General features: G+C 46.5%; 1 protein-coding gene across 2 annotated transcripts; it reads left to right on the plus strand.

Annotated features, from left to right (window-relative positions):
- Positions 1-3,391: 3,391 nt before the first annotated feature.
- Vstm2b (V-set and transmembrane domain containing 2B) lies at positions 3,392-35,047 on the plus strand. 2 transcript variants are annotated; one of them, XM_050127312.1, is made up of 6 exons: positions 3,392-3,531; positions 4,074-4,258; positions 5,264-5,293; positions 6,444-6,921; positions 29,556-29,649; positions 34,421-35,047. In XM_050127312.1, exons 1-6 carry the CDS (start codon positions 3,450-3,452, stop codon positions 34,479-34,481), a joined length of 930 nt encoding a protein of 309 aa, XP_049983269.1. In that variant the 5' UTR covers positions 3,392-3,449; the 3' UTR covers positions 34,482-35,047. The 2 variants fall into 2 exon arrangements, with proteins under 2 accessions (XP_049983269.1, XP_049983270.1); XM_050127313.1 differs by lacking the exon at positions 29,556-29,649.
- Positions 35,048-71,943: the final 36,896 nt, after the last annotated feature.

The raw sequence follows: 71,943 nt of genomic DNA on the forward strand, positions 1-71,943 counted from the left end.
GGTTGTTTAAATAAAGAACCTAAAGTAAGACCGACCTGTGCTAAAGCCTCACTTGGCCACCTTCTAGCTGTGTGACCTTAGGGAAGTTCTACAAGTTCTCTGAGCCTCAACCACCTCGTCTACAACACGGACTGAAACCACGTTGTCTAAATCAGACTGTGCTAGACCCCTGTGCTAAAAGCCAGAGATGCCCCAGTGACCAAAGCAGGCAAAGGCTTTACAGACTTTAAGCTGGAAAGACAATAAGTAAAGACATTGAATCCTATGGCGAAAAGTGGTTTTTTAAAAGAAAACAATGAAAGGACAAAGGAGTGCTGGGGGAGGCAGCCCCGGACTGCCGAGGCAAACATGAGTTAGAGGTGGATGAGCCTAGCAAGAAAGTGACTTCTGGACAAAAACCAGAGCATGAGTATTTGGGAGAGGCTGGAGAGATGGCTCAGCGGTTAAGTGCACTGCCTGCTCTTCCAGAGGTCCTGCACTCAAATTCCCAGCAGTCACATGGTGGCTCACAACCACCTGTAATGAGATCTGGTGCCCTCTTGAGGAAGAGACCTGGTCAGTCGTTCTTATCAATTTAGAACATGAAACCCAGGATGGACAAGTTCATCAGAACCGCCATATATGGGCTGCCCACGCATGCTTCAGCATTGCCAGGGCATAAATTTCATTTTCATTCCCTTCGCATCCCAGCTGGACCTGGGACAGTTGATGCAAAGGCCGTGGGGGTGGGCCGAGTATGTTGCATTGCAGGAGAAAGGACCTTGTCCAGGGAAGAGTGAGCCAGGGGAAGGACAGAAAGGAGGAGAAGGCAGAGGGAGGGGAAGGTAAAGGTTGAGAAGGCAATTGTTTAATCTTGGGAGGCCATTGGTATTTGTGCTGGGTGGAGTGGGAGCCACTGCAGACTTCTGAGGAGGCGAAGAATGATGTGATTTATGTTTGAGAAGGACCTCTCAGCTGTCATCCTGAGACCTGATGCGTAGAAAATGCAGCCCGTGTCTGTTGTGCAACAAAAGCACGGAATGGCAAGTAGCTATTACTATTATTCTACTATTATAGTAACACCAATTTATGTCATAGGCCAAAAAAAAAAAATTCCACCAGGGGAATAGGTAAAAAAAAATCCACAAAACTTCAGAATGACCAAGGTCACTCCTCGCTACAGGAATTCCCTCCAGGAAGCCTGGTAACAGGTCCCAATCCTGGACTGGCCCTGGTACTAGGAAAGAAGCTTACTACCTCACCAAACAAGCCAACGCATAGAGAGCTAGCTCATGCCATCAGATCCCTGCTTGGAATAAATTCCCCAACTGCCCCTGTAGAACTCTGCTATGGTCCTGCATCTGTGTAGCATGATACAAGTCTGCCCCCTCCCTTCAAAAGCTGAGGACAGCAAGGGGCGGGCCTGCAAGGTCTTGCATTCACAGACCTATCCTGGTTTCTGAGGACTGGAGGAATGAAGGGGGAAGGAGTTAGGCGGGGAGGCCGGCCGATGCTGTAGAGGGAGTAGGCAATGGGGACCGTGGAGGAAAGGTCTAGATGCTCTTCTGTTTGCAAGATTATCAGTCAGTTACCAGAGGGTGGGAATGACTCTTTGGTCATACGAGGAAGAGGAGGGGCAGAGGGATGCAGTAGCCATGGTCTTCATTAGTGAGGACAAACTTTAGAAAGGGCTAGCAACCTCTTCTCCGGGTTCCTGACCATCTTGTCTTAGACGAAGATGGCCATTGAGAAATTATTTCCCTTCTGGGTTCATCACGGGCAGAGACAGGAGGAGACTTACGGCAGCCTGCAGGGGAAGTTCACTGGGACGTGCTAGCATAACTTCAGGTAAAGCTAAGGAGACCAGACCAGACCATTGGCTGGGGAATCCCAAATTCTGAGGAAAAGAAAGAGAAGAGGCCCAAGGAGAGCTCCAGGGCTCCCCGCTAAGCCATTGTGCCTGGACTGAACCACTCATCCACCCACACACCCCTTAGGAAGGGAGACTGCACTCTCTAGGCGGCTGCGGAGATGGCCAGGGAATGTTCTGGGACACACAGGCTGCAAAAGTGGGGGGATGGGCTGTGAACCCAACTGTGTATACCACCTCTGCCTCCTTCTGCGTGGAGTGGGGGGGGTTTGCAATGGCTACAGATGGGGCAATGGCTGGCAAGAGCTTGCGAGGACACAGGGCCCGGCTCTCTCCGGGCAAAAAGACCGCCCCCACCCAGAAACCTCCGGAGCCTTGAGTCGTGCCCGGCGCTCCCCATTCCACCCCACCCGCACCGCCTCTGCCGTCACTCACGGCCGCTGCTTGCTGGCTCTCTGGTGCGCTCCGCGCCACAGGCACCTGCTAGCCGGGTTCTGGGCGCTGGGCGCTCACTTCTGTCTCTCACACTGCGGACTCCTGGTCTTCACTGTCACCTGGCCTTGCTTCTGGCCGGACACAGTGCTCCTCCCTTCTCGCAGTCCTCTGGCGCCCATCCACCCACCATGGCCCGGGTCTGGGCCAAAGAGTGGTGTGGCTCATGGCCCAAACCTGAGTAAGGAGTTGAGGCCCTGGGGGCTGCGGAGAGGCTGGTGGGGGGGCACACGGAAAGCAGGGTGGAGCAGCTCTCTCCAAGGATGGACACACCGAGAAGAAGCCAGGAGTTTGGGTGGGAAGACCCCCCTAAGCAAAACAGAGGCGGGTGGGGCTGCGCCGCAGCCAGAAAGACGGTGGTCGCTCCTAGTGACCCCGCGTAGGGATGGGGGCCAATGAGTGGGGGCGGGGCGGACTCGGAGGGGAGGGCGGGGGTGATGCCGCCAAGGAGGCTGCTCGCCGCCCAGCTACTGACCGCCCCCTCCCTTTTTCTCCCCTCCCCCTCTCCCCGCCTCTCTCTGGCTGCGGGTCGGTCACACCGGACCGGCTCTCTCCGCGCTGCACTGGGTCGGACGCCAGGTCTGCGCGCCGCGGTTGAGCGCACACTCGCCTTGCGGAGAGCCGCTGAGAAACCGGCGGGGGCGGCGACGGGGGAGCTCGGCGGGAGCCGGAGGAGGTGGCAGTCGGGAGGCCAGCCAGGAGACCGGGAGGCAGAAGCTGGTGGCTTTCAGGCACTCATTCCGTTCTCCAAGGATGGGTCCTGGCGCAGCCCGGCCACTGCCCGGCCCGCCTGGCAGAGACTGAACTGCGGACCCCCATTTTCCGTGAACCACCGGACCGAAGGAGGTACCGACTAAAGGACCCTCCTGGCACGACTTCGTCTCCTGTGCTCCCCCGCGCAGCGCCCCCCGCCAGACCCGCGCCTTGCCAGCCGGCTAGAAAGCCGGGTTGATTGGCGGCAGGCGGCGGCCAGGGGAGGGGGCGCCGTGCGGGGCCATGGCAGGCTCCGAGGAGTCCTAGCCGGAGCTCGAGCCGGAGCCGAGCCCAAGCTGCTGCTGCCGCCGCCTCTCCGCGCCGGGCCCCCGCCGCCGCCGCAACCCTGCGGGAGATGGAACAGCGGAACCGGCTCGGCGCCCTCGGATACCTGCCGCCTCTGCTGCTTCACGGCCTGCTGCTCTTCGTCGCCGACGGTGAGCGCGGGAACTTCGCGACCGCGATGGGTTCAGGGGAATCTTTGCTGGGGCCACGAAAGTCTGCCTGCCGGCTTGGCCACAGCGGAGGAGAAAAGGAAGCGGCAAGCTTCACGGTCTCCGGCAATCCCCGGTGTGCAACCCAGGCTGGGAGTGGGCAGGGGCACGAGAGCAGAGGAGGGTCGCCGGGGCTGTGGCGTCCGCTTAGGGAGTCTTTCGGTGGGCCCCCCACTAAGCAGAGGAGGCCTGCAGCGAGCGAAAGTTGGCGCGCCGCAGCCCGGGCTCCAGTGCTGCGGCCCTATCTGCCCTGCACCTTGCGCGACCCGGAGCGAAGCAGCCTGCAGCAAGTGGCGGGTCTCTGCTTCCGCCTTGCAGCTGCTCCCTGAACTTTGCTGGCGCCTCTCGCGCGCTGGGCCGCATAGTAGCTGGGGACAGGAGTGGGGGCAGCCCAAGGCCGGAGAGCAGGAGATCAACCGCCTCAGCCTTGGGTTGTCCCAAGCCCCCGCCTTTCAGCTTGTCACGCCTCTCTCTCCCGCCCCCAGCAACATTCACCGAAGTCCCCAAAGATGTAACCGTGCGGGAGGGAGACGATATCGAAATGCCCTGCGCGTTCCGGGCCAGCGGAGCCACCTCATACTCGCTGGAGATTCAGTGGTGGTACCTTAAGGAGCCTCCCCGGGAGCTGTTACACGAGCTGGCACTCAGCGTGCCAGGAGCCCGGAGCAAGGTAACCCGTTGCCCAAGAGGCACCCATGCTTACCCTGCTCCCTCCAGGGGAAGTGAGGGTTACCCTTACAGGGCGCCGCCCTGTCGCGCAGCCACCTCCCAGCCTCTGCATCTCCACAGCATCGTCAAAGTCGGAGGTTGTCCCCAGAGGCTGTCTGTTCTGAACATTGCTTCCTTCTCTGTAACCTCAGGGAACTCCCTTCATGCCCAGCCCTAGAAAACCCACACCTGATCCAGTTTGGCGGCTCAGGCTCGCTAGCTCTGGGACTGTACTCTGATGGGTGCTGGCTGAAGAAAGAGCACTTGGTTCTATTGGTCTTTCCTCTGCCACCCAAGGCGTTAGGGCTCAAGGCCAGGGGGTTCAGCTCTCCAGATTGCATTTACATGGTAGAGAGAACACGGTATCTGAGAACAAGTATCTGAGGAGCTGCCCCACCCTCAGTGGCTGGAAAATCTTGCAGTCTGCCCCATAACCCACACTCGCACTCCGGTACTCACTCACACCCACAGTGTCCCGGGATCACACTCAGAGTTCCTGTTCTCATTTTCCTCTGGCACGTATTCACACATAGCAGGCTGCCAAGGCCTCGGTGATGCTGGACCCTCCATCCAGTTTGTCACAGTTTCAAATTCAGTGGAGGGTTTAGAGGCGATGAGTAGGAGAAAAGACTCTCTCCTTTGCACGCTCCTGGCCATTCAGTACCCACTCTGGACAGCAGACAGGCGTGTGTCAGGGCAGCCGCTGCTTAGCCAAACAAGGTGTTAGCCCCAAACCTGCTCCTCTCTGGTACACTGCGGGAATCCTAATGTATCTGGTGCCCTCCACCATGCCACACCCCACGCAGTTAAACTCCCAGCCCACCTGCAGAAAGTCTCATTGTCAAAGACAAATCAGGGTTTCCCGGTGCACAAATGCCACCTGCTTAATCAGTCTCTCTCTCCCCCTCCCTCTCCCTCCTCTCTCTCCCCCTCCTCTTCTCCTTCCTCCCCCTTCTCTGCATTTTAGGTAACAAATAAGGATGCAACTAAAATCAGCGTAAGTGTGGAGCCCAGCATGGGCCGCGGGAGACCCCTTCTGGCCGCTTTGCGCTCCGCAGCTCCCTCCCCTTTAGAAAACCTTTGCGGCCAAGCAATGAGAGCTTTGCTACCACAGGGAAGCACTGTGGGCTACTTGGCGTATCTGGATGCCATCTGTCGCTAGTAGAGGAATTAGGTTGTCTTTTGTGTAAATCAAGGGTCCAAATCCGAGTCCCCAAACCCCGCAACAGTAAACTCACCCTTTGCATAGGCTCCTGGCATGCACCTGCTCTTGACTTCTTGGCTGTCATTTCTTCCAAGACCTCGAGTGTGGCTCCTTGCTCAGACTGCTTGGGGCTCCAACTTCCCATCCCCTTCTATCTCACCCTACACATGCACCGGGCCCTCTAGAAGCACCCTCTGCTCGACCATCTCCTCTTCTGCGGACAGCATAGTTGTGGGCTTCTGGGGGCTGTTTCTTATGCAGCGAGGATATGTAGGGTCTGTGGTGCTGGAGATTGGAAGTAGCAGGGCCTGAAAACAAGCCTCTTTGCAGACCCAGTTGAGAGGTGAGGGGTTGTGCCTGTGTTTGGTGAATCTTAAGATTTCCACCAAGCCAGGAGGACTTTCTCAGGGCTCTTAACAAGTGGTCAGTCTTAAGCAAGGCAAGGGCTAACTGTAAATTACAGGGCAGGGGATGTGTAGTTGTGCATGCTACAGGCAAGATGGACACACCCCAGGCTCTCTGGATTCTAAGTAAAAGTGAGCATAATTTCAGGTATATGTAGGATGTCCCAGAGCAGTTAGGCTCGGCATTAAGGTGCAGGAAGGATGTGGATGGTTCGCCACAGAGAGCCCCAGTCTGAAATTTCTTGCAAGTTATGGAGAGTTATACGTTCTGAAGGGGAAATGTGGGAAACTGTAAGAAAGAGTAAATGTGAGGTGAGACCGCTAGGAATTGGAGACCAACACAGTGCGCACGCAACACGGTGTCTAGGAAGAACTGAGAGCCCGTTGCCACCAGTTGAGATGTATTGAGGTATTAGGAAATATTGGGATGTTGTGGCAATTGGGATCCTATTGGCACAGTGATAGGAGAACCAAGATCCCCAGTCACCAAAGCAGATGTGGAGCTCACTGGTCAGGCCTCTAACCGGGCTGTCTTACAGACCGTGCGTGTCCAGGGCAATGACATCTCGCACCGCCTTCGGTTGTCTGCTGTACGACTGCAGGACGAAGGAGTTTATGAGTGTCGTGTGTCGGACTACAGCGACGACGACACTCAGGAACACAAGGCCCAGGCGTTGCTGCGCGTGCTGTCTCGGTTCGCACCGCCCAACATGCAGGCTGCTGAAGCAGTGTCCCACATCCAGAGCAGTGGCCCGCGGCGACACGGAGCCCCCAGCGCTGTCAGCTCCAGCAATGCAGGTGCTGCTGTCCGCACCACCTCTGAACCCGGGTACAGCGACAAGAACCCACCTCCCGGGAGCCCTCCCTCTAGACCAGAAGTTCCGGAGGCAGCCGCGGCTGCTGCTGCCGCCTCTGAGACCCACACAATCACCACCACTGCTGCAGCAGCTGCTGCTGCTTCATCAGCTTCATCACCATCAGACCAGGCTTTCCTTCTGCGCCAGAGGCACGGTTCCGGTAAGAGCGGGCCACAGAGGGGTCGTGTACACTTGGGAGAACAGGAAGAAGGGAGGGGACCGGCTAGGACATTGTCGGATAGTCTTATCGCAGCGGCAGTTGTGTGTGCGGGGCGGGGGCAGAGGGGGCGCAGCGGGCGCCTTTCTTGTGTTCTCTGGGCATTTTCCCCGTCCTGATTCTTATTAGCCTGTTGGAGCATCCTACCAAGTATATTCATGACTGTGCAGGCTGCCCTGTCTGGCTCTGAGGCTGGATTGTAAAGGCATTCTGTCTTGGGCAGCTGTTGGGAGCTGTATACTCAGACCCTCAGGTTTCGAAAGGTATTTCCCAGATGGGGTACTGGCTCCTTTTGAGCGAGGAAGAAAATAGTAGAAGCAGGCAATTTGTATTTGCTGATTGGTGGCATTGAACTGTCCTTTAAGGTCCAGGAAGTTCGGCTGTGTAGCCTTTGCTCAGTGGTTTCTAGGTGTGGCTTTATACCCGGCTGTAAATTCTGTATGTACCCAAGACTTCCAGTTCTCCTTGGTTCCAGAGGGAAGAGAGTTGAAGATGGAGCACTGTACCCGTTATAAAAGCATACAGAGGCTGATAACCACTTTCCTAGGGAGCTAAAGTCTGGGGAGGTAAGGAGCTGTAGTTAGGCGTTGCCAAACTAGAAATCAGAAAAAGGAACTGCTGCCCTGGTATTGGGCCCCTGGGGGATGTAGGATAGCAGTAGTGGAGGTTTAGCATGCCCAGAAAAGCTATAACTACTGTGCCAAGTACCTCTTCTCCCAAGATGCCTCCCTCTCCAACCAAACTCAGTCGGTGCTCCAGTGTTCACTCCTAGTGTCTGATCTGAAATAATTCACCCCTGGTCTGAACCCCTCGTCTCGGACTTTGCAGTGCGTATTTCTCATTCAGTAGGGAATCTCTACTGGTATTACAGCATGAAAGTCTAGGGGATCGTAGAGCTCTGATGGGTTGGGACAAAGGGTCGTGCCCCAGGTTGGCTATTCTGAGGATACAAGCTCCTGGACTGTCATCCCTGAATCTGAGGCGACGGGCCTCGCATCACTTTTTATCCTACCCTCTTGCTGCTCCTTAAGCCTTTGAACATTTGGAAGCGGCTGGTCCGTTCTGAGCATCAGTTCAGCCTTGTTTTCCCTTAGTTATTGTTCCTGTGGGAGACTGTACTGTGTCTCCCCCTTCCTTGGGAAACTGCTTTGTGTGTGTGTGTGTGTGTGTGTGTGTGTGTGTGTGTGTGTGTGTCCCTCCTGAGAGCCTTGCTATGACTGTTCTGTATCTCCCCCAAGGGATTCTGTTCTGTGACACAAACATACACCACACACACTCACACACACACGCACACTCGCACACGCGCACACACACACGCGCGCACACACACACACGCACACACAAACACGCACACACTCCAACAGTATCCTATTCTGTTCTGTGTCTCATCTTCCCTGTGTGAATCTACCGTGTCTCTCCTCTGGGAGACATAACCGTGTCCCCATTATTTGTGAGGAATTTTGTCACTCTTAGCTCCAGGGACCTATAAGAACCCTTCCAGGCCCTGGGAAAGATGGGTCATCTTCAAAGAACTCTCAGCTCTCCTGTTTAACTTGGGATGCTGTACCATGTGTATAAATTTAAAGTGCTATGACAAAAATACCAAAATGTCAGTAGCTCAAACACAATCCAAATTCATGGTCTTTGTTGCATCCCATCTTGTTCTGGGGTGGGAACGGCATATTCTGTTCAGTCATTCAGAAACCCTGGCTGGCAGACTATATTAGCTCCAGCAAGTAGCTCCAAAATCTCTCTGGGAAGCACCATATAGCAGCATATAAGCATGTAAGGGAACAGAGATAGAAATGTCCCTTCAACCCAGTTCTAGGAGAGAATGGAACCCTAAGGCTATAAGGTATTCATGGCGCATAGTGAATTCACTTATTTCCTGTGTATTTAGAATGACTCTATGTGTGCAGTATTTGTGAGAAACTGAGGAAGGTGTCTCTCAAACCATTCTATAGTGCTCCATTTTTTTCTGAGAAAAATCATTCAGGAATGGCAAGTTGGGTCTCTAAGGACCAGGCCTAGAGGTGGTGGACGTCACATCTCCCCGCCCCCCATTCACTGACCACATAGATGCAAGTCTTTGGGGGAAAATGTACCGGTTGTCTTGACAACTACTTTCCGGCTTCATCTCTCTGCAGTGTAAGAGGGCACAATTTTTGAAAGAACTGAAAGTCTCTATGTAGCATTCCCTGGGTATCTTAGGAAAGTGTTCATTGACTCATGCTATGATTGGCTTAATTGCTGCTGATTAAAAGACCCTCTGCCCTTTCCCCTCGGAAAGTAGGAAATAAATATATGTGGTAGACTGGAGAAAACCTCTGGAATGTTCCCCAGAGCAGTGACAAAAGAGATAACATGAAAGTCCAGATAAGAGTTAGGTTTGTGCCATCTAAGCTTCGTGTGTGGTGTCTTTTGGTAAGTGGTTTAGCATCTCTGTAAAATGGACAGTGTTAGGTCTGATGCTGGGAACTTCTGTGCGTACATGTTCATCATCATTACAGTGGCCTTAACTGCTCTGGATGGATAGGAGAAAATGAGCAAGCTGACAGCTGGAGACCAAGCTGCAGAGGGACCTTGAGAGATGAGTGTCACCAACAGGGTTGATTGGAGACTTTGACCCAGGAAGTACCATGTACTAGAGGGTCATGAGAGTGATCTTGGCCACACCCATAAAATTGTAATGAGACCAAGGTTGTGAGCTCATTCCTGTTGGAAACCCCTTTTCTTTTGTTCGTAGCTGGCCCTTGAGAGCTACTACACTGGCCTTGAGAACCAAGCACGGCCAGTCTGAGTTGGATGAGCTCACCCACTGGAGTTGGATGTAGCAACCAGGTTGGGATTTCTGTTTGTCTTTCTTGTGTGGACAGCCGTTTTCAGTACCGTTCAGAAAGCACAGGCAGCTGGGCTCCCTGCAGGCCAGATAGTGCAGTACCATTGCACTATCTGGCTCTTGCTATTTCTATCACTCAGTAACCTTTGCCAGCTTCTACACAGGCCAAGAAGCAGCATATCTCAGACCAAGCCCTGGTTTCTCTCCAGCTCCCTATTGAAGATGAAACATGGTCAGATGAAGTCAGTAAACCTGTGCACTTCCCCATCCCTGTGCCCTCTCTTAGAGGAGTCACTTAGTTGTAAGTACCCAAGTATCCCACTCTGAGTCTGGAGAAGTGGTACATGTGACCTCTAATATGCAAACGCACCTAACAGCTTTGATTCCAAGGAGGGAACCACTCCCAGTGGGTGAAGTTGAAACATTTAGCATGTTTGCATGGTGGGTATGCAAGACTTTCCTGGGCTCATGGCCAGCTCTGGGTCCCCAGGGAGGCAGCAGGTTCAGGGATATCTCAGAACTTCCAACAGCAGGAGACCACAGCATGTTTTGAGCCTGTCTCCCCAGCTCCCTTCCAGTGCGCAGATCTAAGCCAGAGAGGCCCATTGCTCTTGGTTAACAGGCAGACATGTTTATAGTGCTTCTCAGTCAGGATGCTGGCAGAGCAGATGGCATAGTCATGCAGAGTCACTGAGGGGCATTGGCACAGGGTAGTTATGAAGACAGAAGCAGGGTTAGGCCAGCCAGCATAGGAAGGTTGTAAATCCCCAGAACTGGCAGCAACAGGAGCTGTTAGTGTCCATGGAATACAGATTGGGGGTGACTAGGGGAGGGGGAGCTGGGATGAGATTGGCAGCAGTCAGAGCAGCTGGGGGACAATGTTCCATGATCAATTCTGTAGTCTCAAGGTCTCAATGGAGGGACTCAGTTGGCTTTCCATGACCCAACAAGGACCTCATTCCCCTCTTGCATGTTTCTGGCCTCCTATTAGCCAAACCCTTTTGAAAGCCAAGGACAAGGGCATCTGGGGGAAGCTGTCTAGAGAGGTAAGCCCCAGATCTTAGAGCTCAGTGAAGAAGGTCAAATGGAGGATGCAGGGCACTGGAAGTGTCACCCCAGCCTTGGTGTAGTACATCCTAACCCTTTCAGATCAACAACTTCAAGAGAGTGGCCCCGGCCCCCTCTCCACATGGTGTCATACACAGTTGATCCTAAAAGACCTTCCATGCCTGTATTTGTGAAGTGAGCTGTTTCAGCACTGCCAGGAAGAGGATCCAGGACAGCTTGCTCAAAGCACTGCCATATTGCCCCTTTCCCACTCATCAGCCAGGAAAGGAAACCTCTTCTCTACTCACCTGTGCCTAGCGTGGCCGTGTGTGTATTTACACTAAAAGTTTGTTTAAAAAACTCATTTGTTTCATGTCTCATTCGTCAAGAGACGTTTTAGTACATATACTTAAAAGTAATCATGGGTTGAGTTAGCAAAGCAGATCAGGCAGAGAGGGCTGTGTCTGTTCCTCACAGTGTGAGCCAGCCTGGCTACTCACGTGAATGCGGATCCACTGATAGGAATTCTTAGCTGCTGGTTGCCACTGGGGGAGACAGAGTGTCTTCCAAACACTTCTAATGGAGGAAGGGCACCAAGGAATCCAGCCCAGCCTCAAAAAAAAAAAAAAACAATATAGCTGGCAGCAGAAAGACTTCCATGTTGGCAAAAGGTTTCCTTCTGTAGGGATCTGATTGTGGTGAGAGTACCTCTAACTAGCCTCAGGGCTCCAGTACCAAGGAGTAGCACCACAATCCTAGGATGGGTGTGTGTGGATGCAGAGCACTAGATGCTTCCAATATTTCTCTCTTTTTTTCCCCAATATTTCAATTAATGGTGAGAAGACAGCTAAGGCCATGGGTGTGACTGTGGTGTTCTGTGGTGAAGAGGCTGTTTCTGCTGGAAACCATAGGGGGGGGGGCATTCTTTGGTGTTGCCATGGCAACCATAAATCATGACCAAATGGGACTGTGACTGAAGTAAAAACGCTCACTCTGCCTTAACCTGTGCCCTGGGTAGATGAAAAAGCTGGCACAGTGGCACCAGGGTGGTGCTGGAGAGTCAAAATGCTGCAGAATCCTGTCACAACAGCAAGGCTAGGGACCCTGGGCCCAGAAGGACTTGTAGACCACTGTAAATCTGTTCTTCCCTCAAGTTCTGATGTGACATTAAGGACCTCATTTTAGGAAGGAAGAAAAATGTCTAGTAAAGGATGTCCTCAGAAGAGGAAGGACTCAGTGAGCATCCCGAGGGAGAAAAAAAAAATGAAAGGACTTTGTGAAAGGAGTATTGGAGGCTCACAGCTGGTAAGAGACAGCTGCGTCTTCCTGAATAGTGGCAAAATCGTGTCTTACCAGTGATAGGAGGCTCTCCCTCCTAGCCAACCACTGGGATTCTGTCCAGACCAGCCTCATGATTCCCATGAGTGAGGACCAGAAATGGCAGCTATGGGCTATTGGTGTAATCACGAGAGGTTTCCTACAGGCAGACTGTTTCCAGGCTGGAAAGAGTCAGTTGGGATGATGGCCTCTTAGCGTAGCTGATGCCCAGGGAGGTTCTAGATTCTCCTATAGCTCCCTCCCTATGATGTGCTATGAAGGCTGCATGAATTAGAATGGGTTTGCTCTTATATCTACCCACAAGTGGCCCAGCAGCTCACAGCCTAGTCCTCCTTCTTGCTTAGAGATCCCCAATAAATACTAGCTGCTCCTGCAGTGTAATGATCATTCATAGTTACACCTGTTTTTACAGAGCACGTATGCCTGCCACTGTCACCTCTACCATCCACAGCAGTTCTTCCCTTTATTCCCAAGAACACAATCCCTTCTCCAGTTTGTTCCTGAAACCCAGATCCTTTCATCCACAGTAATGGCAGCCCCCAAGAGAAGAGCCAAGTGCCAGACTTTCTAAATGTCACCAGGAGCCAAACCACTAAGGAGCTTCTCATTAAATACACCAGGAGCACATTTTTAAAGCTCTGAATGTTAAGGATTCCCCAAGCATCCTCAGGGATAAACGGGGTCAAGTGCTTCTGTAATATGATATTGATTAGTCCTGCTCCATGTGGACAGTGGTGAGGGCTTGCCTGTGGTCTAAACCTCAGAGCTTTATGAAGATGCTAGCAAGGTTTTAAGATATTTTTGCAGCACAGGGGGAAAGCGTATTATCTGTTTTATTCCCCTGTGCTTGATGATGCTTCCCAGGTATCTCTTGCAAACTCATGTAGAAAAGCAAAAAGTCTTACAGAAAAGCTGCAAGGAAGTTGAGAGTGAACCAGTCTTGTACTTCCTCCCTATCCCTACCCATTCCTTAGGGAGGATCTTCCTCAGAGTGGTGCTTCCTGGGAAATGAGTCTGGTGGATTTGGTAGTTTAAAGGAAGAGGCTCATGTAAATACCAGAGAGGATTACTGCCTTGGGTTCCTCCAAGGCTAGGGTTAGGCTGATGTGGAGCACTGACTGATGGAACAGACTGAGGGAAGCAGTTGACAATGGGCAAATCCTCAGTAACTTGTTGAAGTAGAAGACTGGAGCTTGCCTATGTCCTTCATGCAATAACCCTTGAAACACAGGCTACCCCCAAAACATGCTCAGATGGGAGTAGGCTGAAACGATTGGATTTCCTGTTCTGTCTTTACCACCATCTAGGATGAAACATCAGTGGTACTTTACTCTAGCTAAAAGGGGCTGCTGTTGCTGTTCCGTCAGTAGACTTGCCTTGGTGCCAGGTGTCTGTTCAAAACAAGAAGCTGTGTCAGTGACTTTTCTCAGCACTGTGACAAGCTACCTGATAGAAGCATCATTTGTATTTATGTCCAGGGTTTCAGAGGGTACAACCAATCATGGGCAGGGAATCTGTGGCAGCTGAACACTGTGTTTTGTGATCCAGTGGCTTCTCACACAGGAAGGAGAGAGCTCAGGTTGGAAGAAGGGCTGTAAGCCTCCGAGGCTTGCCTCCTTTGACCCACATCCTCCAGCCATGCCTTCCATCCCAAAGGTTCCATTCCTTAACTTCAGGACAGTGTTACCAGTTGACAACCAAGTTGAGGACTATTTGCATGAAGCCACAACAGAAGCCAAAGTGGACATGTCAGAAGCTCTTTCCCACTCCAAACTCGAGGGTCCTTCTCCATTCATCTCAGACGTGGTCATCTGTTAGAGGACTGCCCCAGTGTTCTGACCACTCAGGAGTCTTTGAAGGCTGCTTGTGAGCAGGATACGTCTTACCAACACCAAACTGTCCACCCTGTGCTGTTAGTGAGTAAGGGCAGGGGAAGGACCTGGGTCAGTCAGTTCTCTGGCATGCCTCCCGTGCTGCCCATCCCTGTAGACTTAAAGCACAAACCCAGTAAATGCTAGGACAGCTTGGGAGGGAGAAGCAGCCGCCATCACGCATGACCACTTCCTTGGTCCCCCTGACGTTTTAATCATTCCCGTGGTTCAGCTAGCTCAATTGCAGGCAAACCCGGGTTTGAATGCCAACAAATTCTACGTCTGGGCCCTGGAGCTCCAACCACCCAGAATCACAGTGTACAACCTTCCTTTCCTAAGCACCACATTTCCTCCTGATATTGTCCACCTTTGTGCCTTGGAATCTTGGCTTCGTCGTTAGCCATAAGCGAGTCCCAGGCTGGAGGACAGCTGTCTGCATCACAGGAGGCCGTCTGCTAATTTTCAAAATCAGATGAATGAAACACCTGACAGAACAAGGGAGGATTTATTTTTGGCTCAATTTCAGAGGCGTTGGTTCATGTGGTGGTTTGAATGAGAATAACTCCCAGAGACACAAATATTTAAATACTTGGTCTCCAGTTGGTAGCGCTGTTTGGGGTAGGTCTAAGGAGGTGTGGCCATGCTGGAGGAAGTGTGTTACTGGGAGTGGACTTTGAGGTTTCAAAGCCATGCTCCATTCTCAGTCCGCTGTCTATTTCCTACTTATGGATTGGGATGTGGACTCTAGGCTTCTGCTCTCAGCATCTTGTTCCTGCTGCTTTGCTGCCTCCACCCCACCATCATGGACTCTCATCCTCTAGAACCATAAGCGCATAAACTCTTCTATAAATTACTTTGATTATGGTGTTTCACTACAGCACTTGAAAGGTTACTAATAGAGTTCTTCATGGAAACAGAAAAAAAAAAGGGACATTCTTGTACTCAGCTGCCCTTCCTCTCTGTTTGTCCCATTGAGTCCTTTAGCCCATGTGTTGTCTGAGGTTTCTGTCCTGCCTGGTTTCTGCACTCATTAAGTCCCAAAGAAATCACACAGAGGTCTGCATTAGTTATAAACTGGCAGGCCTAGTAACTCAGACATCTTATAACTTATATTAGCTTATTATTCTTGTCTATGTTAGCCACATGGTCCGGTGCCTTATTCTGCGAGGCAGTCACATCTTGCTTCTTCTGTAGATGGGTCACGACTGCAGAGGAATGGGCTTTCCCTTTTCCCAGAATTTTCCTGTTCTCATGGCCCTGCCTCTACTTCCTTCTTGATTGTCTCGCTTATATTTCCTGCCTGGCTACTGGCCGATCAGTGTTTTATCAAAGTACTTTTGACAGGGGGTAAACCATTGTCTTATAGCACCCATGCATAGTGTCACCCACAGTCATGGTGGGTCTTCTTCCCCTAATTACTCACTTTTGGAGCACCCTCACTGACACACTCGCAAGTTAGACTCACCAGTCTCCCAGGAACTTCCAAATGCATTAAAGTCAACAGTGAAGATCAGTCATCACGGGATGTTTATAGAGCATAGAGCCCAGTATCTAGGAAACACAAGGGGATGTCATCTAAAGTTATGTGGGAATGGCATTAAGTGTCTAGATCATCCAACAAGCTCGGAACCTCAATGTGTGACTTATCTCATGAGTGCCGTTCCCTCCTATCCACCAGTGAACCTAATGGTGGTGAAAGGAAGGTGGGGGGAGTTGTTGGAGCTTCCGTACAGAGAGTATGGAGCATTTGCAAATGGCTCAGGGAGTTGTGTGCGTTCTCTCTGCCATTTGTGAAGGGTGGGCACCATTCAATCATCTCTGCCTGTCTAGGGCTATTTTCCATGAATTGAGCTCTCTAGCGAGCAAGAACAGCTTTGCCACAGTTTTCCATGCTTCTCTAGAAAACTGAATCCCCAATTCTAGCAGGTTCATTGCAGGGCTGGCTGTGCCAAAGTAGTTCCTTAGGAAAGCCTTACCCAAGCTGTAGCTGTTTGTGCCTGGTTGTGCTTTGGTATCCAGGCTGCCATTTTTGGGGTACCGTTATGATGGTAAGAGGCAGGATGAAGGAGCAAGGATGTCAGGCTTGGAGGAACAGCTGGGTTGTGCAGCAGGAGATGGCTGTCTCTCCATGGCAGATGGAAACAAAAGGAAGAAGGCCCTTCATGGTGTCAGGTAGCCACAGAGCCTTGAGGAAGACCTGGATTATTGGGATGGGAGAGGCTTGACATCCCCTAGGAGAGAAGCACAAAACCACTTTTGTGTTGGGAAGCACCATGCCTTGCGGTTGGTAGTGATGGGCAGGCTCCCAGTCACCTTCACAGGCACAGGCCTGCTTTGTATTCCTGTATCTTGTTTTTAGTACAGGAATCTGCCCATCTTTCTCAATGTGGCATCTGTGCCCAGAGATTGCCAATAAGGAGCCACATGGCTCCCAGGGACACGTGAGAAAGCAGAGAAAAAGATGCTACTGCCAGGAGGTACTGGGAGCGTGAATGGTCTACACGAGGAACCACAGGGCAGGCCCCTGACCCCTGTCCCATTCTTTAGGCCCACCCCAACCTGCCTCTGAGTGGCACAGAAAGCCACCGCAGACACACACAGCACAGTCTACTTCCTGATGCTGGACAGCGCTCGATAGAGAGCACCTCCTTCAGCTGACTCCTGTCTATCACCCATAGCTGTGATGTCAACTCCTCCCCCTCCACCCCAGGACAAGGTTTCATTGTGTAAAACAGCCCTGGCTATCCTGGCACTCGCTCTGTAGACCAGGCTGGCCTTGTACTCACAGAGATCCACCTACCTCTGCCTCCTGAGTGCAGGGCATAACTGTGTGTGCCACAACCACCTGACTATAATGTCAGTTCTTTATCGAAACTTACTATAATTGATTCTGTACAAATGACCCCTTATCCCAGAGGAAAGCGCTTCAGTAAGCCCAGGGAGGGGAACTAATGCACTAGCAGGGCTGAAGGTGTGGTTCCCGATCTGCCCAATGCCTCCAGACATGCACTGCGCAGAGTCAAGGGAGAGACACCCCACCTGAGGGGAAAGTTATGGTCTAACGTTCAGATAACTGTAAAGGTGGTAGCTGGGAGAATGGTGTCCAAGACCTGGTAACCAAGGGCCTCACCTGAAACTTGAACTTCTTGAAGTCCCGCAAGGCAGTCTCTGGGCTCAATAGCATAACACTTCCTGTGTCTGTTCTGGAGTGCAAGCATAACTTAAGTATCCCCTCTACCCAGAGCTACGGAGGGCATTGCTTCTGTGTGTCCATGGCCCTGTATTCATTAGGCCTGGAGCCAGTTCACTCATTCATTCATCTTCCAGTGTCCACCAGACATCTTTCATATGCAGAGACAGCTGTGTACCCTGTGAACACAGTTTAAATATAGGCTCTGAGGCCTGAGAGTCTTACAGAAAAACTAACCCATGCCGCCAAAGTTAAAATCCCCTGTTATGGGTGCCATGTTAGAGGAAGACCCAGAGGAAGCTACCTTTGGCAGCTAGGAATGTTGGAGGAGGGCTTGATCTTCAGAGGGACAGTTAAAGTTAGAGGCCCTCATAGATGCAGAGCTAAGGGGTCTCTGTCCCAAAGGGGGCCATGGCAGGGCAGTGAACTGACTACTGTAAGCTACCTAGTCTGTCATCTGCAGAGTGGGGATGGTGGCTCCTCAGCAGACACCTAAGGAGCAGTAACTGAAAATAGTGCCTGAAAGGGCTTTGTGAGCCAGAAGGAAGTTTAGCTCCTCTTTTCCATAGGCATCACCCTTCCAAACACACGGCAGTGTCTGTTGTGTTTGAAGCTAATACTTGACTTTCTTAGGAAAGTCAGCGATTGTTTGAAGGGGGTACCTGACCAAGCCCTGGAAAGTAGAAAGTAGAAAGGGGAGGCAGAGCACTGGAGTTAGAGGTCAGCCTTTTGTGGTCCCCTGTATCCGAGTAACTCATTAGAGGGACGCTAGAACTCAAAGGAAGAGAAAAGGGGAAAGGGCAAGAGGGCAGGACATCATCAGACCCCTAATTCTGCTCATCCTCACTCCATCCCGTTCTACTCCAGAGTCTTCTTGGTCTCCCTCCTTTCAGCCTGGGTGTTTCTTTAGCCACCTAAAACTCACTCTAGGCTTATCCAAGAAGACCAAACCATTGAGAGACTAGAGTGAGTGTGGAAAGTACAGCCAGGACATAAATAGGAAGGGCAAGTACTTCTTCCCTTTGCCCAACATCTTGATGCATTGACATCATGGAACTCAGAGCTCCAAGAGAGCGAGGCCTCTCAGTGGGCACAGCACTGGCCTAATCTAGTAAATTAGATAGGGAGATTGCTGGGACCTTGTTACCATTATTGTGTAGCCTAGTCAGTCACTTTCCCCTTTGACCTCTGCCTTCACAGAGGTCAAAGCAGAGGGTGTGCAGAGCAGAAAGATTCTGTTTCTTGTTTGGGGAATATAATACTGTTTAAGCCATTGTGAGTATAGGGCAGGCTTCATCCTCCTTGGTGCTGATGTGAGCCACCATGTCTGTCTGTGATATTTAAATTGAGGAACCCTTACAAGGCATAGTGGTGTACGTGCATATAATCCTGTCACTGGGGACGCTGAGGCAGGAGGATTTAGTATTCAAAGCTATAGAATGCTACACAATGAGATGAAGGAAAGGGAAAGAGGGAAAGAATGGGAGAAATCGATTCTAGGAGATTAAGGAATCCTTGTATAGATGTCTCTGGTACCTTATATGAGGCTTGAGAAGGAACAGGAAGGCACAACCCAGAACATTGCAGTACTTTATTCTCCAATCAAAACAACTCTTGCTTTTCTCTGCTTTCTATTTTGGAGCTTACATATTTAAAAATTATCAAACTTGTTAGCACTCTGGATTTGTGTCATTGATTACATCAGTTACAAAAGGAGATCTTAGAGGTATGTTACTCCCGTTCTCCACCTCCAGCAGCACCGAGCCTCTGGCAACTGTCTCAGTACTTGCTTGGGGTCAGTTGGGTGAAGAAGGAGAACTTGAAATGGGGATAGGAGATCTGCACACCACTGCGGGTTACAGTGAGGTCGTGTGGGTGGAGGACTGAAGGCCCAACCTAGCATGTAGCCATTGCTGGTGAAGAGAGGCTATTTTACGGCTTAGTCTTGTAGATTAGTTGTGGAGGGTGCATACTCAGAGTGTTGTGTGGTCTAACTGAATCCCATCCCAGGATATGCCCTGATAATTATGGCAAATAAGTCAAAAAACATAATGGGAGAGACAAAGGAGACACAAAATCCATGGGATGAATCTCTGAGATTACCTCCCATCAAGAAAAACTGTTTTTAAGTTGACCACGTAAAGAAAGAGGGTAGTGACCTCTAGGAAGAGGGGATAACATGTGCAAATGCCCTGTGTAATAGCATATAGTCGGGAAATTCAAGGGCCTGACAAAGGGTTAGTCTGACTCTGCAAAGAAAACAAGAACTCAGAGTTTACTGGTTAAATAAAACAAACATGTAAGACATCAGCAGCTTTTGCTTTTCCTCTGAAGGCTATGGGATCAGAGCAAACAGGGTGGAACAAGGCAGGATCCTTTGGAGATGACAGCTCCACCACAGTGTGGAGTCAGAGATAGGCAGTGTAGCTGGGGGAGAACAGTGCCAAGAGACACCAGTGGGGGGTTAGTTAGATGAACAGGTATATGGATGCACACATGAGAAGTGGGGTGGGTGGGTGGGTAGAAAAGCAAGTAGCTTGTAGGTGAGCTTAGGGAAGGGTTTGTAAATGGGTGGACGTGAGATAGGATGCTCATGAGGAAGTATGAGTGGATAGAGTGATGGATAGGAGGATGCAGTGGGGGAGAAGGGATGATGAGGTGGATGGGTGAGAAGACGGGTGGGTGGGTAGATGAATACACGGATGGATGAATGGGTAAATGTATCAGGACTAGAAAGAAAAATTAGTAGGAAGTAAGACGTGGAAGAGAGATTTGTAAGTCAGTAGGAGAATTTGAAATTTTCCTCGCTTTAACAAAATACCCAACACAAAACAATTTAAGTAATGAAAACTTTGTTTGGGTCTCATGTTTTCAAAAGATATTTGTAGATCTAAAGTGGGGTAGAGCAGTGTGGCAGGAGCATATATTGGAGCAGAGCTGCTCACTTTGTGTCACCAAGGAAACAAAGAACAAGGCTTGCACAGTATACAGTCCCCCAAAAAGACCTTCTGTGGCCCATCTCCAACCAGACCCCACCTGCAAAGATGTCCATCCCATCCCAATAATTCCATCAAATTATGAATCGAATCCATGAATGAGCCCTCATGATAGCATCATGTCTCAATGAATAGATCTGCCAGTTGAGGCCAAACCTTCAACGTGTGAGCCTTTGGGGCAAAAGAAGTTCAAATCTAAGCTGTAACAATTGGTAATGGTCTTAGAGGAAGTTGAAAATGTATGGAAAAAGTAGCTGCTCGGTAGGTGGGAAGAGGGATATGGCAATGGGGGTGTAACTGGATGAAAGGGGATAGAAGGACAATTGGATCTGTAGATAAAGCATGGGTGGGAAGATGGGTGAGTTGCAGACCAGGTGAACCTTGCAGGATGGGTGGGTTGTAGCTGCCATCATGCCTAGGTGAGGAATTGCTAGACTATGCATCAGGAAAGATGACATAGAAAGAAAGGTCCTAGAGAATGGTATAATCAGAATGCCATGCTAGTCCATGTTCTCTATCTACCTCTGAACCACAGGACAGGACAATGTGTTAGGCAAAGCTGGGGCACAGCTAGTCCCTAGATTAGCTTCTAAGACAGGTATGCTGTACCCTATGGTGATTGCCTGGCCCCAGATTTGTTGATGATCATCAAAAGATATTGTAGGTTTGTCTCCTCAGATATTAAAAGATACACAGTCTCCAGGTATGTGAATGTATAACTAACTGTACTTGCTTTAGAGGTTAATATAACAATAAAATATGCAAGGCTGTATTTCATGATGTGTTCTATTCTAGAGTCATATTTTTATGCATGACACATCCTGGGAAGTTCCTTGACACTAATCTTATTTCATGAGCATGTGTTATAGAATTTTCCAAGCACCATCCTTGGGCAATTAAAATGCATTAACTATTGGGCTAAATTATATTTCTACAGGAAAGTTCTCAGTGAGAAACAATGTGCAGGTATCCCCAAAAACAGAATGTATACAAAAGTTTCTGGCCTGTCTGGTCCCACAGCCATTCAGTTTCAAAGAAACACACAGAGGTTTATATTAATTATAATACAATATAATAAGCCTGTTAGTCCAGGCTTATTATTAACTAGCTCTTACAACTTAAATTTACCCACAGTTCTTGTCTATGTTTAGCCACATGTCTTGGTACCTTTTCTCAGTGAGGCATTCTCATCTTGCTTCCTCTGCATCTGGCTGATGACTGACTGTTTGCCTTTCCTCTTTCCAGAATTCTCTTAGTCTGGTTGTCCCATATATACTTCCTGCCTGGCTACTGGTCAATCATTATTTTATTAAACCAATAAGAGTGATAAATCTTTACAGTGCTCAAAAGCATTATCCCACAGCAAAGGGGGCAGGGGTTTATAAATGGAAAGATAGACCTGGAAAAGCCGATAGTTCTGGTCACAGGGCTAACCCTGTTCTCTGCCCTGGGACCAACACCACATACTATACATATAGGTGCTTGTCAGGCCTGCCTCTGAGGAGAAGTACAGGGAGACTGGGGCCCTATTTAGCAGACTGCAGGGCAACCATTGAGAGCCCACTCATTATGCGCCTGATCCAGGGAAATCTTGGAAACTCTGGCTCAAGGACCATAAATACAGAACAGGAGAAAAGAACACCAGACTACTTGAATGAAAATGGGCTGAGTGGGAGACTTCAGGGAGGGCTGGATTCCCTTATCCACCACTCTAGCTCCACTTCCCAGTCAGTGTAATGGTCACATGAGCAGTGCACAATCCTCAAGTTGGGAAGTACACTGGGGTAACCTAGAGCAAATGTTCCCAAACCATGTTCCTTGCAAACTGCTAAGCACTGCTAGCCTCATTTGCTTTTATTTTTAATATTTGCATTTATGTTTGCTTGTTTATTTGCTGTAGTGCTGGGGATTATTTATTGTAGCCTTGCACTTTCTGGGCAAGCATTGTACCACTGAACTACACCCTAACCCCTTACTGGTGGATTCTAAATGGGTGTTCTAACACTGAGATACATTGGTCTCTTGCTAGACTTCTGGTGGTTGTATTTTGGTTTCATGTAGTTATTAGTTTGAGAAAACAATTCTACAATTTAAACATATCCAAACATAATTGATTTGGCCCAAATTACATGGAAAAATATATATATTTATTTATTTATATTTATATTTGGAAATATACAAAATCCACAAATATTTTGCACATACATCAATGCTCTGCCTTCTATGAAAGGGATTTGGAACAGCTTGGAAAAATACATGTTTCATGATAGAACACATTCAGGGAGAAATGAAAGAAAAAGTTGAAACAAGCCTGAGATGCATCTGAGTCATAGTCGGCTAGAAGATCCCTAGGAATCTAGGACAGGTTCTTAGCCCCAGGTGGAGGCCATGTATGGAACGTCTGCCCACTGCTGCACAGTGGGCAGCTGGGGCTTATGTCCAACCATTCACCCCGCCAACAGTGAAGCTCACAGCACAGGCAGCATGCAGAAACAGGGAGGCACACAGATGAGTCACAGTTTCCCCTCTCGTTAGCTCACCCTCTGGCATAAGACAAGGGTGTCAGACAGCAAGCACACCCGCAGCTGCCCACACAAAACCTGGAAAAAACCGACTCTGCTCTAGAGTCCTTGGGATAAGGGAGGTTTCTAACCTGAGGCTTGAAGGGAACTCCTGGGAGCAGGAAGAGAGGTGGGTGAGGGGCACGGGAGGATGAAACTAAAGGAGGCTGTGCCCAAATGAGTTGATAGGAAGAGAAACTGTGCAAGGGGGCAAAACAGGGGCAATATCCAGCAGAAGCAGTGTTATCAAGGGGACAAAACAGGAGCAATATCCAGCAGAGGCAGTATTACCAAGGGGGCAAAACGGGCAATATCCAACAGAGGCCGCACTATCTTGGAGTCATCTACATGGACCTCTGGGCTCAGCAGGGGAAGGTTGATATACTCCAGAGACCTGACAATGGAAATGGCCTTCTTGAAGGCATGGGGAAATGAGTGTATACAACTAGTCTCCATATGGGAGTCTACTTCATCTGGAACTTGATCCACTCAAAGGAAGGAGGAAGCAAGTGAAAACCCCATCCTGGAGAGGGTTCGGGAGAGGTTCCAGCAGCTAGGAAGCCTGAAAAATTCAGATACCAGGAAGCCGCTGGCCGTACCCCTCGACCAGCACCCCACAGCTGCAATAGTAGGCATGTTACTGACTCTAGGACGTATCCATAAAAGGGAAAAACGAGTTCCACTTCCTAAGGTCACAGGAAAGAATTCTCACAAAAGGCAGAATATGTTTCTAGGTACAGAGACTATTTCAGATGCCTACTAACACTCCATGACCCCAAAGATAATTAAACCAAAGCAAGCCGAGTGTGGGATCTCCTGGATGAGGACCTGCCCGACACAGCCGCAGCCCTAGCACACTCAGCTGCTGAGAACCCTCGTGCTCACTGTAGTTAGGGCCTCTGGTGGCCCGCTGCCTACTGTGGAGAAAGGGCCTTGTCACTCACCGCTATAATTAAGTGATTCCATGAAAGGAGCCTTTGGGGCAAGATCCCATTTTGAAATAAATAGACTGGCAAGGCCCTATCAACTAAGTTGGCCACCCAAGAAAGTGTGTTCTATGCACATGTGGAAATGCCACTGTGAACATGGAGAACATGGCTCAGTGATAGACTCCACCAGTGAGAGAGAGGCTGGAGTGTGGTTCAGTGGTAGAGCACCTTCCCAGGATCCCCAGCGAGGGGCTGGGAATGTGCTCAATGGTAGAGCATCTACTTGTACAAGCTCCTGGGTTCCAACGCCGGAAATGCAGCAAATGTCAAATGAAACCTATTCTGTACAATTGGCACAAACAAACAGAAACAATGAAAATAAGTTCTTGTGACTATTAAATTCAGGAGGAAAATCCTCTCCACTCCCACTTTGGAAGCAACCTAACCTGTGGGGGGGGAAATGACTTCATGTTCTTTGGTCCTAGGAGAGGCATAAGTGATGACTGTAGCCCACTGTGTGGACAGAAGCAGGCTGCCTGAGTTCAAGTCAGCACAGTCGACCTCAGTCTGACCTTTATCTGTATCAAATAAAAATTAAACTTGGGATTCAGAGAGACAGTTAGCGGTACCTTGATGTAAGTATTGCCCATAAGTTATTTGGGGTAGGTTGGCCACTGTTAATCTGAAGCTCAAAACTAACTCATGGCCTGTAATTTATCTGTAAACCTTGGGCCTCAGGCGAGTTACTTCTCATTGGATATCAGTTTCTGCATTCTAAATGAATTGTGGTTTTTGTTTTGCTTTGTTTTTAAGGAGGGTGTGGTGCTCTGCACATCTGTTATTCCAGCACTCAGCACTCCTGAGGCAGGAGGATTACCAGACTAATCTGGGCTACCCAACAAGCCCCAGGCCGTGTAGGTAGCAGAGATACTAGTGCCTGGTTTTATGTCCCTTGGTGATTGATTGAGGCAGTCTGCCTGGAGGAGTCAATGTGTAGTTAAAACATAAGGAATGAATCAGGCCAAGGGAAACAGAGCCATTGGTTAGTCCTTCTACTGCCTACCTCCGGTGCTGGCAAGGAGAGTCGACCATCATACAAGGCTGGAAATGGGGAACTATTGAAACAATTAAGAAAGGTTCTCATGGAAGCATCGAGGTGGTGGCTCTTTCCTCTGCAATGGGGATCTGGCCAAGGCTCTGCACCTTTATCTCCAAGTATATGCAAGAAGCAGTTTGGGCATTGGTGGCAATGGAGGAAGGAAAATGTTTCAAAATACGGAGGCCAGCATTAAGCCACGGTAGAGGACTGTCTCAGGCCCATGACTGAACTGGGTGTGCTTCATTCACCTATGATAGAATTGGATGTGACATAAAAGGGCTCATAAGCTAATTTCCAGATAGTGGCACTGTTGAGAGGTCAACAGCTCCATTGCTGGATTAACCCATTGCTGAATTCTTAGCTGGATGGTTTGTTAGGAAGAGGAGGAGCTAGGCTGGAGGAAGTCGGCCATTGACGGTGTGGCTTTGAAGGGTGACCTCACCTAGCCCTCCTCTTCCCCCACTTTCTGTTCCTGGCTGCCAGGAGGTGAGCACCGTTGCCCATCACGACCTTCTGCCATGATGTTCTAACTCCCCACAGCCTCGGAACAGTGAGCCAGGACCATGGCCTGACACGTCTGAAAACATGAGCCAAAGGGAATCCCTCCTGTGAGTGGATTCATTCCGGCATTTTGTCACAGTAATAAAAACAAAGTGACTCAGATTCTCCAGAAGCAGTTAGGCTCCTCCCACTGAGTATGGTGCGGAGCGAGGGGAACTGGCTGAAGCAGGAAGCCTCACGGCCCTAGCCAGGAAGCATGAGTAGGAAGCCATCAGCAAGGTGCAGGTCCCCGTCTCAACTGCAGTCCATGTCTGCAGGTCCTATGCCAGCCTTTTCTGTAAGAGATATGCATCAGTTAGCTGCTTCTAGTTTTTGCCCCACTTACCAGCACACGCTAGTTTTATGGCAGAAATGAATTCCACCCAAACAAACTCCCTTAGTGCACAATTATTCCTCGCTGGCTCCCTCTAGATAAATATCCATGAAGAGGCTTTAATTAAAATGTCAACAGGGGAGGCAGCCTTGCATGCTGCCATCTTCCCACTCAGCAGTAAGCTGGACCCGGGTAGAGTCCAACGGGAAAAATGAGAACTGAGCTTGCCAGGAGGGCCAGCCCTGTGTCAGGGAAGGGACCTGCCCCTGCCCACTGCACAGCTGAGCGCAGACCTAGTGGGACCTAAGCCAGACTCCTCCTCAATTCTGAGGCCAGAGCTGGCTCAGACACTGTGCACTTGGACATCGGCAAATGGCAGGGTGTGGGGATGCGTGTGACCGAGAAAGGCTGTACCGGAATCCACTGCACAGAGGCCAGGGTGGTGGCTGGTAGCTCGCTTGGGTCTGGGTAGGGGGTCAGGAGGGCAAGGACCTGGAGACTCCTGCTGAGAAGGACATAGCATCAGCAGCAAAGGAGAGGCACGGTGCTAATGCCTGGGTCTTTCACAATCTATGTGTGGAGTCTCCTCATTTTTAATGGTTCAGATTAGAATTTACTTTTTTTTTTTTTTGCACCCTTCTGCAACCCAGGCTCTACCCTCAGGTGGCCACATTGTGTCTCACTTGCCAATAGGTTCTGCAGAAAAAGGGGTTTATAAGGAGAGAGGCAGGAAGTGGGGGAGGCGTGAAATTGCAATGAAGGGTGAAGGACAGTTTCCTGAAGTGACAGACTCTGCTGTGCCACTGCTGAGGCTTCTGGATGATGTGTAGAGAAGGGATGATGTGTGGCATTGACCTTGGCCAAGATGCTGCCTGTGTCCTTTTTGTTCTCCTCTGGAGGTGGGGGAGGGGGTCTGCTGCTTCCTGAGAGAGCAGAGGTGCAGCTGGAATGGCAGGGTCCTCAGAGCATGTGAGGGAAAACAGGGGGGAAATGCTGTCTTAAAAGAGGAGGGCTCTATCCAGCCTTGAGTAGAGGTTCTAGTTCATGCTCGCTCCTGGAGCAGCCCTTTTTGTCTCATTCACAGAGGCTGCAGAAGAAGAAAGCAATACAACTGGGCATGGGTACTCAAAGGCCCACTATCCTGTGTGCATGGCTTGGGTCCTTAACTTTATTTAGCCACGAAGTCTTTGTTGAAAAGACAGGGTTAGAACTTCACAAAGTACACAACAGCTTTTAGTGACCATAGTGCGCTCAGTAGAAAGGGGGCCGGCTGCGGGCACACCCTTCAGGAATCCTCCGATATCACAACCAAGCTCAAGGGTGGAATGGCTTTGTCCATGAGAGAAGGACAACAACAACCTGCCTGCACTCTGAGTCCCCATTCTGCACAGTTCTGCAGAGGAAGGCACCAGTAGGCAAAGCCTACAGTGCCAACCTGCAAATGAGCTCCAACCCACTCAGGCTACCGAGCCAGAACCAGCTTACTGACCCCAAAATATCATAACCGTGGTTACACTTCTCATGCCTGAAAAAAAGAACTGAAGTCTGTGAGCAACCCTGAACAGTCTCTGGCTGAGTGGTGTGTGTGTGTGTGTGTGTGTGTGTGTGTGTGTGTGTGTGATGTGTAAGCTGCTGAGCCAGCCTTCCCCAGCTCTGCCGCAGCTCTCAGCCTTCAGAGTCAGGATATAGGGGTTGGGTCAGAGGTTCCTCAGCTCTCCACAGAGACCAGATACCCCAGGCCCATGTGTGGGCTGCAATGCCACCCTCACAGGGATCTCTGTGTCAGTCAAATTTGTGTCACAGTAGCCAACTCAAGTAATGTAAAAGGAAGAATTTGTATTTCGGCTCCATTTCATGAGGCTTCTATCTCTGACTCTGTTGCTTGGGGCCTACAGTGAGGCACAGCGTCATGGTGTGAGCATGAGATGGTATGAGACTGTTCAAACTCATGGTGGACAGGGAAGACACATCACACGTGACCTGCTCCCGCCAATCAGGCCCGCCTAATGTTTCCAAGACCTCCCCAAGTTAGACTTCTACCTGGGACCAATGCTTTCATTCTGTGCATCCTTGATGAGGAGAACTCATAACTCAACTGTAAACCACCCTGGGAGCTTCAGAGTCACAGGCTTGGACACTACACAAGAGGAAGCCCGGACACAGCATTCTTCATTTCTTTATTAAAAATATTAAATGGGTTTAACAATTCCATGCACTTTTCTGACAGGGCTTTATAATTCTTTTGTTGCTGGATAAATGGAAATGATGAATTTCCCAGGCAGAAGCTACTTGGACTGAGATGCGTGTATACATGTGTGTATGTGTATGAGTGTGCATGTAGGCATGCACACATCCATGGTCCATTGTATCTTTTCTAGTTCTTAGTTGTTATATTTTATTTATCTGCACCTCCCAACTGTCCTGTTTCCCTACTTCCTTTTACTCCCCCACCTCCTCCTCCTTTCTTTCACTCCCATCTCTTTCCCCAGATGTGGTCTCAGTATGCAGCCAGGCTGACCTGAAACTTGCAATCCTTCTGCCTACGGGCTAGGATTATGTGCCACGACACCCGATTAGCAGTCTCACAGGTTTCAGTTTCATTAAGAATGATCAGCAACACAGCAGTGCTGGTTGGAGATGAAGATGAATCAGCCATTCCTCTTTCCAGGGCTTCCCTCACCTCTTGGGCTGCCTGAATCTCCAGCTTCATCATGACTAACACACTGGTGTGCACTCTGGCGCTATTCTTGGTTCGCCTCCAGAAGGGAGGAAATAGATGGAGAGGCTGTTAGCATGTGATCAGTTCAGCACATCAGCCTGCCTCTTCAGCCCCATATTCTAGGAACGTCAGAAGAGAGGCCCCAAGGTAGGTGAGTGAACCCATCCCAGCTACACCAAACACACCCACTCAGCCATTGTCCACCTGTGCCCTCTACAGGGTCAAGCTGAGTTACACTTGTCTGGACAGCAGTGAGCAGTCCTGGCTGCTGCCTCTGGGAGATGGGGATGTAGGGACTCAGGCCCCAGATGCAGAGGAGGCCCTGTACTAGACATCACAATAGGAGCTCTCCCTCAAAGAATGTGACCCCCTGGTCATTAAGTTCCAGGGGTGTTTTAAAAAGAAGTAGATGAGGAGACAGCTCATGCACATTGGAAAAGTTCCCTCTTGGGAAAGCACTCACAAAATTAGCTCTTCGGCTCTGCTCAGGCAAGATGGTCCTTTTGAAGTTTTACTCGTGAGTTGGTGCTCTCCTGCTGCTTTTTATAGGGGCTCTGGGGATTGAACACCGGTTGCCAGGCTTTCAAGCAAATGCAGCTGCATGTTGAGCATCCATTCAGCCCTAAGATGTTGTGTCTACGTTTATCAGTGTGGTACTTGGGGGTCAAATCCAAGGCCATGTACATTTGGATAAATGCTGTCTCTCTGAGATATATTCCTAGATCCTGTTTTTTGTTTGTTTGTGTATTTTGTTTTGTTTTTGAAAGAAGGTCTCACTATTTAGCCCAGGCTGATTCTCCTGTCTCAACCTCCTGAGTACTGGGATTGCAAATGTGTCTAACACACCTGGCTCACACTGGTCTTTTCTGAAACCTCTGCTTGCACGGCATTGACTATCTGGGCTGCTTTTGTTTGTATGTTGTATGGAATGTCTTTTTGCTGTGTGACAGAGAACCTTAAAACCCAGTGACTTTCGTGTGACATTATGATCGTTGTCTTAGGTTTCTGTTGCAGGGAAGAGACACCATAACCATGACAGCTCTTATAAAGGGAAACATTTAATTGAGGTGGTGGCTTACATTTTCAGAGGTTTAGTTCATTGTCGTCATGACAGGGAGCATGGGGACTGGAGGTGTGGCAGCGTGGAAGCAGACATGGTGCTGGAGAAGTCTACATCTTGATCCAAAGGCAACAGGAAGTGAACTGAGGTACTGTGTGGTATCTTGACCATATATGAGACTTCAAAGCCTGCCTCCACCGGGACACACTTCCTCCAACAGAACTGCACCTACTCCGACAAAGCCACCTCCTAATAGTGCCATTCAAACCACCACAGTCATTTACTCAACACAGTGATTTCTCTCGGCTCACCTGGGAAGTTTCTCGCTTGGTCTCTGCTGGGCTCAGCTAGGTAATTGGTGCCAATTCACTTGGGGATTGATTGGTCTGGAGGGACCTTATCTAGAACATCTCATGACCCCCATTCTTCGGAAGGCTGACTCGGGCTTAGATAGTTCATTCTGAAGTGCACAGCCCTCTGTAAACTTTGCCTCACTCTGGTGATAGTCCACTGTCTACAACAGGTCATGTGAGGGAGGCCCTATCACAGAATGTGCCTGGTGGAGAGGAGGAAGGCTTTGCATGGCCTGCCTCTGGGAAACTGCTTAAACTCTAGCCTAGTGACACCGGCAAGACATATACTAACTTTATGGCATATGCTCCAAGACCCCGAGAGATGAAGGGGGCTGTTAGCAACAGGACTGCATTTAGGAACCCCTGTGGCCACCAAGCAGACATCCAGCATTGAAGGCCCCACATTGATCTCCACCTTCTATGCTCATTACCTTAGACAGCATCATGTGGTCCTTCTGTCCCTGGTGCTTCTACCTCTGGCCCAGCACAGATCGAGCTGCTTTTTATAGTAGGGATAGAACACAGGACTTTTGCACACTAAGGACCACTGAGCTATGTCCTCAGTCTGAAACCTTTTAACATTAAGCAAATGGGTAAGTCAAAGGGGTACTTGAAGGCAAGGTTAAATCTTGCTTTACCTCTCCTGCGCTTGCAGTACCACCTGGCCAGCCATCCTCTGACTGGCTTACATGTCCATTGACTGCTTCTCTGACTGCTGCATATCTTGATGGTCTGAAATTCTCTTCACAACTGCTTTTAGATACCTCTCATTCCTGTTTCTGTCACCTGAGCCTGCCTTAGTGCTAGGGTTTGCAAGAGTGTAACCATCAAAGCCTGGGCATTGGATGTCTAGTCTTCAAGCTATACGAAGCACCACTATCCCTTGTACTTTTTTTCAGACTGTTTTTTTCCATGTGCCCAGGAGCTCCTGTGAATTCTAACTGGACCTCTAGCCATCCATCAACTCACCTATCACTGCATCCATCTTCCTAGCAATCTGTGACAATGAGGAGGCACAAAAGAGGATTGTGGTCTTTGTAGCAATCAATGAACTACGATTCTCTCTGCTGGTGATGGCCAGAAGCAGAGTGGCCAGATTGTTGGAGGGCAGGAGGAAAGACTGGGAAATTAAGATCTGAGGGCTAGTATGTCTGGACGGGGTCGTGGATGGACTTCTTAACTGGGGTCTGGACTGTGCAGAGAAATAGCATCTCTGGAAAGACTGGACACAGGAGAGTCTGCCTTCTTCTCACTCCACAGTGTGAGCCAGCACCAGTCCACACGTGGGCAGCTGGAGTCATGGAGATTCTGAATGGATCATAAAAGAGAGGAGTAGGCATGGAGCATGAGTTCTGTCACATACACAGTTGCAGGCAGAGCAAGCTGCATTATGGAGTAGGGAAATGCTTTGGACAAAAGGAAAAATGGCTACATCCATTCACATCATGCCTAAGTATGCACCTGGAGGCCAGTGTACCACACTTAGGCATCCATGTTTACTGATGCACTAGCCACAATTACCAAGATACAGAACTAGCTTAAGTTCTCAGACTTTATAAAGAAAATGGGGTTATATATGCACATTAGAATTTAATCAGATGAGGAAAGTGGATGGAATTGGCAGCCATTGTGTTAAGCAAAATAAGCCAGACTCAGAAAGATAAGTATTATGTCTTTCTAGATTTAAAACTAACTCCCCCGCCTCTCTCTCTCCCTTCCTCCCTCTCCCCCCCCACCTGCCTCTCTCTCTCTCTGTGTCTCTCTGTCTCTCTGTCTCTGTCTCTGTCTCTCTCTCTCTCTCTCTCTCTCTCTCTCTCTCGTGTGTGTGTGTGTGTCCATGTGTGATTAAAATAGAAGGAGTACTATTAGGAGAGGAGACCAGCAGGATTGGAGACTAGGGTGAGATGTGATGACCAGGCTGTACTGAACCAAGTCTGATAAAGACATGGATGGAGACGTCCTGATGAAATCTGTTGTTTTGAATGCTAATTAAAAGAACGAATTTGAAAAATAAACTAACTACAACACAAGACTTGGGGACCATCTCAGAAAAGAGGGAAGATTGTAGGAATCAGAGGACCAGAATGTCTGCTTGAGAGTGTGTCTTCTATATATGATAAGGAACTATACTCATGAAACCTCAACAACATGGCTGCCTAAACAGGATCTGCACAATGGCAACACCAGCTGACCTGTTAACAGAGATAGGGAAAGACTCACAAGGTCTAACCCTCAGTGGTTAAGAGCACTGCCTGCTCTTCCAGAGGTCCTGAGTTCAATTCCCGGCAACCACATGGTGGCTCACAACCATCTGTAAAGAGGTCTGGTGCCCTCTTCTGGCCAGCAGACATGCACACAGACAGAAGATTGTATACATAATAAATAAATAAATATTTAAAAAAAAAAAAGAACTATAGAGGGGGGAATTATCTTTACCAAGGAGGAGTCCACTGACAGCTATCCAATCCCAAGTGTCAGCCCGAAACACATACACAGAGCAACAACATGAAATGTTCTCTCTCTCTCTCTCTCTCTCTCTCTCTCTCTCTCTCTCTCTCTCTCACACACACACACACACACACACACACACAAACACACACACATGAATTTGGGAAGAGTAAGTGAGTGGCCTACACTAGAGGAGTTGGAGGGGGAGAAGAGAAGGGTGGAAATGATTTAAATGCAATTCTCATACATTAAATTCTAAATAAAGACGAATATCAAAAATTACAAGGAAAGAAAAGGATTGACAGTACTTCTACCCATGAAGATTGATAGTAGTTAATCTGATTACAGGGGAAAGCCAGTCATCATAGAACCTTCATCCAGAAACTGATGGAAGCAGGTGCAGAGATCCATAGCTAGAACTGGGCCGAGTTCCCAGAGTCCATTCGAAAGAGAGGAGGGAGCGATGATATGAGCAAAGGGGTCAAGACCACGATGGGGACACCCACTGAAACAGCTGACCTGAGCTAGTGGGAGCTCACTGACTCAGGACTGACAGCTGGGGAACCTGCATAGGACCAAACTGGACCCTTCGAATGTGGGGACAGCTGTGTGACTGGGGCAGTCTGTGATGCCACTGGCAGTGGGACCGGGATTTAACTATAGTGCTTGAACTGGCCTTTTGGAACTCATTTTCTTTGGAAAGATACCTTGTTCAGCCTAGATATAGTGGGCAGGGCCTTGGTCTCACCTCAAAGTGACTTGCGAGATGTTGTTGACTCCCCTTGGGAAGCCTTATGCTCTCTGAGGAGTGGATGGGGGGATGCAGTGGGTGGGAGGTAGAGGGATCAGGAGAAGGGGATGGAGTGGGGACTGGGATCAGTACGCAAAATGAGAAGTTGATAGTACTACAGTCAGTCCCAAGCTTGTTGGAAAAACCCTCACCTGACCTAATAGAGACGAAGGATCCAGTTGCCCTAGCAGCAGCTAGGGCAGACAGTTTTGCAAAGACTCCACACTTTCTACAAATCTGGTGTTGACCAATGAAGAGTCTCCCACAGTCCTCCTGGGTATAGGGTTGCAGCCCAGCCTGCTGGAGGTTCAGGCGAAATGTATAGGAGAGCAGTCACCAGTGGTGTCCCCCAGTATCCCACTCAGCAGTGGTGTCCCCCAGTATCCCATTCAGCAGTGGTGTCCCCCAGTATCCCACTCAGCAGCGGTGTCCCCCAGCATCCCACTCAGCAGTGGTGTCCCCCAGTATCCTATTCAGCAGTGGTGTCCCCCAGCATCCTATTCAGCAGTGGTGTCCTCTAGTATCTCACTCAGCAGCGGTGTCCCCCAGTATCACACTCAGTAGTGGTGTCCCCCAGTACCAAGGCAGAAGAGCAAGTAATCCCAGGAGAAGTAGGGCATTTTGCAGCTCAGGAGCCCAGGGCTCTTTGGTGGGCTTTTCCTGGCTACACAGGGAGGTCTTTGTAACATCTGGACACTTTGAGAATAGGGGAGGAGACAAGCAGTGTTCCGGAGGAGGCAGGATGAAGACATGGTAGTTAGGTGTTAGGGCCCAGAGGCAGACCAGGCACCCAGACACTGGAGGAAAAGGTGGGTATGATACAGGCAGTGTGGGGCCAGATGTGTGGGATCTTAGGTATCTACCCACACCAGCCTGTGATTACTGAGCTCTCCATCTCCAGGAGCAGCTTGACGGCATGATTATGGAAGGAAGGCTAACACCCAGAAACCACCGTGACAGGACCTGTGAGGATGCTGAGGTGTGCCATTTAGACAGGAACTTGGAGAGGCTGCCTGGAAGCTGGCACTGTGTGAAGATGTGGAGGAGGTGGGGGAGGTGAGCCTTCATTTAGAGGACACTTGGAAGAATTGTTCTGAGGACCAAAGAAGCAGGTTGTCTTTAGTGAAACAAAGCAGTGTCTAGCATGTCCACCTCAGGACAAGCGCACCTGTGTCTGACCACATCTGGCTCCATCTTTAAACAGAAGCAGCCATGGCAGCCTCCAGCTGGCTACTGTGGTTTCAGAAGCCTCAGAAAGACTCTGGTCTGCCTCAGGATCCCAGGTTCTCAGGAGTCCAGTTGACTGTCTGTTTTCTCTTCCCCTGCAGGTACCGGCCCTGCCTACAGCACAGACCCTCTGCTGTCGCTGCTCTTGTTAGCGCTGCATAGGTTCCTGCACCCATTGCTGGGACACTGACAGCCATAAAATTTCGGCAGCCACGCGGGGGAGGACCTTGCCACATGGACACAAGGACCAAGGGAAGCATGAAGAAGTCCATGCAGAAATAAATAAATCTTATTTTTTGGGGAAGTAACACAAATTTAGAAGACTTAAAGTAACGCATCAAGTTTCCAGATAGGATAGAGCGAAGGCCGTGCAGTCTGCATGGGGCGCTGAGCTCTCCACGGCAACGTCCAGTTTCTGTTTCTTTCCTTCACGTGCCCTCCGAGTCTTCATTTTGCACGAACTGTTGAACAGGTACTTTGAGGATAATATGTAAAAAAAAAAAAAAAAAAAAAAAAAGTCGGGTCAAAGCCTTTCTGACAAAGTAAAATATTTTTAGGAGATTATTGTGTTTAGAAATTTTTTTTGAATTTACTTTTTCTTTGGGGGCTTTTCTTTATTAAATTATTTCTTTGGAGACATTTTGATTAAAAAAAAACACCATAATTAAAACTCACTGTCAATAATATTTATTTTTAAATAAAGATTGGAAACAAGGGTATAGTTGTTTATAAACTGCACTGTATATTGCTGAATAACAGTTGAATAATAAAAAAGAAACCCTTTTAAATAGACTTTCTACAGCCATGTATGACTGTCCAGTTTCAGTGCCTGTTGCAGCCAGACACTGTGACCTCTGCTTCACAGACACCAGCTGAATGTCTCCCAGGGCAGAAGGTAGCCCAGGACACCTGGTTGTGCCACAGCAAGCAGACAAGAGTACCTGCCTAGCCTGCCAAGGGACGGGGGACTTCCCAGAAACAAGAATGAAGAGAGCGGGCTACTGTGCAAGCCAAGAGCCAGCCTTTCTTTCCAGCCTTCAGTAGAACTGAGGTGCACTTACCTGCTGTGAGCTCATATGCCAGTCTGCGCTGGTCCTAGCTTCAGTGAGCCTCAAAAAAGAGAGGTGGCTAGTTGTCTGTACTCGCTTAGCTTGTACCATGGAGATGGCTTTTGGCCTCTGGATCTGTGAGTTTGGGGACAGGTTGCATGTCTCAGAGACACTAATATGCCATGGGAGCTACCTACTATTAATTTCATGATAGGACTCCGTTAAATACCCAGACCTGTGGGTATTTAAATATAGCCAGACTTTTACAACTGTTGTTTATTTGGGGGTTTGTTTTGTTTTAGTTTTAGATTGGTTTGTGTATTTGAATGTCATGGTTTTCTTTAAATGAGAAGATTTCACACTATAACCTAGGCTAGCCTGAAATTCCTTTGCAGCATAGGATAGCCTTGATCTTGTATCCTCTTCAGCCTCCTAAATGTTGGGAATATAGGTGTGAGGCCCTGAGCCTGACTTAACCTGGATCAAATATGTGCAGTTGTCAGCGTTACTCACCAAATGTTTCCTTTCTCCTGACTCAGCATGTGTTGCCAACAGTTTCTAGCATCCAGTGGCGGGGGGGGGGGGGACAGCACCCACAGGAAGAAGGGGTTCATCCAAGACACTTGTTTGCTGATGCAAGGCTCTCTGAAGCATTCTCTTCCAATATGACAACAGGAACATTCTAAATAGCAAGAGACACACCCCACCCACTGACAAGCAACACCTCTGTAATCTTACTGCTGGGTAGTAATGGCAGAAATGGTTTGATGAGGAGTGAGCCTTACTTATTTCAACCCAGTCACTTGGGGGGGGGGGTCTGCTTGTTACTGTACTGCAACCCTGCCTATTCTGACTATTTCAGCATTCAGATGATCTATTGCCTACGTAAGAGAAAAGATGAATCTCATGTTTGGAAAGTCCCAGATGTGCAGAGACCCTGGCATGAAGCTAGTGCACTGGATGCTATGTGAAGAAATCCTCAGGATCACTGTTTCTGGTGGATGCTGCAGGCTCTTCCACCTTCCATTTTTGTTGATCTGCATCAATTGAGCTGATGGTGGATAGTGATTCTGTCCAGAAAGATTGTCTGTTTTTATGGTGAACTCAAGACTATGCTTGACTAATATCACTGTGCATCTTAGCCCTCTGCTTGGGAAAAGAAAAAGGCACTTCCAAGATGCCAGGTTGAATGGAGACATGTGTTAGAGACAGGGTGATGTGCCAGGTGACCAGTGCAGAGGTTGGGTTGAAGAAAATCTGTCCCCATCAGATCCTGCTGCACAGGTGAAGTAAACCAGATGCCTGCTGAGGTTCCCACCCTGGTGTAATGGGCATGAGAAAGAGGTAGGTGGTCTGTGGATACACTGCTCTCCTGGGCTCTCAACACACCTTAGAGATGGGTGTGGTGAGGCACACCTTTAATCCTATTAATCAAGAGGCTGAGGAAGGAGGGTCTCTGTGAGCTCGAGGCCAGCTTGGTCTACACAGAGAGTACCAGGCCAGCCAGAATCACATGGCGAGACCCTGTCTCAAAAAGCCAAACACACACACAAACACAACAACAACAATAAAGAACAACAACAATAAACAATGGCATCTGGAATAGAGGGATAAATACTTTATCTTCTAGCGTGGAGGACAACCTGGACACCTGGTCAAGGCTACAGTGAGCAACAGGAACAATTGTCAGATGCTCTAAGAAGTCAAGACAAGAGTGTGGAAGAAGTGCACTCTGATAACAGGACAGAAGCGCTCACAGAGAAGCTCTGGCCAAGCAGGAAGCAAGAGTGAAGCTCCCTGGCCCTGGACACTGTGTGCTGGGTGCTGCTGGCTCACCATGGGCACAAAGGGGGAAGTGTGCACTTGCAGATTCATCACGCAGACTTGTGAGCTGTGCTTTTCCTGCAGCTCTCTGGGAAGACAGAAATACATCCTTCACTGATATGGACATTAAGCACATAAACCTGAAAAGAAAAGCATCCACCCAAACTGGAAAAATACAAAACTCACTACCCAAACTCCCTGTCCTTTCCATATTTGGTTTCAGACAAAGACAAGCATGCATAAGGTCCAAGGACAAGATGATTTATTTCTATGTGACAAGCACACACTGAGTAGTGGGGTGCTTTGGCCCCAGTTTATGAGCAGCACCCAATCTGAGTACATTCCAGGGTTACCAACGGAATTCTAGAGGTTGGAATGACAATTACTTTATAATTAGGGCTGGAGGAAGAGTGAGATCCACAGGTTGAGCCAGGGAGGGGAGGCAAATAGGAGAAGAACGTAGATGTCTCCATGCCCCAAGCCTGGGGAAAGCCCTGAATTCTGCAATCTTGATAAAGGTTGCAGGCTGGTTGGTAGTACCTCACAAGAGCCATATTACTCATGTTCTTTGGCAGTAATCAATTTTAAAAAGCTTGTCCTTGGTGAGAAGGACAGAAATTCTTGGAGGTTGACAGAATGTGATATGATCCTACACAGTACCATTCAAAATTCTGTTCTCATCCTAAATCCATGCTCCTAGACGCAGCTCTGACCCAGAGGACACGGGGTCTGCCTGACCTGTACAAGGTGGCCCTTAGTTTCAGTACAATAAGCAGGGCCATGTGGGGGCTGCTGTACTCGGTGCTAAGGGGCTTCTGATGCTTCTGGATAAGTTGCAACCCCTATGACTTTGCTAGGAGCCCTTCCCACATTACATTTGCTGACAACGATGATTTACATTCGACCAGCATTTCTGAGAGTACAGCCTCTGCTTTTTCTGGGCAAAACATGGCAAGGAGTTAGGCACATCCACATAGTTCATGTATGTATCTGCACTGTGCTCATGCACACTTTACACAGGGAAACTCCAGCCAGCCTGGGTGCCCAGACTTTGTGCAGTCATGTTGAAACAGGAGCGGCGGCAGGGCTGCGTCCCCGGCACCCGGCCGCCCGCATGGCTAGCTTATGCCCAGAAATAATTACACGGAAACTGTATTCTTTCAAACACTGCCTGGCCCGGATAGTTCCAGTTCCTTATGGCTAGCTCTTACATATTGTTCTAACCCATTTCTAATATTCTGTGTAGCCCACGAGCTGGCTTACCAGGGAGGATCTTAACCTGCGTCTGTCTGGAGCGGGAGAACCATGGCGACTCCTCACACAGCTTCTTTTTCCCAGCATTCTCCTCTGTCTACTCCGCCTACCTAATTTTCTATCCAATAAAATGGGCCAAGGCAGTTTCTTTATTAATAAGAAATCACTCCCACATCACAGTCACACTGCTGCCCCCCACCCTAGGGATCCCTGCTGTCATCAGTCAAGAACCAAGACAATCCACTAAGAATAAGAGAATGCCATTTTGGATGGAACTAGAAAAAAAAAAAAACATCTTGAGTGAGCTAACCCAGATCCAGAACGACAAACAAGGTATGTACTCACTTGTTAAGTAGTGGATATTAGATGCAAAACAAAGAATAACCATGCTAAAATCCACAACCCCAGAGAAGCTAGATAAAAAGGAGGGTCCTAGAGGGACACATATGGAGGGCCCCATGGAAGGGAAATAGCTGAGATCTCCTGGGAAAACAGGGAAGGGGAAGGAATAGGGGTGGGAACATGAGGGACTGAGATGGCTGAGTTGGGGGAGGAACAGAGAGGGGGAGCAATGAAAGATGTATCTTGATAAGGGGAGCCATTCTGGGGTTAGGGAGAAGCCAAGTACTAGGGAAATGCCCAGGAATCTACAAGAATGACCCTAGATAAGACTCCTAGAAATAGAGGAGAGGGTGCCTGGATTGGCCTTCCCCTATAATCAGATAAGTGACTACCCTAATTGTCATCATAGAACCTACATCCACTAACTGATGGAAATAGATGTGGTGATCTACAGCCAAGCACGGGGCTGAGCTCCTGGAGCTTAGTAGAAGTAAGGGAGGAGGGGTCATATGAGCAAGGGGGGTCAGAGATAGCTGATCTGAGCTAGTGGGAGTTCAAGGACCCTGGACTGACAGCTGGGGATCCTGCATGGGACTGAACTAAACCCTCTGAATGTGGGTGACAATATTTGTCTTGATTTTGGGACCTGGCAGTGGGACATGGATTTATCCTAGGTACATGAATTGGCTTTTTGAAACCCATCCCCTATGGTGGGACACCTTGTTCAGCCTTGATGCAGGGTGGAGGGTCTTGGTCCTGCCTCAACTTGGTATACCAGACATTGTTGACTCCCCAAGGGAGGCCTTATCCCTCTGAGGAATGGATGTGGGTGTGATGGAAGAAGGTGAGGAGCAGGAGAAGGGAAGGGAAGGGTAACTGGGACAGCTATGTAAAATGAAAAGAATTTAAAGAAAAAAGAGAAAAGAACATGCTTCTAGAAGATAACAACCAAACATGACAAAGTAAAGCATAATAAGATAAAAAAAAAAAAGAGAGAGAATGCCATTTCCATTATTGTCAAGACCTTTATCAGACACCTGCCCCATTTTGTGACTGCAGACACAACATGAGGCAAAGTATAGAAACACCAACAGTAGTGACAGAGACATTGGTTGAATATGTATACCAGACTCTTATAGAAGTTTTTTTTCATATAAACTGGAAGTAAGTACCTGTGAGCAGGGCAGTGGAGAGATGTTGTAGAATATTCTCATGATGGAATATCACATGGGTCAGAGTGAATGAGTCACATACAACAAAGAGCCAAACAAAGAGCCTTAGCATCTGTTAACTGGGGAAAAAAGGAAGTCCCAAACACTGTATGCATGTATGTATGTAGATAAAAGTCAAAGCTGATCCAGAGACAACAGATGCCTGATATGTGATGGATGGAAGAAAGGATAAGACTGACTGTATTGAAAGGGTAACATTGATATGTATCATACACAGATGAAACATACGTAATAGATAATGCTAGATGACCTGAGTTCTGTGGTAGAAGGAAAATAACTTCCAAAGGTTGTTCTCTGATCTCTGAACGTGTGCCAGACACACACACACACACACACACACACACACACACACACACACACTGAATGACAAATAAATATATAAAATAGAATAAAAATATTTTTCAAGAAAATAGGATAGACACAGGTGAGAATCAAGACCTTAATTCTTAGTCTGAGAGGTGAGTACTTACTGCATTATCAAAAATTACCAAGGGAGTGAATGAGATCACAGGCAGAGCAACAACAGCAGGAGATCATAAACATGACAGCGAGTGATGGATCTTGTCTGGACAGGTGAACTTAAAGAAAAGGAAGAGGAAAGGAACCTTCTAGGCGGGGGGGGCCTTGTGTCACACACAGTATTGATTCTACAAGCCCAAGCCAAACTCACCTCCAGTTCCATCTCCTACCTATACCTGAAACCTGGGTAGTCTCATGCCGCACCTAACACACAGAACATTTGGTCTGGCCTGCAGTAGTGCGTTTTATTACTATTACCACACCAGGCACTCGCACTAAAAAACCAGCTCTCTAGCTTATAATACACAAGCACGTGGGATCTACACTCCTACTTGGTGACAACTGGGAAGTGCCAAGCAACAGCCGCCCCAGATCCGTCTCCAAGCCTCCCTGAGATCTTGCCACTCAGGGTGGCACCCTGTTGCCTCATGCAAGCACATGGTCCCAACCTGTGGGCATGAGAGCTCACGCTTTCCAGTCTCCAATTCATCTTTCATCCCCACAGTCCCTACTGGCTGTGACTGTTCTAGTAGTTTTCCAGGGTCAGGAGACAGGGAAGCCAATCAGAGTCCTCCAAGAGGGATGGAGTCAAAGGTTTAAGTTAACTCCCAGGCCGAACCAGGTAATTGATGCTTTCAGAATAACATGTGTCCTGTTTTCTCTTTAAGAAGATACCAACAAAGTTAAACTGAATGGCAGATGACCTAGATTTTCTTTTTCCTTAATCATATTGACTTATTTTTTCCCTGCATAATTCTTTGGGTAAATTACAAAATACATTTTTTTTTCTGTTTGGTTTTGGAGAAAAGACTGCAGAAAGCGTGTCTTCAACACAATCTGCTAGTGTAGCTACTGAGCTGGTGGACTTCCCAAGTGCAGTGCAACAGATTTCTGTTCTCTAAATAGCAAAAGACTAGGCAGTGGTTAGCAGAGCCTGGCTTCCTCAGCCCTCAGGACCTCCCACGGCCACCTCCTCCAGCTTCTCCAAATCCTAATCTAATGAATGGTGCCTTTAGCTAAGGCACTCATGTTTCAGAATGCTAATTCCCATCAAATAGAATGACAGTTTTACAAGCAAGTCTCTCTATCAGCAAAATCTGATTCCATTGGATTGATTGATTGTGGTTAGCAGTGTTAACACTTCCAGATTCGGGGTGGTGGCTGTGCAGCATTGCACTGTGGGGCACTCCAGAACGGGGGAAGCCAGGAGAGTACAAATGCACAAATAATTAATTCAAATCAATACAGCAAGGGGCTCAGGCTGAGAGGTATTCAATTATGTTGTTCAAAGAGAAGATGCCTGATCTTCCGCTGGCTTGCTCCATGCTGCAAATAATAGAGGATTTTTAATTTGTGCAGCGGGGATGTTAATCTTTGACTGTGTAATCCAGTCCTTGGTGAATGCCGTAAATACGCGCGCTGCACGTGAGAGACTCCCCGAGGAGGCGCTCAATCAGTCAGCCTGCCTTTTCTCATGGGATTTTCATGTCAGTCCCTCAATACTCAATTAGGAAATACATGACCAGCTAATAAATGATAACTGATGGATGAATGCATGCTTGATAGGCATATGAGTAGGTTGATAGACCAGTTGATTGATGACTGGAGGACATGGATGGATGCACACATTAATCAATGGATGGTTGGTGGATGGGTGGAGAGATCGGTAGACAGGTGGGATGAGTAGGTGGATTAATGAGTGAGGGTAGGTGGGTAGGGATGGATGGGAGTGAACAGATGGGTAGATGGGTGAATGGAAGGAAAAAGACACGGAGTTACAGAAAACTTCAGATTGTGTGACACCCTCATCTCCACCCCACTCCTGCAAACAGTTAATGATCTTACCTGAACCAATAGCACAAATAAATCTGGGGTTTAGTCCCCTCTGAAAGGATTCACTACACAGTTCTTCTGACACACACACAAGCAGAGAGAGGAGAGAGAGAGAGAGATTTGCAAGTCTATAACCAAGGTGTTAAAATTTTTTGTACTGTGCTAGGATTGTTGGTCAATGGTAGAACACCTTCTAGTATATACAAGTCCCTGGCTTCTAGCCCCAGTACTTGGGTTTTTTTTTTTACTAGCACCCAAGTAAAAAGTTATGATTTTCAGGCAAATGGGGTCATGTGAATTTTATGCCTGGTTGAGGTCTACCTATTCTGAAAAAAGCCTTTACTATTTCTGTAATAATATGAAAACAACAAAATTAATTTTAAAAGGACATTTCATACCCCCCCCAAATATAAGATCTAATTTGTAAAGCTTCCCCTCTCCACCTGCTGTCAGAAGCATGCTTACTCTACGGAAGACACTGTCTAGGAACAGCACTTTCAGTTCCACTTCCTGGGTGACTCAGTGTGGCACCAAGCAGATCTCTTCAGTGGGGAGGCTGAGGTATGATCTGTGATGGGTGATCACCGACAACACCATTCTTCCAGACTGCGGCCAGGGAACTAGAGGGGTGGCAATATAGAAGACATGGACACCCAAGGCTGCGGAGGGCTGGGGCAAAGCTACCTGCATTCATCCATCACACAATTATGACTTCCTGAACAGGAAACGTGGTGACTGTGAGACACCTCCCCTCCCTGCTGTGAAAGAAGCTGGGGACCTGTGAAGAGGAAGAAATGCAGTTAACTAGAATCCAAGCTGCATAGTAACGAGTTCAGAATTGAATTCTGGAGAACTAATTCATTGTGATGGGGTCCCTGGAGAGTAAGGACAACAGTGCTCACCTAGAGTCTTAGCTAAAGTGGCATTTGAGATGATGTGCCATCACCAGCCACCATCCTCTCCCCATTTTGAGGGTTCTGTTAGACACACAGGCAGCCAGCTTTCCCTACAACCAAAGCTGCTGTCACTTGGGCAAAACCCAATGCTTTTTCACAAGTGGCTGTCACCAGAAGTGGCAGCCTTATGGATTGCTTTCTGAGGTGTCTTGAAATGTGGAGACAAAGCCCAGAAAAATCTTGGGTTGTCTGAGCCAAAGGCAGCCTGTGTAGGAGTCTAGGAAGCAGATCAAGAACACGAATAAACTGCCGGACAAGGGTGTGACGTGCGGCATATGCTCAGTTGAGTCAGCCACGGAGAGTTGTGCACTGAGCAGTTCCAGCATCCTGGAAGAGACGGTGCCACCTGAGCCACAGGGCACATGTCATGCTGGACAGAGACAGATGTGTGGGTATGGAGGGTGTGCCACAGATCAGAAACAACAAGAGAAGCTCTGAAACAAACACCAGGTTTTCTCCCTGTCAAAGCCAGGTTGCTCTGTGCACCAAGACCCACAGGAGACAAGAGAACACGGGCGGGCTGCTGCACAGAGATTCTGCAAAGAACCAGAGCAATCCAAGTCTCAAGGATGCCTTCGTTGACTGTGTGGAAAACTAGAATCAGTCAAACAAATGAGATATTTGCCATTTCCTCCCTAAATTTTATTAGTCGATGGCAAGGAAATGATCTATCAAATGGGAAGTACTTTCAGCCATTGTTTACTCTCTATTGAGCAGATGAATGGTGCCTGAAGGCTACAGTGACACTTGCTACAAAATAGAAATCAGAGAATGAAACTCATAGGACAGAGAAAGACAGGAGCCTCTGCCCTAGCAGAGCATCCACACTGCCTAGGCTCCCACAAAGCCAATACGTGCAGTAGGCTCAAAAACCCATTGCCACAGGGCCATCTTGATGGCCCATTCATATCATTCTAAACCCTCCCCCCCATAAATCCTCTCTCTCTGTCCATTGCTTCCCATGGGGGTCCAGCAGGTCTGGTATTGATTTCATACACCCAGCTGCCTAAGGAAAGCATGCTTTGGTACCTCTCTCCTCTTTCCCTCCAGCATGTCTTTCTTCCTCTCTCCTTCCCTTCTTTCCCCTCCTCCATTCCTCCCTCCCAAACTCACTTTACCATAACAAAGGCGCCAGCTCCTCCTGGTGATACTCATAAAGGAATCCAGTGGTATCCACTTAGCATGAGCACCCATCCTTGCTTCTCAGCATCTCCATACACGCATCACTCAGGATTATACTGAGATGTGCTTCCCAGGGTCAAGTTCGAGAACCTGAATCTCTAACTGACTCCCAGGACATATTTAACACAGTCATGCAGATGGTCAGTTGCAGGGAATTACAAGATTGTCTAATAAGAACATGCTTAACCTCTTTTTAGGTTTCCTGAGTAAGCCACCCATCCCTCCCTTTGCCCAACAAGAGAACCTATTTGTTTAACAGCAAAGATTAACAGGAAGACTTTGTTCTGGTTGAGATGTGATAAGGAGTGAGTTGTCAATGGCATTTTGATAGGGCTTTTTTAAACTCAGGGACATTTAACACAGCCTACAAACCAAACCATTAAACTTGCAGCCAAGTAATTGCTTTCAGCAAGCAGTGATCAAATCAGATCCCAACCCTGAGACTTGCCCCATCATCTGCCGTAGAGCATGATGGTAACATCACTGGTTAATTAAAAGATGCCTTTCTACATCTTGACACAGCACTTCTGGCTCAACCACTTCAGTTGGCCGCGTCAGAGTGGGCTGTTTCAGCTGCCCCTTGCCTCATTCCCAGATGGTCATCAGCTTTCCACCCTGGACTCCTAGCCTTTTCCCTGTCCAGCCTGCATCTTGTGATGGACTCTGGTCCACAGTCACACCCACGCCTTATATCCTTGCATACTCCCCTGAACCCCTGCTCCTCACCTGTTCTGTTATACCCTGTGCCTGTTATACCACTGCCTCAACTGTCACCAGCTCCATGCTGACCTATTTCTTTCTTTTTTATTATTTTACTTTATTTTACATTCCAACCACAGTTATCCCTTCCACTACTCCTCCTACCTCCTTCTCCCATGCAGCCCATCCCCATTCATTCCTTCCAACGGGTAAGGGCTCCCATGGGGAGTCAATAAAGTCTGACTCCCATGGGGAGTCAATAAAGTTGGAACAGGACCAAGCCCCTCTCCCCTGCGTTAAGGCTGAGCATGGCATCCCACCATAGGGAATGGGCTCCAACAAGCTAGTTCTTGCACCAGGGATAAATCCTGGTCCCACTGCCAGGGGCCCCTCAGATAGCTCAAGCTTCAACACTGTTTCCCACATACAGAGGGCCTAGTTTGGTTCCATGGAGGCTCCACAGCTATCGGTCTACACTTCGTGAGTTTCTACGAGCTTGGTCCAACTGTCTCTGTAGATTTCTTCATCATGATCTTGACCTTCCTTGCTCATATATTCCCTCCTCCCTCTCTTTGATTGGATTCCCAGAGCTTGACCAGGTGCTCGTTTGTGAGTTTCTGCATCTGGTTCCATCAGTTAACGGACGAAGGCTCTATGATGACTGTTTGAGAATTCTCCAATCTGATTATAGGGGAAGGTCAGTTCAGTCACCCTCTCCTAGGAGTCTTAGCTGAGGTCATCCTTGTAGATTCTTGAAAATTTCCCTAACACCAGGTTTCTCCCTAACCCCATAGTGGCTCCCTCTATCAAGATCTCTCTTTCATTGCTCTCCCAATCCATCCCTCTCCTACCTCGACCATCTCTTTCCCTCATGATCTCATCCCTCATTCCCTCCCCTTTACTGCTCCCCACCCCTAGTTTACCCAGGAGATCTCATCTAATTTCCCTTCCCAGGGTGAGCCATGCTTCCCTCTTAGGATCTTCCTTGTTACCCAGCTTCTCTGGAGCTGTGGATTGTAGTTTGGTTATCCTTTGCTTTTATTCACTTATGAGTGAATACATTCTGTGTTTTCTTTCTGAGTCTGTGTTACCTGACTCAGGATGTTTTTTTTTCTAGGTCTCAAACTGTCCTATTTCAAGGGCTCTCGTGGATGTGGCCAACCATGCCCTGCTGAGCATGTCTCTTCTTACTAGCCAAGGGTGCGGGTGCCGCTCAATCCAACTCTCAAGGTATGAGCAGCACCCATTTGGAGCAGCAGTACAATCTCAACCGAGTCTTAAATAAATGAGGCTGGCAGACAGTAAGAGAGAATATGACACTTCTTTCCACCCTCAGAAGCAGACACTGAGTTTAGGGAGGGTCACACAGCATTATTTCAGAGAAGGGGTGTCACATCAGAGCAGACGGCCCTGATACTGATTATCCCGCAAGTTATCCAACCCTACCTTTCTGTCTGCTCTCTCTGTACACATCCCTTCTAGAAAAGCAAGCTTACAATACCACCCAGACTTAGAACTAGGACCCAGGCAAAGCCTGTGGTGTCCCTGAGTTTTATTTTCATGTAAGCTTGATCCTCAAACTGGGGCATCCTTCTCAGTATCCAAACTTCTCAGCAGCCACATTTCTCCGTAGCTTCACTGCAAAATCCAGTAGGGGTGCAGCTTCTGAGAAGGGAGCCCTGTGTTCCTGAAGAGCCTCCCCGAACTCAGCACCTTCCCCAGGACCAGATCAACAATAAATAACAGAAATACAATTCACGTGACTGAGGAACTCGGGCATGATTGGATAGGGGCAGAACCAATTTTATCAACACTGATTCTTCCTCCATCTCCACTCTTGCATTCCAGGAAGTCATGGCTTATAGGAACATCCCTTTCTAGGTGGCTCCAGAATCATCTCCCATTGGTTTGACAGCAGGCAGCAAGAGGCCACTTCTTCCCTGAAGCTCTACCTAAAGCCTTGTGACTGACAAAATGGTATGTGCTATGGTTTGAATTTAAAATGTCTCCTCCAGGCTCATGTTCTGAATCTTTGTTCCCCAGCTGATGGTGCTATTTGAAGTACTTAGCAGGTGAAGCCTCTGCTACAGGTTCCTGCTGCCTTCAAGCCTATTCTATGTCTTAGTTACTATTCTATCACAGTGATAAATTATCATGACCAAGGCAATTTATAAAAGAAAGTGTCTAATTTGACTCATGGTTTCAGAGGGTTGGAGTCTGCTATGGCAAAGGAACAACTGACAACTCAAATCTTGATCCACAGCCGTGAGTCAGAGAGCAAGCACGGAACTGACAGGAGTCTTCTGAAACCTCAAAGCCCACCCGTGGTGGCACACATCCTGCAACAAGGGCATATCTCCAAAACCTTCTCCAACAACTCCATCAACTGGAACCAGACATTCAAATACATGAGCCTAGGGGGGGATGATTCTTATTCAAACCATCATACTTGATTTGTGTATCAAATGGAGCCACAGTGGCCATGAAACTGTGACCCTCTTATTCACAGGTCTGGTCAAGAGGCTATCAGTAAATCCAGGGACCCAGGGTTAGAAGGAAATGTTCCCAAAGGGAAGCTGAGGAGCTGCGAACAGAGGTCTTTGTGAGCAGTGAACTGCTTTTGCTAATATTACCATGTCATGCTTAGTCTTCCATGCCAACCTGGCAGGCTTTGCAATCTCTTAGGAGACCAAGGCATAGCTGTGGGCCTGTCTGAGAGAGCACTTACACTGCATATGCTGAAGTGGGCCTTGACATTCTAGATATGGATGGTACCATCCTATGGATTGGAAGCCCAGAAAAGAGGAGAAAGGGAGCTGAGCCCAGCATTCCCCCCTCGCGGCTTTCTAGCTGCTGTCATATGCTCCACTTTTCCATGCCTTGCCCACCAGGATGAATGGGAACCTCTAAAACCAAGAGCCCAAATACATCTTTCCTCTATTAAGTTGTCTTTATTAAGTATTTTGGTCACAGTTGCACAATAGCAAGTGGATTTTGGGCAAGGCAAGCATACAACATGCTCACAGAATAACATGCACCCAGTAGCCCCGTGTTCCTAACTAACATGAATATCACTACCCAATGTGTCAGGCCCTTTTGGGAAAATACCATCAGTAGAGGTTAGGTATGATGCTAAGTAAACTCACTTTACAGCATTTAAAAGTTAGAAATGGAATGGGCCTGTCTCATCAGTTAAGAGCACTTGCTCTTTTAGAGGACCTAAGTTCAGTTCTCAGGGCCCATAAGGCGGCCCATGCAAATCTGTAACTCTAGTTTCCAGGGATCTGACACCCTTTTCTGACCTCTGTGTGCACCACAGGCACGTATGTGGTGTCCAGACATACATTTGAGCAAAACTTGCATACACATAAAGAAAATCTTTTTGGTTTTAGTTAGAAACGGGGCTGTGGTGCATGCTCAATGAATAGCATGTTTGATCTGCAATCATGAGGACCTGCAATCTCCCAGAATCTATATTTTAAAAAAATCTAGATATGATGGCACATAATTGTAAAGGCAGGCCAGGTAAAGAGAGAGGCGTGGAGACGTGCTGGGCACTGATACAATGCTTGTAACCCCAGCATTGGCAGAGGCAGGGGCATGCTGAGAGCTCACTGGCTGGCCAGCTTAGCCAAAATGAGGAGTTTCCAGTTCAGTAAGAGAGCCTGTCTCAGGAAATATGGTAGAGAGTGACAAAAGGAGATACCTGGCAGCCTGCTTCGGCCTCCGCATGGGTATACACAAGCCAACATGCCCACATACTCACGTGCCTGCGCTGCACACACACAATTTAAAACACAGTTAAAATTTAAAAACAAGATGGACAGCTCCTGCGGAAAAACAGCCAAGGTAGAACTCTAGTAGCAGCTGCTGCTTCTTTTCCTCTTCCTCCTTTCCCTCCCTTCTTTCTCCTTCCTTCTCTCTCCCTCTTTCTTTCTCTCTCTTCCTTCCCCCTTCTCTCTCATACACACACAGCAACAACAGCAATATAAAAAAAACCATTAACTATAAAAAAAATAAAAAGTGTAAGTGCTAGCCTGGAGAATGCTGCTTTATTTGCCTTTGATATTATTCTCAAAGTTTCAAAACATGATATCTAAACTACCCTGAGAAGAGAAAACTGAATCCAATGTTTTGGGGATGTTTTTGCTATTATTGTTTTTGTTGGTTGGTTGATTGGTTTTTAAGTCAAGTTATTTTTATGAAACAGTCAAACTGGTTGCATAACCTTGTTGAGACAGTGCCACTAATAGATTGATTTTGACTTTCCAACTCTTCATTCAGTTACTCCGTGTGTGTATGTGACAGATACACATGTCACCATAGCCTATGTAACAACCGGATCATCTTAGTTGGCTCCTATATTTTGTCCCCAATAATCTGCATCCCAAAGGGCCTAAAACTGAGGGTTTAGGAAGGAATACATCCTCCCAGAGAGTCCAAGCCAAAGCCTGGATCACTGTACATAAGGCCACTCATGCAACGGCCTGGACCACTGTCCATAAGGCCACCCATGCAGCCTTCACAGGGTACTGTATTGCTTAATTAAGTCACCTCCTATTATGTGAGACCAAGCACAGAGTAGTCATGATGTCACTCCATGCAAAGGACCAAGCCTCATCTAGGCAAGACAAGACAGTGAGGTCACTGGAAGAAAGAGTAGTCAAGCCAGGCTCTACACACACCAACTCCCTTGGTGTAAATTGGCTCTCTCCACTCCACCCAGGGATCCCTGATCTTAACTCCTCATGAATTAGTAAAGTGACTCAGTTGAACCTACTGATGCAGCCATTTGCCCTATCAAAAAATGATAAAATAACTGCAACCTTGCTGTCTTTATGAAGTCAAAAAGCAGTTGAGTACGAGCAATTTCACATGCTTGGCCTAATAGAAAACACCATAATGGCCGTTTCCATCAGAACACTAATGACGTGGCTCCATCACTGCAGCCATCTCATCAGGAAAGACACAGCAAGCACCCAGGGTAAAAGCCATCATCTCAGAAAGCAGGACACTGCAAACTGACAAAGTGTTCACCAGTGCGGCTCACCGGGCCAGCTTTGCGGAGTCAGGCAGACACGCCACTCTGATTTTCCCAGTCATTTCAAGGAAGTGTCAGGAAAGCCCATCCTGGGGCTGCATCCAATAAAATGCTGTGCTCCACGAATAGGGCTTCAAGTACACACTACCTTGACCCAAAGAGGGAAGATGATGACTATTACCACACAGCTGTCCTCTGGGTCTCCGTGAAGCATGGAAGACATCCAAGTGTGGAAAAGTGGGAGAGGGCTTGGTCTGCCCGTGGAAACAGCCCACCACACAGCGATGAGCAAGGTACCACAAGAGAGAGAGGGGCTCTTGGATGCGGCTCATGGCAGAAAAGAGTAGGCTGCAGAGAAGGGATGACTCACAACTGTTCTGGGACGATTCCCTCCAACATTAAGAAACAGCAACATGTATGTTTTGTTTTTCTCAGCACTGAGCTCAATATTTTAAGCAAATCATCTTCAAGGGACCCCACAGATCGTCATCTTTGCCATAACATTCCTAATTGCATTGTTGCTTAATTGCCCAGCAATAGAGTGTGTAATTCTGAAGCCGTGATGTGTGCAGTGGGAAGGGGGTTGCTGGAAATGATGTAGCTTTCCAAGCAAAGCTAACAGTTGGGAAAACTGGCCTGAAGACAACGGCGAGGGTCCAGACGCCCTGTCTAGTCTCTTACCGGACAGTTCATTTCTTTCCACATTAGCTGGGCAGCAGAGAACAAAGGCCTCTTGGACCGCAACTCATACTAATCTCTACGGCTGAACAGTCTCGTGGAGAGGTTCAGGTTCAATGTGCCAGTGACTGTATTACTGACACTGAGTTTCATGAGCACCAGGTTGAAGGAATGAGCCTGGTTTCATTCCCAGCTGCAGGAGAGCCAGGGTCTAGTGAGAAGAAAATGAGCATGTCCAAAAAGCTGCATATACAACACTGTTGTCAGAAGGCTGCTTGTTTGTTTCCCAGCCACCCAGACTCCCGAAATAATCACAGGGAAACTATATTATTCAAATCACTGCTTGGCCCTTTAGCTCTAGTTTCTTATTGGTAACTCTTACATCTTAATTTAACCCATCTCCATTAATCTGTGCATCACCACAAGGTCGTGGCCTACCAGCAAAGTTTCAGCACATCTGTCTCCAGCAGTGACTCCATGGCTTCTCTCTCGAGTCTGCCTTCTTTCTCCCAGCATTCAGTTTTGTTTTCCCCACCTAGCTCTGTTCTGCCCTGCTCTGCTATAGGCTCAAAGCAGTTTCTTTATTAGCCAATGGTATTCACGGCATACTAAGGGGAATCGCATATCACAACATAAAGAAAAAAAAACCATTCCATGCCTTCTGCACCCAAATCACTGTACTGCAATGTAGGAGAGGTGGCATCACCTGATCACTACAAAGGAGGTTGACAGTCAGATTGAGCATGGTTGGCAGAGCTGGGAGATTCAAACTGGCTGAAGCCGAAAGAAAATTTATAAAGCTGGATTCTACCACAGCTCATCTATAGCAATGCAGTAGGGTGCTCTGGGCTCTTCCTCCATCTCTTGGATATGCTTGATACATAGTTAGCAGGTTGGTAGCAAGTCCACCAGTTCAACAAAATTTCCTGAGTTGAATCATCATGGTTCCAATTGATCCATGCTGGATCTTGTTCTCATGCTGAGCCAATAACCAGGCCAAGGGAGAACAGATGTACTTATTAGGTGATGCAGAGGCTGAGAGGAGTGGGAGGGATGCTCGGATGAAAACCACAGGGGCAGATCCTTAGCAAATAGTTCCCATTAGTGTCTCCTCGACCTTTGAGCTTGCTGCTCTTCTCAGTTTGCTTCGCATAAGCCCAAAATTCCATCTCAAGAATCCAACCGGAACTAATTTCTTCACGAAATAAACTTCATTTGGGGACTAACTGCCTCAGGCTCTGGAAAAATGCATTTATGCTTTAGCTGTGCCCATTATAAGTCAGCCAAACAGAATGTTCTTTACTCTTTCAAAGAAGATGAAGCACAACATCAATGAAGAACAAGAGAAGCAAAGTGAAGAAGCCACAGAGGAGCAGGCTTGGGAGGCACACGCTAATCCCTTCACCACCTTCCAGAATGGCCCTTAGGACAGGATGTTCTACACTCAGAAGCAGCATTTCCCCTAGAAGACTCTAGTCTCCCCACTTCCTGGGCCTGACATGGAGAGGACAAAGTAGTGCCTAACAGAGATTTCTGATTTGGTCAGAAGAAAGGAAAGAAACAGAGTGATCTAGAGGATGTTTCCTCATCCCTACAGTAATCAGTTTCCAAAATGGTCCTCTACAATTCCCACCACTTGTCTTTATCACCTCACCTCCTGTGATGAGTAACACTGGGCTATGTCTCCAATAAAATATTTCAGCAACAGTACTGTCCTTGGAGGGTAGGTCACAATGATATTGTGGCTTCTCCCTTCCGTTCTCAGATTCTGACTCTGGAAGAAGCCAGATGTCAGGTTGTGAAGACACTCCAAAAGCCTCTGGGGAACTGGGGGTAGTTCAGTGGTGCAACACTCTCATAGAATATACAGTGCCCTAACTTCCATCTCCAGCACTGCATATACATGCATGCATATTTGCACACACACACATGTACACAGACAGAGGCACAAATAACAAGGAACCAAGGCTCCTGCTTTCGTGGATATGCATGGACCATCCTGGGAGGAGATGTTTCATCACAAACAAGCTTTTAGATAATAAATACCTGGACTGATACTAGATTTCCATATGAGAACTCTAAGCCACTCAGGAAAACCACTTTCAAATTCCTGATCCACGGAAATGGAGATAGCACCTGCTTATTCAAGCCACTGTATGATCAATAATGTATTTATGATGTATGGTAAAGATGTGTGTGTGTGTGTGTATGACAGGTCTCATCTGATTATCACATGTTATAAGACTTGCTGTAATTTAGTATTCTGACCCCATGAAATGTATCTCATGAAGCTGCATCCTTAATCCTTCATACACTGTAAATGCCTGATGAACATTGAACCAGACTTTCCATCTTTCTGATTTTGTTTTCTGAGATTGTCACACTGTGTACAGCATAACAGGCTGGCTTTGAACTCGCCGTGCAGTTCTAACTAACCCTATACTCCCAATCTTCCTGCCTCCACCTCCTCAGTGGTAGGATTATGGGAACATGCCACCGCACTGAGTTAAATGTCTGTTTTTCTATACATGAGAAACCCAGAAAACCCAGAGACGTTTCTTTCTCTCATAAATAATTCTCTACCTCCATTTTAGGTAAGATGCCGTCCTCTGATTAGCAGAACCCAGGCCGACACAGACTTCAGCTCATTTGGTGGAGTCCAGGGGATACTTTCTATAAAGGTAACAGTTACTTGCAAAACAATTGTCAACTCAATGCTATCTATTTCAGGAAATTGTGCCCATCAGGCAACCTCGATATCCAAGAAGGACCCTCACCACAGCACACACACACACAGACACACACACAGACACACACTGAGCCATGGCTCTGAAGTACTGCCTACACTGTGGACTTGGCATGTGTTCACTACTTGCTTGCCAATCTGTCGGTGTATCTAACCCAGAGTCCTGTGCACCCAGGGGATATGCTCAAACAGGAAAGAATCAGCCACCTCTCCACCTAAGTTCACCAAGGTTCAGTTGGACACCTGTCAGCTGTAAATGATGCCAGCAGCTGGAGAAATCTGCATTGTGGGAAAATGTGCCATACTCTCTTCTCAAGATAGTGAGCTTTGAGGAATTCTTAGTCTAACAGAGAAGCCCTTTGAGGGTCAGGGACATTTAAGCAACTTTAAGAAGTAGATCTGAAGTGGCTCAGAAAGAAGAAGAGACAGCATCAGATGGGAGAGTAACATGTACAAAGCAGCAAGTCGCATGGGGGACTACAAGAAGTCTGTCATGATAGCATACGATGAGAAGGCTAGAGGTCAGAGGTCACAAAGACTTGGAAAATGGTGCATTGGTCTTTCACCTTTCTGTTTATCTTGGAGGAGACACACAGCTAGCTTCTGTTATAGATGGACTTTTCAAGGATATCTATAGAGTGAACAGTCTTGGAAAAGAGAAAGGCCCTTGTAGTGGTATTTCGCTTGTATTTTAGTAAATAAAGCTTGTCTGAAGATAAGACAGTAAAATAGCCCCACCAGTCAGTCTTACAAACCAAGCAGTGGTAAGCAACACACCTTTAATTCCAGTAACCACACTACTTGCCAGAGAAACCGGGTGGTCCATGCCTTTAATCCCAGGGGAGCATGCCTTTAATCCCAGAACTAGTGAAGATTATAAAATGGGAGGAGACAGCTCTCAGACACAGCTCATTCTGAGATTCTTGGAGGCAGGATCCTCTGACCGAGATCGAGGTAAGAGCCAGTGGCTGACTGTTTTGCTTTTTGGATCTTCAAGTTGAATGCCAATTTCTCTCTCTGAGTTTTTATTAATCGTGTTATAGGCCCTCCTTTGGTGACAAAGGGAAGGTGTGCTTTCTGCCCACTATAAAGAGAAGGTCTCTAGTCAGTGACTTGGATCAGTCAACTTTTCATCACTGTGACAAATACCTCAGAGAACAACTTAAAGGAGGAAGATATTTATCTGACTTACACCCAAAGGTTTGCATCCATGATCATCTGGCTCCGTTGTTATGGACCCATGGAAGTAGTGTACCATGCAGCAATGGGGGTGGGCAGAGCTGCTTAGAAAGAGTAACTTAATACTCATAAATGCCCCAGTCTCTCTCCACCCTAGAAAACACAACAAACTTGGTGATGGGAGGGAGAATTCTTCTCTCCCTGCTCTAGGTCTATAAACAAAACATAAAAAAAAAAATGAAACCTTTAGAAGCAAAGATAGCAAGCCCTAACTTTAAAGTTGCAAGAAGCAGATGCTGGGAGACCAGCCCGTGTTTCTGACCTACCACAGTAATGCGTCGGGGCAAAGTGCAAACAGATCAGAGAGAATCTTCAGAAAACTACTCTGCCCATAGAAAAGTCTTTGTAACTACATCCCAAATTCCAAAGAACCTTCTCCACATGTGGAGAGGAGACCCAGAGACCCACAGAACCATGTGCATGCCCCCACAGGAGCTCGATGGAGCGAGCAAACTCAAGCTAAGACCTGATTTCTGGCAGCCTGGGCCCTACGAGATGAAAATAGCCAGTGTAAAAACAAGCGCAGGCAGGCACAGAGGGCTGCATCGGAGCCTGGGACTGAAAACTCACTAGGTTTCACAACAGTAGCTGGTCCACTGGCAAGTACTTTGAGATGACATGCCTAAGGAATTATCTAAGGAAGGACTGACTCTGTGACACAGACAAGTGTCTCACCCACTAGCAGAGACAAATTCCTAAGACAACTCAGGAACGGGGGAGACAGTTTCTGATGCTGTAAGCAAGGAAGAGATTTGACTTTTATCTTACATTTTAAAGGATGCTTTTGCGGGGGGGTTGGCATTTTTATTTTGCTTTGTTTGTCTGTTTTGTTTTTTTTTTTTTTTTTGAAACAGGGTTATACTATGTAGCCTTGGCCTGGAACTTGCTATGTAGACGGGGCTGACCTCAAATTCATAGATCCCTCTTCCTGTCTCCAAAGTGTCATGATTAAGGTGTATGCAACCACACTTGGCCTATTTTATTTTTATTTCATGTTGCTCTTATTTTTAAAGCTTCACTCTTGTCTAAATATTTAATAGTTTTGATCTAGTTTTTATTTTGCTCAGTTAGGCTTTATGATGGTCTTGTGTTAGCACTGACATGGTTGTATATTCTTACCTCTAACCAATGTACCTCTCACCTGGACCTTACTTTCCCCTTTGCTAATCCCACCCTCTCGTCTATGTGAATATCGCATGATTTCCTACAGTTTTAATAGTTGTTGATCTCTGTCTACCCCAACATTTCCCGAGTCCCCTTCCCTTCTTGTTTTGCTCTGCTACAGAATCCCCGTTTCACTGACACCAATTTACAACCTTGTTCAGTGTGTTTCTTTCCATTTCTATACCTTGTACGTAATATTTTTGCATACATCATATTATCGTCATTTTGTTATTCCTCAGAAGTTATTGTAGGAAGGGCAATTATTTTTGCTTCTATTATATTTTGATAGCAGGGTCATCTATAAGTTCTGGTTGTGCTAGGGATTTGTTCAATACCCTGACTATATGAGCTTCAAGTGTATCAATTGACCTGCACCAGCAGTCCATAGGGAAGGGACAATACCTCAGACTACAACAAAGCCCAACTTGAATATTTCAAAAACTTTAATCAGAGAATATGGGTAATTTATTTGAGGGTCCAACCAATGATCAATTCCAGATGGCAAACCCAATGTGAAAATATACACATGGAAAAACCAAGTACATCAATGGAAACAAAATGGTTCCATAGTAATGGATGTGATTGGAGTAAAGGAAATTAATTAGGTCTAAAAAGACCTCAATAGAATGGCAGGAATAGTGATCTAAAAAGTAAAGACGTCACAACTAACCTTCTAAATGACTTGAAAGAAAAGACAGTCAGCTGACTGAAAGCCAGTGAGTCAGCCACTGAGTCAAGAGACAAAGGATTCAGAGATATGAGAGTACAGAAAAAGTAAGACCAATATCTCAATAAGTTGAATTATTATTGCAGCGTGTGTCTCACAGACACAGTGGAGGACAGACTATGAGGGTGTGGATACAAAAAAGATGAATTCAAGCAATTATAAATAAAGATACAATACCAAGAATGTAGGAACAGAGTGTGCATGACCATAGAGCATCTTAAAGAACCACATTACTGAATCATGTGCATAAAATAAGGAGAGCCACAAGCCAAAGTCTCAGAAAGGACATTCAGTACAATGTTATTTTCCTTAATCTAGGCAAAGAGATGTCCAAACAGACATTAGATGTAAGAAGAAAGCTTAATTCATAGGGCCCAGGAAGAACCTCCTCTGGTCATATTATCTAAAACCCTAAGTATAAAGAACAATATAAAAGATAGTGAAAACTGCATCAGACAAATACCAAGTCACATGAAGAGAGAAGCCTATTAGAAGAACAAATTTCTCAACAGAAACTTTAGAAGCCAGGAGGTGTGTAATAAGACACTCCAAACTCTTCAACATAAGGAATACAACCCCGGATTCTGATATCCAGAAAAGTTATCCTTGAAAATTGAATAAGAAAGGGTCTGGAGAGATAGCTCAGCAGTTAAGAACACAGGCTGCTCTTTCAGAGGTTTTGAGTTTGATCCTCAGCATCCGAATGGCGGCTCACAACCGTATGACTGTAGTCCCATTTGACTGTAGTCTCATGGGATCCAATGTGGTCCTCTGATAGCCACAAAACGTCTACATGCATAAAATACATACTCAAGTAAATCCTTAAAAATTAAAAGAATTGAACTGGAAAAGAAAACACTGAAATGAAAGGAATTCGTGGTCATGAAGGAGGACGACAGAAGAAATCTGGAGGAAATCTACACTGAAGAAAGAGATGATGATGTGAACAAGGACACTGAAAACTGTAAGCTGCACTACAAGAATAGAGGACCAACAGAGGATAAGGAAAGTAACAACCTTTATAAAAACATTGGGAAATCACACAAGCCCATCAACCGTAGCTATTCATGAACAATGGCTTCAAATCTCTAGTCAAAAAAGCAGATCAGCATGATCGATTGAAAGACAAGACCCAGCTCCCACCCCTGTGTCTCCGCCTCTCCCGCTTTCCTTTCCGCTCCACTTCCGGCTTCCTTGCCTCCTCAAACACACACTCTCTGCAACTAGTAGCTAAACTAAAAGCTCCCTCCTTTCCGTCACTACTCAAGCATTTCCTCGCGGCACCAAGGGATGGCTAATACGGCAGCTTGTACGGGGAGACGAGTGCCGGGCCCAGAAAGAACGAGGAGTAGAGGACAAAGGCATTCAGGTTCCCTGCGAAGAGGGAGGCTCAAAGAGCAGGGTTTCACTCATCACTGCTCAAAACTAACACATCTGTGGATCAAGAAGATGGAGTAGAGCCAGGAGTAAAAGTCAGCGATCAAACACTAACTTCGGTGCAGGAGGCCATGAGTTAACTCTCCAGGACCTCAAAGAATGTGTTCAAGGACCAAGTTCACTTGCTTGACAACTGCTTTTTAGAAAAGAGAGCTAGATATCATTCTACACATTATGGCAGTGGTGAAGTGTCCATGAATGTATATGTGAACCATGAAATATGACCCGTAGGCCACAACCATACTAATGTATGGTGACTTAATTGAGAAATTTGTTACACAGAAAAAATGACAAAAATTATTTAAAATTTTTTCCTTCACATTTACAAGAGTTTGTGAAACTATCTACGCACGTATAAAAATGCTGAATTATCTGTAATCTTACAATAAAATGAGGCAAAAGTATGTTAACCTATTTCTCACAGAAATCAAAAAAAAAAAGTCCCATGAATGTTTCCTTTTCCACACGCTCCCTCCTGTACCCATGAATGCCTTCCTTCTCCAAGTGCTCTGCTCTCTATGTAGCCTGGCCTCAGACCCAAGCACGGCAGACAAAGTCAGAAGCCCAGGATTCTACAAACATAGCAAACACACATGATACCCTCTGCTTTCCAGAGACAGAGGCAGTGTGTGTCTAGATTCTAGCAAGGGTTAAAGCAGATCAACTAGGAATTCTATGCCCAAACAGGAAGAACAGGCAGCTCATCAAATGAATGTCATCCTATATAGTAACAAGAATCAATCTGAACCCATTTGTTTGGGATATGTGAGGGGACATAGGTGTTAGACTCCCCCAGACAGTACAACCTGGAGACAGCACAGCTCCTCACAGGAAGCGAGAAAGCTTCCATCTCACCATTTTCCCACTGTCCTCTTGTTTCCTACAGACATTTGTAAAGTGCACCGTTCTTTGGGGCAGAATGTGCTCTGCAGCCCTCTGTGCCTGTGCTGAGGAATGCCACACCCTCAGCAGGAAGTGTGTGCAACTTCTACGGGGTCTCCACCCCAGCCGCGAGCTCAGCATGGCTCCTGCCATCAGACTCCAGCACTTGTTGCCAGCAGCTCATGGACAGTGCCTCCCTTTACCAACGAGCTGGCATGGCCATGCTGACTGAGCTGACTGACCAGAACCAGATCTCTACTTCGACATTTTTCTATCCAAGTGTTCTCCACTGGGATCTCACAGGAGGCACTGACAGGAGAGAAACTCCATTCCTGGATGCCCCTGTAACTATCACTGACCAGGATACCACCAGGCTCCTCCCTGTCTACAAGCTCCATGTGATAATATTTTCGATCCCAACCCCTTAGTCTGATCCTATCCAACACTGTCTGCCAGCCTTTTCCAGGCCACATCACCACAGCTGCCAAATTAAGGGTACAGCCCGACACCTTCCTACCAGGAGGCAAGTCAATTCTATTACTATAACCACAAAACCTGCACTCTCTGGTGGCTGCAAAAATTGGGCAGTGCTTGTAGGTCAACAGCTGAGTCCTACTCCACGAATCTGGCCTCTGGCCTACAGCTAAAGATGGTGATGGCACTAAAGGAGTCAATGAACGTCCAAACCCCTTTCTCCACCTCTGCTATCTACTATCCCACGTCTGCTCAAACCATGCCAGTCACCGGTCTTCTAGGTAAGTAAAGCCAGGAGGGGAGGTGTGACATCAGCACTCAGAGGAGACACAGCTCTACCTTTCAGAAGTGGATGTCCACACAGAGGAAGAATGGGAGTCCTGAAATGTTGGCTGTGGCTCAGGCTCATTAGCCCTAAATTCAGTCTCTATAATAAGAGAGAATACAGGAAAGTGAGTGACATACACCCTTCATTAAGACATGTCCAAGGACCATACTGCAGGCATACATGTCACTGCCCAAGCTAATCAGTCCCATGTACCAACACAGTACAATCATCTCTTCCTAATCTATGACTCGGGGCTCTGGAGGACATCAAGGACTTTACTTTTTGGTAACACTTGATTTTCAATGTGATGAAATCCTACTCCAGAGCATTGCAGCACAGAATCTTTGCTGGAGTAAGTGTTCCTCCCAGATTCCAAGTTCCTGCTGTGACATTCTCTAACACTTAAAGTTGCAGTGAGAGTCTGTTGTGGCCTGTGTACAACTGCCGAGTGAGGTGTATCTTCTTTGTTCTCTCTCTCTCTCTCTCACTCTCTCACCTTCTCTTTTTGCTGTGGTTCTTCAGAGGTGACCCAAGGTCATTATCATGTAGACATGTTCTCTACTACAAAGTCACAGCCAAGTCCAAGATTTCACCTTTTTAAACTTTTCATATCACTTATGAGAAGTCTGGGAAATGTGGAACTGGAGGATATCCTGGATTTTTGAACTGCTGCTTTTCAGGACACCTGAAAATCAGTTTAGGTTTGGACACCTAAACCCAGATGAAAAGCCAGCCTTCTGGGTCAGTATGAGGTAATGCATAAACTGAAAGAAGCTGGCAAAGATGGGTAAATTCACGGAAGCTATGGGCCAGACCACCTGCCTAGTAGCAAAGTTGCAAGGAAAGGAGAGGCGCATTTTCAAAGACAGAGAGAAGGGCAAGGTAGGACCACACATCAAGGGAATTCTGTAACCGCCTCATGATCACTAAGCATGCACACACCACACAGACATCAGAGAAAACATGGCACTGCATGGTCACCAGAAATAACTTAGTTGATACTTGTTTCCAAACAGAGGTGCTGCCCCTTGCTATTCAAGCAGAGCTCATAGAAATGCCTGACCCACTGCTGTAGGGGCCTGAGTGCTGAGGAGCACTGAAAGGAGGGGACCATCTCACTTGCCAGGCACTGACTTCTTACTTGACTCCTTTTCAGTGGTGGGAATGGAGATATCCTTGGGACTGTCTGACATCTCAGGTCAGACACTCTGCTGCAGAGCCCAGAACTCTGCAATGCCTGCACCTAGGATGCCCAGAGGAGGACACTACCCATCAGTGGGGACAGGTCATTAACTGCTCCCATCCGCAGTCTTTCAGAATTCATGGCTTCCCTTCCATTTCCAAGCCTGGAACAGAGAATAACAACATGGAAGACATGATCACTGTGCTATCAATGACTTGATACCTACGAGGGTGCAGTGAAAACCAAGACGCACCACCACTCCTCTCTTTAGCATGCCCAGACATACAGCAGCCCAAACACTACACTGATGCTGGGAGCTGAATCTGGAGTGTTCATTCTGAAACCATCACTTTGGGAAACAGCAACCTGGGTTAGGAAGAGCCCAGGAGTGCTGCATATGTGAATTTATAGCATGGACTTTGCAGACACAGCAGCACTGGTGGCAGATCCTCACCTTCCCCAACTCCTTTTTTTAAGTTTCTGGGGTTTTTTGTTGGTGGTGGTGGTGGTGGGTTTTCTTAATTCATCTTTTAAAAAAAAAAAGAAAACAAACTATCTTTTTGTATTTTACCTACCAATCCCAGTTCCCACTCCTTCCCCTCCTCCCATTCCCTTCACCTACACCCCCTCCACTCCACCCCTACCCATTCCTCAGAGAGGGTGAGGCACATTGCTTTGGGGCAGGTTCAAGGCCATCCCTACTATATTTACACTGAGCAAGATATCCATCCAAAAAGAATAGGTTCCAAAACAGCCAATACAAGCAGTAGGGAAAAATCCTGGTGCCATTGCCAGTGGCCCCACTGTCTGCCCCAGCCATACAACTGTCAACCACACTCAGAGGGACTAGTTTGGACCTATGCGGTTTCTTTCCTGTCTAGCTAGAGTTGGTGAGCTCCCATTAGCTCAGGTAGACTGTTTCAGTCTACCATCATAGTCTTGACCTCTCTGTTCATATTCTCACTTCTCCCCCTCTTCAACTGGACTTTGGAAGCTCAGTCCAGTGCTATGCTGCAGGTCTTTGCCTATGCTTCCATCAGTTGCTGGATGAAGGTTTTATGGTGATATTTAAGATGTTCATCAGTCTGACTACAGGGCAAGGCCAGTTCAGGCACCCTCTCTTCTATTGCTTAGGGTTTCAGTTGGGGTCATCCTTGTGGATTCCTGGGAATTTCTCTAGTGCCAGGTTTCTTGCTATCCCCATAATGGCTCCCTCAATCAATATATCTTTTTCCTTGCTCTCATCTCTGTCCTTCCTCCATCTTGACTATCCTGTTCCCTCAAGTTCTCCTCCTCCCTCCTCTTCTCCTCTCATCTTCCCCTTCCACCCTCCCTACTCTCCCCACCCTCACGTTCCCAATTTTGTCAGGCGGACTTGTCTGTTTTCCCTTTCCAGGTGGATCTATATATGTTTTTCTTAGGGTTCACTTTGTTACTTACCTTCTCTAGGGTCATGAACTATAGGCTCAATATTCTTTGCTTTATACTTAGTATCCACTTATAAGTGAGTATATACCATGTTCATCTTTCTGGGTCTGAGTTACCTCACTCAGGTTTTTTTTTCTAGTTCCATTCTTTTTGCATGCAAATTTCAAGATGTCATTGTTTTTTTTTAACCTCTGAATAGCACTCCATTGTGTAAATGTACCACAGTTTCTTTATCCATACTTTAATTGAGGGGCATCCTGGCTATTACAATTAAAGCTCCTATGAGTTCTTGAAGTTCTGGCTAGAGCAAGAAAACAACAAATGGAGATCAAGAGAAGACAAATTGGAAAGGAAGAAGTCAACCTTTCATTATTTGCAGATGAAATGATAGTGTACATAAGTGACCCTCAAAACTCCACCAAGGAACTTTTACAGCTGATAAATGCCTTTAGTAATGTGGCAGGATACAAGATTAACTAAAAAAATCAGTAGCCCTCCTATATACAAATGATAAAGAAGCCGAGAAAGAAATCAGAGAAACATCACCATTCACAATAGCCACAAATAACATCAAATGTCTTGGGGTAACACTAACCAAAGAAGTGAAAGACCTGTTCAATAAAATCTTTAAGTCTTTGAAGAAAGAAACTGCAGGAGATACCAGAAAATAGAAAGATCTCCCATGCTCTTGGATAGGTAGGATCAACATAATAAAAATGGCAATTCTAACTAAAGCAATCTATAGATTCAATGCAATCCTCATCAAAATCCCAGCACAATTCTTCACAGACCTTGAAAAAACAATAATCAACTTCATAGGGAAAAACAAAAAACCCAGGATACCCAAAACAACCTACAATAAAGGAATATCTGGAGACATCACCATCCCTGACATTAAGCTCTATTATAGAGCTACAGTAGTGAAAATAGCTTAGTATTGAAATAAAAACAGACAAGTTGACCAATGGAATGCAAATGAAGACCCAAATATTAATCCACACACCCATGAATACCTGATTTTCGAAAAAGAAGCTAAAATTATACAATGAATAAAGAAAATGTCTTTAACAAATGGTCTTGGCATAACTGGATGTCAATGTGTAGAAGAATGCAAACAGATCCATGCTTATTCCCATGGACAAAACTCAAGTCTAAATGGATTAAAGACCTCAATATAAATTTGACCACACTGAACCTGATAGAAGAGAAAGTGGGAAGAGCCTTCAAGGCATTGGAAGAGAAGACCACTTCCTAAATATAGCACCAGTAGCATAGACACTGAGAGCAACAATAAATAAACGGGACCTCTGGAAACTGAGAAGCTTCTGTAAAGCAAAAGACACAGTCAATAAGACAAAAAGGCAGCCTACTGAATGGGAAAAGATCTTCACTAACCTCATATCTGACAGAGGACTGATTTCCAAAATATATAAAGAACTCAAGAATTAGACATCACAATACTAAATAATCTAATTTAAAAATGGGGTACAGATCTAAACAGAGAATTCTCAATAGAAGAATCTCACATAGTTGAAGGACACTTAAGGAAATGTTCAATATCTTAGCCATCAGGGAAATGCAATTCAAAAAGACTCTGAGATACCATCATTACCAATCAGAATGGCTAAGATAAAAAAAAAAAAAACAAACACCAGTGATAGCTTATGCTGGAGAGGATGTGGAGTAAGGAGAACACTCCTCCATTGCTGGTGGCAAGGCAAACTTGTACAACCACTCTGCAAATCAGTATGTTGGTTTTTTCAGAAAATTGAAAATCAACCTTCCTCAGAGCCCAGAAATGCCACTCTTGGGCATATACCCAAAGGATCTTCTGTGGTATCTTCAATGCCTGAGATCTCTCTTCCATCTCTTGTATCCTGGGTTATTCTTACATCCATAGTTCCTATTCATTTATCAAGATTTTCCATTTCCAGAATTTTTTGGTTTGTGTTTTCCTAATTGCCTCTATTTGTTGATTTAGGAGCAGCGGGGCTGCGTTCCTGGCACCTGGCCACCCGCATGGCTACCTTATGCCCGAAATAATTACACGGAAACTGTATTCTTTTAAACATTGCCTGGCCCATTAGTTCCAGCCTCTTATTAGCTAGCTCTCACATATTGACCTAGCCCATTTCTAATATTCTGTGTAGCCCACGAGGTGGCTTACCAGGGAGTATCTTAACCTGCATCTGTCTGGAGTGGGAGAATCATGGCAACTCCTCGACTAAGCTTCTTTCTCCCAGCATTCTCTTCTGTTTTCTCCACCCACCTATGTTCTAACCAATAAAATGGGCCAAGGCAGTTTCTTTATCATAATTAACCAATGTCCTTCCTCCATCATCTATTTCAGTTTTCAAGGTTTGAACTATTTGAACTGTTTACTTCACCTGTTTGATTTTTTTTTCCTTGCTGTTTCTTGGCTTTCTATAAAATTTATTGATTTCTTCCAATTTTTTGGCCTTTTTCTCCATTTCTTAAAGTTAATTTTTCATTTCCTTTTAATATTATCTTCATAAAGTTACATTTAAAGTCATTTTCTTCTGCTTCTTCTGGGTTAGGGTGGTCAGGTCTTCCTGTTGTATGATCATTGGATTCTGCTGTTATCATGTTGCTTTTTATGTTGTTGAATGAATTTTTTGCATTGGTGCCTACCCATCTCTTCCTCCAATTGGTGTCAGCAGTTTCTTTGCCTCTTGGTCCAATTCTTGCATTTGGTATCTGTATCTCAGGGATCCTCTCTTGGACCGATTATTGCAGTTTCTGTCTGTGTCTTAGTGAGCTGGGTCCACTCTGTGTAGTCACTGTCTGTGTCTCAGGGACCTGGCTGAGGTCTCTGGGGAATGGGTGGGTGTTGATGAAGTGAGACTTATAGGTTACAGAATTGGATCGATAGGGGAGGTGTTGGATCTGTAGGAGGCTTGCCTGCTGGCCAGCTGGTGAAGCTGATGCAGATGGGGGAAAGGCCTGGTGCCTAGGGCCTAGTAACTGGGCTGTCCAGCTGGGGAGCTGGTCATTCACCTCTCGGTCCACTCTCTGCAGTCACAATCTGTGCTTACATGGACACTCTAAAAGCTGAATGAAAGGCTGCTATTTCTGGCCAGCAGTTGCATGAGAAATTTGCACAAATGACACAGCCCTGAGCCTTACTGCCTCTGATCTTCTAAACACAAAAACTATCTCCTGGGTTCACACACTTTAGTTAGCAAGAATAGTTACCGAGTAGCAGAACTATAGAAGCCAAAAAGCAAGACATTTAGGGACTTTCCTGGATCCTGGAACTATTGACTATGTCTTTGAGGATTCGGTCTTTGTTCCCATTCTAGCAGGTACTGGGCCTACATTCTTAGGTCAGAATGGTGTCTAAAACATGGTGCTGGTTGTGCTAAGGTCCGGAGACCTGTTACAACTCCTGTAGCTGATGTAATTAATGGCTTATATCCTCACTGTGTTTCTTCAGTCTGTGTTCTTTATATGGTCTGACATTTCTTGACTTAATTAGTGCCATTTTGACTGTGGTGAGATGAATATCAATGTAGTTTTAATTTGTGTTTCTTTGATGACCACTGAGGTTGAACGTGTGTGTGTGTGTGTGTGTGTGTGTGTGTGTGTGTGTGTGTGTGTTGGGGCCAGGTTAATGTAATCTTTTGTGAATTACCTTTTAATTCATGGCCTCAGTTATTTACTAGGTTGTCATTTTTTTCTTTAACTTCCCTGCACTCTAGACATTAGCCCTCTATCAGATGTAGAGGGCTAAATCCTTTATTCCATTCTGTGTGCTGCCACCTCACTGACTGTTCCTCTTGCTTGGCATAGTTTTAAGTTCAGGACATTCCACTTGCTAATAGTTGGCATCATTTCCTGAATGACAGAGGTTCTTATCAGTCCTTGTTTGGTTCTGTATTAAAAGTGTATTTTTTTTTTACCCTCTAACAGTTTCAAGTATTTAATTAAATTCTTAGGAGCATTTGGACTTGAGTTTAATACAGGGTGAGAGATAGGTATCTAGTTTCATTTGTCTATTAGTGAACATCCACTTTCCCCAACAACTGTTGAGGATTCTGTTTTATTTTTCTGCAAGGCCTATGACTGGTATTTTTGTCAAAAATCAGTTCTCTGTAGCTGTGTGGGTTGATATCTCAGTCCTCTGCTCCAGGCATTAATGTGTTTGTACCGCTGCTATACTGATTGTGTTGCTGTTGTTCTTTATGTCAGAAGGAGGGATATTGCCAGCACTAATGTTTTGGCCCAGTATTAATTAGGGCATCCTGGGTATTTTGTGTGTCCATATGAATGCTCAGTTTTTTCTATACCTGGGAAGAATGGCATTTGAATTTTGATTAAGATTACTGTTCAAACTACAGACTGACTTAATAGCCTATTTCACAATATTGATTCCTACCATCGTAAGTATGACATGGTTTTTAGTCTAGTCTCTTATATATAGTGACCATGAATGACTTTTTATTCTTTTAGTTTCTTCTATTTGTAACCATGAATTACTTTTGTCAGTTTCGATCATGGAAAGTTTTCTTTCTACTAAAGTTATGGTAGGAGTCTTGCTATCTACAGTTTAACAGGTCACAAGATGTCTTTCACAGCATGAAATATATTATTCCAAGCCCTCCTGACTTTTCAATTTTATGTTATTCTGATGGGTCTCCCATTATGTACCACTTGGTATTTCTCTCTTCCATCTTTCAATGTCACATTTGTTTTTACATAGTTATTATTTTGAATATATGGATACATGGGCCCAACCAAGAGCCCAAATACATCTTTCCTCTATTAAGTCCAAGATTTTAGGCAATTTTTTATGAGTTTATTGAAAATGCTTTTAGAATAAAATTCTTGCCTTTTTTCTATACTCAAGATGCATAGAGTCTTAGTTTCGTTTCTGTTGCTGTGATAAAGACCAAGACTGTACTGGCTAGTTTTATGTCAACTTGACACAAGTTAAAGTCAGATGAAAAAAGGGAACCTCAGTTAAGAAGATGTATCCACATTAAGCTATTCAAACATCCTTCCTTTGGCATATTGTTAATGAATGTAATGGATTCATTCACGTATTCAAAATATTAAAAACCAATAAAATTATTTATATATATATATATTAAAAAAAAGAAGTTGTGTTGTCAAAGTAAGTAAAGTAATGTTAATTAGTGTCCAGAGAGTGAAGGAGGCCAGAACATGAGATAGACCAAGACCAGAAGTGAGACGAGACAAGACAGCAAGTAAGACAGGGCAAGACAGTGCAGAGGGTCCTTCATCTTGTATTCTTGCTGAGGCTACTTAGGGTTTAACTAGGATTTGATCTCCTTGATGAAGAATCCTGTGGAAATTACCCAAATGTTTTCTAGCAACCCATGATCAAGCTACCTTAGTTCATTTCTCTTCTCTTCTCTTCTCTTCTCTTCTCTTCTCTTCTCTTCTCTTCTCTTCTCTTCTCTTCTCTTCTCTTCTCTGCTCTGCTCTGCTCTGCTCTGCTCTGCTCTGCTCTGCTCTGCTCTGCTCTGCTCTGCTCTGCTCTGTTCTTCCCTTCTCTTAACTGCCTATTTGTGAAAACTTCCCCTGCCAGTTAACCTCTTAGCTTCTGCTAAATTGCTTGTTTACATGAAAGCCCAGCCCCCATCGTTGCTGAGCTAAAGCCTTTGGTTTCTGCCTTCAAAAACCGGGTGCTCTCAACACTTGGCACTATAATTTTGATCCAAATACCTGATTGTAGTCCCAGCTGGCTGGAATAAAGACTTGCAGGTGTCTGTAAACTGTGTCTGAGTAGTCATCTCTGTTGGGCTCCCTGTAACAAAAGGAGAGCCCCAATGATTGTTGGCTTCTGAACAGCACATAGATAAAAAGTTATTGTTATACAAATGTCAGTTGAGGGTTGGCCTCTGAGAGCAGAAACAATGGCAAAGAGTCGCTGAGAAAGAAGTGATCTACAGTAACAGGTAGAGATATAGTGACTTATTAGATCACACCTCCTGTAAAATATCAATAAGTTTATGAAAAAAAATAGTGAATTGGAGAAACAGGCAGGTAGACAAATAAGTTATGAATAATGGAAGAAAAATGATGCTTTTTCTTATCATTAGATACACAAATGCAGCAAACAATTGAGTTTTAAGATTTAAAAGACTATATAAAAATTGTCTAAATTCAGAAGGTATTAATCATGGGAAAGACAATATAAAATATAGCCAGTGAAATTACATTCTGTGATATTGGGTAGAAAGTCATTAAGTTCTAAGGAGGAAAGCACAGCAAATAATAATATAGATTCAATAAATACATAGCAGACCTTAAATCCCATAGATACTATAGCCATACATTCTCTTAAAAGACCTTCCTGACTCTGGCATATTTTACGGTGGTATGGTCAAAGCTCTGACCTCTGAGCGTCAGAGCTCTGTGTACCCTGCAGAGGATCATCTTGTTTTTCTCTGAATGTTTTCCTAGGGAGGGTTGCCACATACTACAACAAAAACCACTAAGCATGAAGTTACATCTTAATATTGAATCAAAAATAATAAACACTATTAGTATAATAGTAATAATAGTAAAAACTAAAGTGCATCACAGACTGTATTGGTAACATGATTTCTTACTAAACTCAAATTCACATGTAAATGAACATCCTGTATTTTACCTCATTGGCCTATTTTTAGGTATCTCTTTCCCTTTTGCTCTTTCTCTCATCATCTATACTTTCCTTCCCCAAACTTCCCCCTTTCCCTCTCCCACAGTCTCTTTCTCCCTCTCTCTCTCTCCCTCTCTCTCAGCATTCCCTAGGGTTTCTCACCAGGATATTTAGCAGGGCTGCAGATTTAGAATGAAAACTCAAGAGGAAGGGAACGGCAGGCAAATTCTGCTTTTCCCTTACCACAATATAGCACACATCTTGTTTCATGGCTAGTAGGAGGAAAAAGGAAAAAACTCAACTGGAAATTTAAATTCTTGGCTCTCAAAAAAGAAAGAAAAAAGAAAAAAATGATATTTTTTTGTCATGAATCTGACTTTCTCATTAGGGTGTGTAAGCAGTCTAATGTTGAGAGTATAACAGTTTTTCAAATTCCACCCTTGAATACACAACAAGGTTTATTTTTCCTTTCTTAAAATTAACAAGTGATATGAGCATATGATTTGAATAATATGTATATATTTTCCTTAATAGTTATGTGAATTATTTATAGTCTCTTGTTGGTGACTAAGTGATCCCTCTTTCTCACTTCTTCACAATAGAATTTAGTGGGAAATGAAGCAGAGGCTCCTTTTAAAACACACTCCTGAAGGCCTATGACTTCAAAAAGTCAGTGGTTGCCTTTGGGAATAGCCCAGCAAAGAAAATGATTTTATTTTTAAAGCAACAAGTAAGTGAATTAAAGAAATATTTTCAACAATGACTTAAGAGTAAGACCTCAGTTGGCTTGTCCAGCCAGCAGAGGGATGCCACAACCCAACAGTCTCTGAATTCTGTCCTGCCGAGGCAGATTAGGTTCCTAAGGTTCTGCATTTAAATCTCTCAGCATCACACAATAAATGACCCAGCTCACACAGTCAATACCTGTTGACAAGGGATCTGATTTGCACTCCTGTGCAGTCCTCATCATTTTGTCTGATAATTATCCCGCACAGCATGCACGTCTTTCTTTGAATCAGCAAGTTGCTTTAGGTGTGCACACCTCTTAATCTTGACATCTCTATCCTCCATCTTTTGAACTTTCCTGTATCTGGAACCTGTTATTCATTTTCCCCTAGGGTATCTATTGCAGCCAATACATTGCTTACATTCTGTAATCTTTGCCTTACCCCTCGAAGCCAATCCTTGAATAAAGAAGTCTTATCAATTCTGTATATGTTATATATGTTTGGTTCTTCTCTACTGTCTCATTGCAGGCTGAAGCTTTGTATGGTTTGCATACATCAATTTGTACTCTCTTGCTATCCATTTTCCGTGCAACAACAAGAATGTTTTCTGAACTGCATTTATTAATTATGAGGCTGTCCTCTCTCTCTCTCTCTCTCTCTCTCTCTCTCTCTCTCTCTCTCTCTCTCTCTCTCTCTCTGTGTGTGTGTGTGTGTGTGTGTGTGTGTGTGTGTGTNTGGATTCATTCACGTCTTCAAAATATTAAAAACCAATAAAATTATATATATATATATATTACATATATATGTATGTATATTATGTATTGAGTGTTTAGTTCAGTGTTTAGCTCAGGGCTCTCATTCCAGGTCAGGTTTTCATTCCAGGTCAGGCGGCCCCTCTGCTTTGTGTTTATGGCATGTATGCTGACAGACACAGAAATCACTGCTCATCTCATAAGCCACAATGCAAGGAAGGTCAGTAAGAGGCTAGGGTATTACACTTCTCTTTATGACCTAACTTCTCCCATGTCCCCACATCCTAAAGGTTCTATTACCTCTTGGTAGTGCCCTACTCCCAAGGACCAAGGCTTTAAGACATGGAATGAGCCTTAGAGGGACATTCAAGTTCCAGATCATTGCACCGGAGCAATAGGCCTTCCCCATCCATTTACTGACCACTTGTCAAAGCATCCCATATCTGCCTTCAGCCCATAAGTATTTTTCATGAAAGTGACAGCTATGAAAGCCTCTCTTAGACCAACACACATGCACACATACGCAAACATGCACACATGCACGCTCAGAACAATGGCTGGTCAGCACTCAGGCTAAAATCCTGATGCTGCCTTTGTTGTTGAACTATTTCTGGTATTTCTGACTTTCCATATTTGATACCTCAATTGTCACCTTTCAATTTAAAGTTTTCTCTCAAGGATGACAAAATATAGGGCTTGGGAAAGAAAAGGTACAAAGGGTGGAAGGAGGAGGTGGCTCCCATCTGGATCAGAAGGGGCAGAGGCTCCTGCCAGCTCTGCACTGTCATTTTCTTGTCACTGGAACCCACAGAGCATAAATGGTCATTCATGTGACATAGGGAACAACTTCAGGACCAGCTACAAGGAATGTTTCCCCATTTCATTGCCTGTTAGCTAGGTGGGTAAAAGCAAACTTCCTGGATACCCTTTGAGTGTGTGTCTTTCCTAGATCTCACACCGTGATCCACCACACAGCTTTATCCCTTCCAGTCAGTGCCTAGTGCAGAAATCGTGTGCTGAAAATTAGCGTCATTGATTATCATCCATCCAGGAACATGGTCAACAGGCAGAGTTTTTTCGTCCATGTTACTGATCAATCTTCTAATTAAAGAGAAGGAAGAGCCTCTCTGCCCACCAGAGTGCCATATCCATTGGGGCTGGCTCTCTGCTGGGGTTCAGCATTAACAGGGGTCGCCTTGCAAGAACAGTGAGAAATGTGTGTGCTCTGTGGCTCCAAAAGAGAGGGCATCTCCAGGAAGTGGGGGACACTTTGAAAAGTACAGTGCGTTGGAC

This window comes from Alexandromys fortis, unplaced genomic scaffold (genome assembly GCF_014885135.2).
Source record: "Alexandromys fortis isolate MF-2015 unplaced genomic scaffold, M_Fortis_MF-2015_v1.1 scaffold_259, whole genome shotgun sequence".
Taxonomy (NCBI): Eukaryota; Metazoa; Chordata; class Mammalia; order Rodentia; family Cricetidae; genus Alexandromys; species Alexandromys fortis.

Excerpts from the sequence above, each read along its gene's own strand:
- Vstm2b (XM_050127312.1), top strand. The coding sequence starts at position 3,450 with ATGGAACAGCGGAACCGGCTCGGCGCCCTCGGATACCTGCCGCCTCTG. Across the intron at positions 5,294-6,443 it reads AGGATGCAACTAAAATCAGC|ACCGTGCGTGTCCAGGGCAA; the intron begins GTAAGTGTGGAG and ends GCTGTCTTACAG. Across the intron at positions 29,650-34,420 it reads GCAACAGGAAGTGAACTGAG|GTACCGGCCCTGCCTACAGC; the intron begins GTACTGTGTGGT and ends CTTCCCCTGCAG.